This window comes from Hypanus sabinus, chromosome 5 (genome assembly GCF_030144855.1).
Source record: "Hypanus sabinus isolate sHypSab1 chromosome 5, sHypSab1.hap1, whole genome shotgun sequence".
Lineage (NCBI taxonomy): Eukaryota > Metazoa > Chordata > Chondrichthyes > Myliobatiformes > Dasyatidae > Hypanus > Hypanus sabinus.
The window spans coordinates 120,105,442-120,177,530 of NC_082710.1; the positions used below are offsets into that span (position 1 = coordinate 120,105,442).

Here is a 72,089-nt window from a genome sequence, read left to right on the forward strand (position 1 = left end):
CTGATAATGATAAAAATATAATAACAGTTATATAGATAGAAAACATAATGTTAATGGACCATACCAAAATGCTATGACCATGGTTTTACACATTTAGAAACATAGAAACATAGAAAATAGGTGCAGGAGTAGGCTATTTGGCCCTTCAAACCTGCACCGCCATTCAGTATGATCATGGCTGATTGTCCAACTCAAGACCCTATACCTGCTTTCTCTCCATACCCCGGGATCCCTTTAGTTCAAGGGCCATATCTAACTTTCTCTTAAATATAGCCAATGAACCAGCCTCAACTGTTTCCTGTGGCAGAGAATTCCACAGATTCACCACTCTCTGTGTGAAGAAGTTTTTCCTCATCTCGGTCCTAAAAGGCTTCCCCTTTATCTTTAAACTGTGAGCCCTCATTCTGGACTTCCCCAACATTGGAAACAATCCTCCTGCATCTAGCCTGTCCAATCCCTTTAGAATTTTATACGTCAAGTATAGAATTTTATACGCTGTCAAACCTGAGTTACTAAAACATATTTTGGATGTACAGTACGAAGTATTGACAATCAATGAGTTGATAGCTACCCATAAACCACTACCAGCTGTTCATCATGATACAAATTCAAGTTCAAGTTCAAGGTTGTTATTCAACCAAACACGATAGCCCTGAATACAGCCAAACATAACAGTGTTACTCCAGGGCCGAAGTGCAAAACAAAGTACCGACAGTCATACACAACACAAGGCACCTATAGCACATACAAGAGTGCAGCAAAATACAGTTACACAAAAAGATAGTCCAAGTCCCTGAGTCCATGAATGCTGCAGCAGTCTGCAGTCAAACACAATATAGCATGTTTTCTGCTGAGTGAACACTGGGAGGCAGCACTGACTCCAATATTGTCATTGCTCCGTACAATGCCACCTCTGGCAGTCCAGTGAAGTGCCCGACTCTGATGCCTCCCCCGGCACTGCAGATTGAGGCCTAGTCTGAGTCCTTGCTACAACCAAGGCTACGCAGTTGCCCCCACTGTTCGCCAATAAATCAGTGAATCAGACTTGCAGTATTGCGTATTAATGTCCAACAGGGTCTTGAAATCACAAGAGAAGAGACTAAGACAATAATTGACTGTGCACCTCCATTGTGCACCCACTCCAACAACTCTCTGATGCAGGTACCAGCATGATCTGCATCAAGTCCAACTCCTTTAGTTTCACCACCAATTAGCAACTCACTGATGGGGTAGATCTGCAGTACTTTAAGATCTTAATGTCTAGCAGTGTCCTGCAATCATAAAGAATACTTTTAAAAAGGACAAGAACACCTTTGGTTGGTCCATAGTGGCCATTGCATCCCAGCATGCTGCCAGATACATGGGATGATTCACAAAGACTGTTTCAATTGCTTGCTATTGAAGCTCCACCCTGAAAGTACGAGGGAGATTGTTTTTAAATAATCCATTTATAGATACTTCCTCATTTACTCCTGACTGAATCTATTTTTATCGGATTTGATTCACATTATGCTTTTTTGCTATTTTTTTAACTTTTAATTCTCCACTGTAATGTGGACATTTCCACAGACAATAGCAAATGTTAATTTTCATATAATTTGGCATTGTAGACAAGAGTTGAATAACAAACTTCATTATTTATTACCTAATATCTTTGTAAAATGAATAACTAACAGGCTGACATTGGTTAGTGATAGTAGAAGAGCCAGTTCTACTCTAACCATCCTTGAAGTGCGTCAGAAAAATTACAAAGAACTTACGATCAAACATTGTAGATTTGGTAACAATAAGGAAAATCATTACAGATATCTGATCTTTTCACGCATACACTGACTGTTATTTCTACATTTCATGGGATACGGATCTTGGCATGTTCCATATTTTCAAATAGTAGAACCTGTTATAAGCAGTTGCATATATATTATTGGTATAACAGTGGAATCTAGTGAGAAAAGGAAAAGAATACTAATTTTAAACACCAGAAAGTTTGAAAATGTTGGGAATGTAAAGCAACACACAAAAAATGCTGGAAGAATTCAGCAGGTCAGGTACTATCTATGAAAGTGAGTAGCAGATGATATTTTGGGTGGAGACACTTTTTCAGTACTTGAAAGGAAGGGAGAAGACAGCATTATAAAAAGGAGGATAGCTAGAAGTAGATAGGTGAAGCCAGGTGGGTGGCTGGAAAGGAAGGAACCTGATAGGAGAGGAGGGTTGTCCGCAGGAGAAAGGGAAGGAGGAAGGCACCCAGAGGGCAGAGATATAAGAGAGTGGGGAATAGAAAAAGAGGGGAGTGAAGAAAAAAAATTATTGGAAGGAGAAATTAATATTCATACCATCAGACTCAGAATGGAAATTAAGTTTATTATCACTGGCATGTATTGTGAGATTCGTTAGCTTAGCAGCAGCAATTCAATACCATACATGACAACACAGAAAGAATAAATAAATAAATTACAGTAAGTATATACAGAATAAATATATATCAAATTGATTAAAGCAGTGCAAAAACAAAAATAAGATAAATTTAAAAAGTAAGGTTCAATATCTATTTAGGAATCGGATGGCAGAGGGAAAAAAGCTGTTCCTGAATCGCTAGTGTGTGGCTTCAAGATTCTGTACCTCTTTCCTGAATGAGAAGAGAGCATGTCCTGGGAGACAAGTGTCCTTAATAATGGGTGTATGCTTTCTGAGGCACTGTTTGTTGAAGATGGCTTGGGCACTAAGGAGGCTAGTACCCAAGCTGAAGCTGATTAATTTAATGACATTCTGAAACTTCTTTTGGTACAGTGCAGTAGCACTCCCCCCCCCCCACCCCCCAGCCCTGCATACCAGAATGTGATGCAACCTGTCGGAATGCTCTCCATGGCACATCTACAGAAGTAGTTGAGTGTTTTAGTTGACAAACCAAATCACTTCAAATTTCTCATGAAATATAGCTACCGTCTTCCATCTTGCCTTCTTTATAGCTGCATTGATTTGTCGGGGCCAGGTGAGATCCTCAGAGATCTTGACATCAAGGAACTTGAAATTTCTTATTCTCTTCACTTTTGATCCCTTTATGAGGATTGGTTTGTGTTCCCTCTTCTTATCCTTCCTGAAGTCCACAATCAGTTCTTTCATCTTACTGACATTGAGTGCAAGGTTGTTCTGTGACACAACTCTACCAGCTGGTATATCTCACTCCTGTACACCCCTTCATCACCGGCTGAGATACTACCAACAATGGCTGCATCATCAGCAAATTTATAGATGGTATTTATAGATGAGTTATACCTAGCCACAGGGTCATGGTTATTGAGTGAGTAGAGGAGTGGGCTAAGCTCACACACCTGAAGTGTGCCAGTGTTGACCATCATTGGGGAGGAGATGTTATCACCGATCCACACAGATTTTGATCCTCTGTTAGGAAGTGAACAATCCAATTACTGAGGGAGTTAGAGTAGCCGAGGTTCTCTAACTTATCGATCAGGATTGTGGGAATGATGGTGTTAAACACTGAGCTATAGTCAACGAACTGCATCCTGACATAAGTGTTGGAGCACCAGACAAAATTGATGGCCCCAGCAGATTGACAGGTGAAGTGTTGCTTCACCTGGAAGTAAAAGTTTTGACTGTTGCAAAATTGTTTGGAAAACGTAGACACTTACATAAGAAGGAAACATTTAACTCCATCATTCACACAATCATGATCGATAAGTTACAGAACCTCAGCCACTATAACCCCCTAACTGGTGGATCAAAATCTGTGCAGATTGGTAATAATATCTCCTCCCCAATGATAGTCAACACTGGCACATTTCAGCGGTGTGTGTGTAAAATGTGAATGTTTATGAATTTCAACACATCGATTTTCTATTGTTTTCATGGCCTTCTAATGAAGCTGTTGGGCAGCAGGTCATCTATGGAAATACAGACAAATATGACTCATGTTCAGCAATATTGAAGAGAAGATGACCTGCATGTATGACAAAGCATATAGGGCAAAAAACACTGCAAGTATTGTAGTTCTAATTTATATATAAGAAATAAATGGGAAGGGCAATTCATTTCCACCATTTGCTCTTTGTTGAAAAGTTGTTATGGTTCATCATCCAAAATGGGTTACCTCTCATAAACCTGAACAAGCAATCTAAATGTACTCTATATTTAAATTGTCAAGTGTTAATGAGAACTGTCAAGCAAATAGATGGCTGAACAATTTCTTCTTCCATAAGCAGAGAGTAGTTGAAGCATATGGCATCACTGCGTACATCGTGAGTGATAAGGAATGAAAAAAATAATTCATTGCTCAAGCAACTGAAAAATTGCAAGAACACTAGCACACCTCAATTTTCATTCTTTTCAGAGCTGACTTCAGGGACATTTGTTCTGGCACACAGGAATGAATTGCCTTCTCAGCAGAGTGAACAGATAAACATATTTAAAGCAGACACCTGAATACCTACAGGCATGAAGGCTTCATCAAGATTGAAGGGATTCTCTGCAACTTTAAGTGCTTGGGGATATTGTCAAAATGTACCAATCATTGTGTAAATAATCCACATATGTATTTTTCACTTCGCTATATTGACATGTTACCTCTTCTGTTTCATAATTTAGATATTATTATGTGGTTTCCCAACAATGCAATTTAAAATTAGGGATGAATTTGCCTTAATTGGTGGCAGATAAATGATGATTGCTCACACTCCTCTGAGTTAACTTGCACTAAAGGGAAATTTGGGTGTAGGGGAGGCTTCTTCACACAGAGAGTGGTGGGAGTGTGGAATGAGCTGCCAGATGAAGTTGTAAATGTGGGCTCACTTTTAACATTTAAGAAAAACTTGGACAGGTACATGGATGAGAGGTGTATGGAGGGATATGGGCCAGGTGCAGGTCGGTGGGACTAGGCAGAAAAATGGTTCGGCACAGCCAAGAAGGGCCAAACAGCCTGTATCTGTGCTGCAACGTTTTATGGTTCTATGGTTCTATTGGGTTGCTGATTCTCCATTAATAGCTTTGCACAAAATGCAAGGCAAACTTTATCACATTTATCCTTTAGTATCTCTTTGTAACAATTATCATTTTAACATTCTAAAAAAAACATATATGTTCCACCTGAAAATTCAAAATATTACCTCTTTTCATCACATGATCATTCAGGGAAAATAAAGTAAATAAGAGCCTTTTGATATTTGCAAGGGAGAAGTGACTATAAAGGGAGAATCCATTCAAATAATAGAAACATTATGCTTGGAAAAAACAATAACTATGCTATAAGACACCTTCAACAAAGCAAAATACCTATGGTGATTTAGTAGAGCGTCATTAAAGAAAATGGACAAAAAGAAGAAAATATTGGAAATGATAACCAAAAAATTGTCCTAAGAGGTTGGTTATAAAATGTATCTAAATAAAATAAGGGAGATCACTGGGTGTAGAAGCTTCCTAAGAAAGTTCCAGAGCTTAAAGCACAGCTGTTAAATACAGTGTAATGATGATAGTGGGTGCTCAATTTGTCAAAATGCAGTTGATTTACAGATTGCAGGAAAAGGACATAAGTTTTCAAATCAAAAGTTGTAGTCTCCGGATTACTCCCTGTGCCATGAGCTACTGCATGGTGTGATAGCATGTATGAATAAGTGGCTATGGAGGGTGCAGGGGACAGGGTTTCAAGTTCTTAGATCATGCGAACCTTTTCTGGGGAAGGGGTGACCTGTACAAGAAGTACAGGTTGCACCTGATCTGGAGGTAAACCAATATCTTGGCTGGGAGGTTTGTTAAAGCTACTCAAGAGAGTTTAACCTAGTTTTGCATAGGGCTGGGAACCGGAGCCCCAGATCAGAAAAGGAAGGATCAGACCAGAAGATAGATGTCAGGGAAAGTATTGAAAGGCAAAATCAAAATAACAGGTATAATGGGCCGGACAGTTTGAAGTGTGTATATTTTAATGTTAGTAATTTAATGGGTAAAGGTGATGAACTTAGAGCATGGATCAGGACATGGAACTACAATGTTCTGACCATCACTGAAACTTTATTGAAAGAGGGACAGGAATGGGTGATTAATGTATCAGGTTTTCAAAGTTTTAGAAAAGATAGAGGAAAAGATAAAAGGGGCAGAGCAGTTACTCTAATAATCAGACCATAAAACCATAAGACTCATGGTTCTATAAGATATAGAAACAGAATTAGGCCAGTCAGCCCATCGGGTCTGCTCCACCATTTCATCATGGCTGATCCAATTTTCCTCTGAGCTCCAATCTTCTGCCTTCTCCCCACATTCCTTCATGCCCTGACTGACAAAGAATTTATCAACCTCTTCCTTAAATATACATAAAGATTTGGCTTCCAAAGCAGATTGTGGAACAAATTCAACAGATTCACTGCTCTCTTTTTAAAGAAATTCCTCCTCATCTCCGTTCTAAAAGGATGTCCTCTATTTTGAGGCTGTGTCCTCTGGTATTAGTCTCTCCCATCATTGGAAACATCCTCTCCACATCCATTCCATCAAGGCCTTTCACCACTCGATAGGATGCAATGGGGTCACCCCTCATTCTTCTAGATTCTAGTGAATAAAGGCCCAGAGCAATAAAGTGCTCTTCATATGACAAGCTATTCAATCCTGGAATCATTTTCATGAATCTCCTTTGAACCCTCTCCAGTTTCAGCACATCCTTTCTAAGATAAGGGATCCAAACCTGCTCGCAATGCACAAAAAATGGAGCCTCACCAGTGCTTTATAATGTTTCAATATTTCATCCTTGTTTTTATGTTTTAGTCCTCTTGAAATGAATGCTAACATTGCATTTGTCTTGCACACCACAGATTCAACCTGCAAATTAACGTTCAGGGAATCCTGCACGAGGACTCTCAAGTCCCTTTGCACCTCAGTTTTTTTTTGTTTTTTTTTTCATTTAGAAAATGGTCAATGCTTTCAATTCCACCAAAGTACATGATCATACACTTCCTGACTCTATATTCCATTTGCCATTTCTTTGCCCATTCTCCTGATCAGCCCAAGTCCTTCAGTAGCCCCTCCACCTCTCTTCATATTGTCTTCAAAGTTTTCAACAAAGCCATTAATTCCATCATCTAAATCAATGACATATAATATAAAAAAAATCGGTCCCAGCATAGGCCCCTGTGGAACTCCAATAGTCATCAGCAACCAGCCAGAAAAGGCTCCTTTTATTCCCACTCTTTGCTTCCTGCCAATTAACCATTGCTTTATCCATGCTAGATTTTTTCCTATAATATCATGGGCTCGTAGCTTGTTAGGCAGCCTCTTGTGCAGCACTTTTGTTCAAAGGTTTTCTGCAAATCCATGTGCACAAAATCAACTGATTCTCCTTTGTCTATCCTGCTTGTTAATTCTTCAATGAATTCCAACAGATATGTCAGTCAAGATTTTTCCTTGAGCAAACCATGCTGATTATGGCCTATTTTATCCGATCTCTTCAAGTACCCTGAGACATCATGCTTAATAATGGATTCCAACATCTTCCAACCACTGTCAGACTATTCAGCCTATAGTTTCCTGTCTTCTACCTCTCTCCTTTCTTAAAGAGTGCAATGACATTTGCAGTTTTCCAGTGTTCCAGAACCATTCCAGATCTAGCTAGGGATTTGTGAAATATCATTGCTAATGCCTCCATGATCTCTTCGGCCACAGCGTTCAGAACTCCACTGTATACACCATCTTGAACAAGTGACTTATCTACCATTCAACCCTTTAGTTTCCCAAGAACTTAATCTCTAATTATGGTAACTTCACACACTTCATGCCCCCTGACACATGGCACTTCCAGAATACTGCTAGTGTTTTCCATGGTGAAGAATGATGCAAAATATTTATTCAGTTCATCCACCATTTCATTTTCCTCAACTACTACCTCTCTAGCATTATTTTCTAGTGCTTTGATATCTACTCTCATGTCTCTTTTACACTTTATGTATCAGAAAAAAAACTTTTGGTATCTTTTTTAATATTATTGGTTAGCTTACTCTTGTATTGCATCTTTACTTTCTTAATGACTATCTAGTTGCCTTCTGTTGGTTCTGAAAAGCTTTCCAATCCTGTAAATCCCCATAATTTTTGCTCTATTATGGCCTCTCTTTGGCTTTAGTGTTAGTTTTGACTTCTCTTGTTAGCCACAGTTATGTCATCTTGCTTTTAGATTACTTCTTCCTCTTTGGGATGGATATATCCTGTGCCTTCCAAATTACTTCCAGAAATTCCAGCCATTGCTGTTCTCCTGTCATCCCTGCCAATGTTATTTTCCAATCAATTCTGGCCAACTCCTCTCTCATGCCCTGTAATTTCCTTTACTCCACTGTAATACTGATACACCTAACTTTTGCTTCTTCTTCTGAAATTTCAGGGTGATTTCAATAATATTATAATCACTTGTCCCTAAGAGTTCTTTTACCTTCAGGTCTCTAATCAATTGTGGTTCATTGCACAACACACCCAATCCAGAATAGCTGACCCTCCAGTGGGTCAGTGGGCTCAATCACCAACTGCTCTTAAAAGCTATCTCGTTGGCACTTTGAAATTCCTCTCCTGGAATCTAGCAGCAACCTGATTTTCCCAATCTACCTGCCTATTGAAGTCCCCCATGACTATTGTAACCTTCCCCATTTGATATGCATCTTCTGTCTCCCATTGTAATTTGCAGACCATATTCCTACTACTGCTTGTGTGTCTGTATACAACTCCCATATGGGTCCTTTTACCCCTGCAATTTCTTAGCTCTGTCTGTAATGATTCAACACCTTCTGACCCTATGTCACTTCTTTCTAATGATATAATTTCATTTTTTTACCAACAGAGCAATACCGTCCCCTTTGACTTCTTGCCTATCCATTCAATACAATGTGTAACCTTGGACATTAAGCTCCTGGCTATAATCTTTCAGCCACAATTCAGTAATGCATATAGCATCATACTTGTCAATCTACAACTGTGCTGCAAGGTCATCTACCTTATTCCATATACGGAGCACATTCCGATACAACACCTTCAGTCCTGTATTCACCCTTATCGATTTGTTAGCTATTGTGTTGCAACTCATCCTGTTGACTGCAATTTTTCCCTATCAACAATCTCTCCTCTCTAAATGTTGCCTCTATTTTAAACCAGCTACCTCATTTTCAGCACTCTCATCTGTCTTTCCTGCAATACTTCTTGCATTGAAATATATGCAGCTCAGGACACTAATCACACCATGCTCAAACTTCTGATTCCTTAGTTTGTCTGCAGTCTTAACAACATCTCCCTCCACAATCTCTCCACTAACTGTTCTGGCAATCTGGTTCCCGTCCTCCTGCAACTTTAGTTTAAAACCCACTGTGTAGCATTAACAAACCTTCCCACTCGGATATTAGTCTCTCAGGTTCAGGTGTAAGCTGTCCCTTTTGTACAGGTCTCACATTCCCAGAAAGAAAGCCCAATGTTCCAAAATCTTATGCCATCTCTCCTATACCAACACCTTAACCACATATTAAACTATATAATCTCACCAGTTCTGGCCACACTAGCATTTGGCATGGATAGCAATCTTGAGATCATATCCCTGGAGATCCTACCTTTTAACTTAGCACATAATTCCCTGAGCTCCCTATGCAGAACCTCATCACTCGCTTACCCATGTTATTGGTACCTACATGGACCACAACTTCTGGCTGTTTACCTCCCTCTTAAGAAAGGTGAGGACGTGATCTAAGACATACTTGACCCTGGCACCCAGCAGGCAACTTATCATTTGCAAATCTTGTTTTTGCCCATAGAACCTCCTGTCTGTTCCTCTAAATAAAGAATCCCCTACGACCACAACGTGCCTCTTCTCCCTGCTTTCCTTCTGAATCACAGAGGCAGACTCAGTGACAGAGATCCAACCACTGTGACTCTCCTCTTTTTGGGTCATCCCCCCACCAGCAGTATCCAGAGTGATATATCTGTTGTTGAGACGGATGGCCACAGTGGTACTGGAGAGACACCTTAACCCCTTTCCCCTCATTGACTGTCACCCAGTTTCCTTTGTCCTGCACTTTGGGTGTAACTACCTCTCTATGTGTTCTGTCCTCCCTTCATCCTCCAGAATGATCCAGAATTGATCAAGTTCCAGCTCCAGCTCAGTACAGTTTGTTAGAATCTGCAGCTGGATGCACTTTTCGCAATTGTGGTCATCAGGGACACTGGTGGTCACCCTGCCTTCCAACATCCCACAAGAGGAGCATTTCACTCTCCTGCCTGGCATCTCCTCCTAGCTGAACAGATATAAAGAATAGAAAGAAAAAAAAAACAACTTGTGCTTTTCTTTCCTTTCCTTTCAGTGACAATATCACAACTGCACTCAGAGGAGACATAATGGATGGGTTAGACAATGAGTCTATTTGGGTGGAAGTCAGGAATAGGAAGGGTGCAATCACACTGATGAGATTGTTCTACAGATCCCCTAATAGCTAATGGGACATTGAGGAACAGATATGAAATCAGATTAAGGAAATATGTAAAAAATAATAGGGTTGTTTTCATGGGGGATTTGAACTTCCCTAATATGAACTTGGACCTTCTGAGTGCAAGGGGTTTAGATGAGGCAAAATTTGTTAAGTGCATCCAGGAATGTTTCTTAAATCAATATGTGGATGATCCAATGAGATGAGGGGCTGTACTGGGCCTGGTGTTGGGTAATGAGCCTACCCAAGTGATTAAACATTCAGTGTGTAATCAGTAAGGGAACAGTGACCACAACTCCTTAACTTTCGAGAAAGCTATAGATAAGGATAGGTATGGTCCTTGAGGGAGTGCTTTAAATTAGAGTAGGGGCAACTAAGAGGGCATTAGGCAGGGACTGTTGTTGTTTTGTATGGCTAATGTGTTTCTCTTCACACTTCTAATAGGTTTGTGTCAAGCCACTCCTCCAGCACGTGTCTGCATTGATGGACAGCGGCAAAGCCACCTCAGATCCTGGTGAGAGAGCATGTTTGGACCATGTGGAGAATGTCCTGGGCTGGGGCACCATTGTGGCAAGCTAGGGTAAGTCGGGCACCCTATCGGTGTAGTGTTTGTGCTGTTTTGGCATGTTGACTTCTGAGTCTATTTGCGGCTGTCCAGTTTTTTCTGGTAACTGTAGTAAATCCCGGGAGGGATGAAGTGGGGTCCTTGATCAGAACTCCATCGTGAGATGCGTTGGGGCGCCAATATTAGCACCATTCAGTGTGTTCGACATAGGGCTTGAGGTTTCTCTTGGAGGGAAATTACATCAATATCATTATCTGTCAGAATGTTAGAGAAGTATTCGAATTTCTCCATTGATATGCCTTTGACATTGAGCGATAATATTTTGATCTGAGTTTCCAGTGATCTTGGTGCTGGTTTGTTGTTAGAAAAGTTACCTATGGGTGCTGAGCTTGTAGAGTCCAGTATACTTTTCAAACACGGTGGACTCTGGGCACAGTGAATGCGGAACTTCTTATCATGGGCAATGACCGAGCCAGTATATATTAAAATGTTCGCTTGATTTATGATAAGGTGTGGCCCAGGAGAGGCAGATGTGAGTCTGTCTGTTCAGGAGCCAGGGTTGGATCAGTCTTCATCTGGCATTTCATGCTCAGCCATTCCAACATGGGAGGCCCTGAAATGGCATCGCCTGATGGAGTCCTTGAAGCCTGCGGCCTCCACCCAGCAGCAACAGCTTGATCCCGGTCATGGAGGAGGCAGGAACTAAAAAGCATTAGTTGGGAACAACTTTTCTCTGGCAGGTTCACATCAGACACGTGGAGGGTGCTTAAAGATCAATTGTACAGGGTACAGGGAAGGTATTTTATTTTTAGAAAGGGAAGATGGGGTTGGAAAGGTAAGAGAACCTTGGATGTCCTGAGAGGTGATGGATTTAGTCAAGAAGGAAAAAAAAGTTATGAACAGGGAAAATCATCAGATGCTGGAAATCCAGGCAATACACACAAGATGCTGGAGGAACTCAGCAGGTCAGGTAGTATCTATGGAAAAGATTACAATCGACGTTTCAGGCCGGGACCCTTCAGCAAGACTGGAGCGGAAAAGATGAGGAGTCGATTTTAAAAGGTGCGGGGAGGGGAGAGGGAAACACAAGGTGAAGGGTGAAACCAGGAGGAGGAGTGATGAAATAGAGTTGGGAAGTTGATTGGTGAAAGAGATACGGGCCTGGAGAATGGGGAATCCAATAGGAGAAGACTGAAGGCAATGGAAGAAAGATAGGGGGAGGAGCATCAGAAGGAGGCGATGGGCAGGCAAGGAGATAAGGTGAGAGAGGGAAAAGGGAATGGGGAATGGTGAAGGAGAGGCGGGTGCCCTACCAGAAGTTGAGAAATCGATGTTCATGCCTCCAGGTTGGAGGCCACCCAGATGTGGTGTTGTTCCTTCATTCTGAGTGTGGCTTCATCGTCACAGTAGAGGAGGCCGTGGATTGACATATCGGAATGGGAATGGGAAGTGGAATTAAAATGGGTGGCCACGGGGAGATCCTGCTTCCTCTGGAGGATGGAGCATAGGTGCTTGGCCAAGTAGTTTCCCAATCTACACTGAGTCTCATCGATATGCAGGAAGCCATACCAGGAGCACCAGACGCAGTATATGACCCCAAAAGACTCACAGGTGAAGTGTCGCCTCACCTGGAAGGACTGTTTGGGGCCCTGAATGCTAATGAAGGTGGAAGTATAGGGGCAGGTGTAGCACTTGTTCCACTTGCAAGGATAAATGCCAGGAGGGAGATCAGTAGGGAGACATGAATGGGCAAGGGAGTCACTTAGGGAATGATTCCTTTGGAGAGCAGAAAGTGGGAGAATGGGAAAGATATGCTTGGTGGTGGGATCTCGTTTGAGATGGCAGAGTTCCAGAGAATTATGTGCTGGATGTAGTGGCTGGTGGGGTATTAGGTGAGGACAAGAGGAACCATATCCCTTGTAGGATGGCAGGAGGATAGGGTAAGGGCAGACGTGCGTGAAATGGAAGAGATGCGGTTGAGGCAGCGTGGATGGTGCCGGAAGGGAAGCCCCTTTCTTTGATAAAGGATAATATCTCCTTTATTCTACAATGAAAAGCTTTGTCCTAAGAGCTGATATGGCAGAGAAGGAGGAATTGAGAGAAGGGGATGGCATTTTTACATGTCTCAGGATGGGAAGAGGTATAGGTATAGGATTGTTCCACTTAGCCAACAAAAAGGCAGGTATAGCATGTAAAGCTTTAGAAGTTAGGAGCAAATGAAGAACGAGGGGTAGTAGGAAAATAATGAAAGAAGGGAATTAGGAAAGCCAGGAGGCCATAAATAGTCCTTGGCAAGTAGGATTAAGGTGAATCCCAAGGCATTCTATACATATATCAGAAACAAGAGGATAATTAGGGAGAGGGTGAAACTACTCAAGGATAAAGAGGGGGACCATTCGCTTTGAAGCAGAGAAAGTGATTGAGGTATTTACTGAGTACTTTGCTTCAGTACTTACCAAGGAAAAGGATACAGAGGACCGGGAGTTCAGTGACAAGTGTATAAATATATTGGGGCATTTAGAGGTCAAGGAGGAGGAAGTTTTGGGCCTTCTAATAACTATTTAAGTGGATAAGTCTCTAGGGCTTGACGGGTTATTGAAGGAGGCAAGTGACAAGAATGTTGGGCCCTTGACGATTATTTTTGTGTCCTCACTAGCCATAGGCAAAGTCGAGTGGTTAATGTTTTACCCTTTATTTAGGAAGGGAATAAGGGAAAATCCTGGGAACTAAAGAACAGCGAGTCTTTTGTCAATATTGGGAAATTGCTGGACTAGTAAGGCATTTGACAATGTCCCCCATGGGAGCCTAATCCAGAAGATTAAGATGCATGAGTTCTGCGGCGAATTGGCTGTTTGAATTCAGAAGTGGCTTGCACATGTAAGACAGAGAGTAGTAGTTGAAGGGGACGTAATCAAGCTGGAGGTCTGTAATTAGTGGAGTTCAGCAGGGACCTGTGCTGGGACCTCTGCTGTTTGTAATGTATATAGATGTCCTGGATGAAAATGGAGATGGGTGTGTTAGAGTAAATTTGAGGATAACTCCAAAATTGGTGGAGTTGTGGATAGTCTAGAAGATTGGCAAAGAACATAGCAGAATTTCGTTCAGTTGCAGATATGGGCTGACAAATGGCAGATGGAGTTTACACAGGTCAATAAAATGGTTCAGAAGGGATATGGAATGCTTGTTTTTATTAGTAGAGGCATTGAGTTCAAATGTTAGCAGATATGAAACTCTGGTTAGGCCACATCTGATGTTTACATACAGTTCCAGTTGCCCCACTATAGGAAGGATGTTGAGGCTTTGGAGAGGCTGCAGAAGTTTACCAGGATTCTGCCTAGTTTAAAGGGCATGTGCTGTCAGAAAAAGGCTGGATAAACTTGGATTGTTTCCTCTGGAGTGCCAGAGGCTGCAGGGAGATCTGATAGAGGTTTACAAGATTACGATAGGCATAGACAGAGAGGATAGAGAGTATGTGTTTCCCAGGATGGAAGTGTCTTAGACCAGAGGGCATGCTTTGAAGGTTCAAGGGAGACGTGAGGGGTGGGTTCTTCACTCAGAGAGACATGGGTGCCGGGAATGCACTGCATGGTATGGTGGTAGAGGCAAATGCATTGGAGGCTTTTAAAGAGACGTTTGGATAGGCACATGGATGTAAGGAGGATGGAGAGATATGGACATGCTGTAGGTAGGAGGGATTTCTGGTGTTCTGATTTGCTTTTTATCTAGCTTTCTCTATGTTCTGTGTACTGAACTGTTATTAAACTGGGTTAAGCGTGGGTCAGCAAATGTAAGGGTAACTCATGAATAATGTTTATTACAATTTCAGGATGAACAAAGTACTGTGGAGTGTATCGGAACCATCTGTTTACAGAGAGTGCAACATGAAGATTGATGAAATAATAAATCTAAGAGTTTTGAAGATTTGGGTGAACAGCAGAATCATCTGTGGGAGTGGGCAATGGTACTTTAACGGAAAGGAGCAATACTAGTGACAAATTAAATATTTGGCAGGAAACTTATTCAAGCTGTCATTCATCAGTGTCAGTCTCACTCAGATGGAAAACAGAGAGACTGAAGCCAGTCGCTATACAATAATATTTCTGGTAGGGGTTCAAAACAGGAAATCCTCATGCACAAAGAAACTTGCTCCAAAGTGATACTGAGCTCCCTGTTAAGATATATAATCAGTATAATATCCCTGTCTTTCGTGTAAGTACACATTGTAAATGTACAAAATATTAAATTATACCAGAACAGCGGTGTAGTGCAGTGGTTAGTGCAATGCTATTACAGCTCAGGTGTTGCGAGACGCCCTCAACCATGCCAACTTCAAGGATATAGATGCTCAAACTCTCCAGAGTATGGTTAGCTGATGTGGCCCCTTTAAGGTTTCAAGACGGTACCGCTAATTGGTAATCATATTTTGAGCGCCAAGAATTGAGTATTTAAGGAACACCTGAACTATGGTTGGGTGCTCAATCATAAGCCTACTAGTGATATCGCCGAGCTTTTGTTTTCTGCTCAGATCCAGCTGGACTCCATGTCTTGAAGCTTGCTTTGCATATCCCAGCATTTGGGTCCAAATCGTCCTCATCACAGTATGGTTGAGCCAACATAGAACCAGTGGGGTATTGGAGCCTTTCATCAACTCTGGCCAACCACTGCAAAGATTTCTAGACAAAGCCTGGAGATACACGACCTCCAGGTCTCCACGTCCAACTATTGCAGGAAGGAAGCTAAAGTCACTGGGGTGAGGATGTCGGTCGCTCTGTAGAGCCAGGCCATTTTCCAACCCCCATGAGATTTGACGGTGACCCATGTTCTTGTGGCTTCCTCAGCCAATGCTCATCTATATTTTAACTCCAGCCATCCTGGTTCCCTTCAAAGTGCAGAAAGGAGGCCTTCATTATTTCTTTTCCAACAGGAAAAGCCCTGACCTGGACAATGCACATGGGGAACATAGGTCAAAGATTTGTTTGGATTTGGAAGAACTCAGTGCCATCATGGGGAAAGTGTTTCATCAACCCACTGGAGCCTGCTGAGCGCTTGGACTACCTGATGAAGATTCAACAGGGGTAATGGTCAGCGGTCAACTATGCAATTGAATTTTGGACCTTGGCCTGAGAGAGTGGTTGGAATGGGGAGGCTTTGACCATGCTATACCGTCACGGACTCAGAGATGAACTAAAGATGACCTCGTTTAGGGAGAGCCAGCAGAGAACTTAAAGGTTCCAATCAACCAATAGTCTCAATAGTAGGTTTCATCATTTCTAATGGCAATCTCAAGATGGAGCCAACCAAAATCCAGGCCGTCGGAGACAGGCCACAACCATCCAGTATCAAACAAGTCCAGTGATTCCTGGGATTTGCTAACTTCTACTGGAAGTTCATCAGGAGTTTCAGCTCAGTGGCAGCTCTGCTGAAGGCATTAACTAAAAAATCCATGGGCCCTTTTGTCCGGACTACAGAAGCACCTTGAGACAGTAAACTGCCTCCGTGCGCATTCTTCTCCAGGTGGGTATCTTCAGCTGAGAGGAACTCTGATGTTGGGAATTGGAAGCTTCTTGTGGTGAAGTTAGCCTTGGCGGAATGGTGGCACTGGCTAGGGGAGGGGGCCAAGAACCTTTTCATCATTTGGACAGACCACAAGAATCTGGCTTATATTTAGGAGGCCAAGAGTTAATTTGCAGGCAGGCAAAGTGGGGCTTTGTTCTTCAACCACTTTAAATTCATCATGACCTACAACTAGGATTGATAAACCAGAAGCTAGATGCCCTGTCCTGTCAGTTTGATGAACTGGATTGAGAGCAGCAGCTTACCACCATTTTGCCCCAGGCCAGAGTGGTAGCACCAATTCATTGGGGTATTGACATTCTTGTTCACAAGGCCCAAGCACAAGGGGAGATTCCAAGGAATGGTCATCCAAGTAGGCTGTCCATCTCAAGCTCCAGATACTCCAATGGGGAGATTTGTTGAGAATTACCATTAACAAAAGGATTTCAGGACCCTCAAGTTTATCTAGAGGAGATATTGGTGGGGCAGAATGACAAGAGAAGTTTGACAGTTCATGCAGGCATATGAGGTGTTTGCCCAAAACAAGGAATCTGGTACCCAACCTCAAATGCTCCTCCATTCTCTACCTGTTTCAGAAAGACCTTGGGCACACATCTCCATGGACTTTGTCACAGGTCTCTCATCATCCAAGGAAAATCGATCATCACAGTGGTTGACAACCAGTTTTTGAAACCCTGAAAGTTCATTGTCTTGAAGAAGATACCGTCTGCAGTGGAGCTGGCTGACTTTTTGTACTGATCCAGGTCTTCAGGATCCACAGATTACTGGTGGACCTTGTCTCCAATCGTGGTCCACTCACATCACAGTTCTGGAGGGCATTCTGCAGTCTGATAGTGGCAAGAGCAATCCTTTCCTCTGAGTTTCACCTGCGGTCCAACTGCCAGACTGAGCAGAAAAGCCAAGATTTAGAATGTGCCCTGAGGTGTCTGGCCTCAGAAAGACCTGATGAGAGATGTGACCATTTGATATGGACACAGATCACCCACACCACCTTACAGCACCTGGTGCATGGGATGTCACCATTCAGGTGCCAGTTTGGCTATCCTCCACCTCTTTTTCCAGAACAAGAGTCTAAGGTTTGGTTCTCTGCAGCTGAAGATCTTGTCCAACATTGCAAATAATGATGGATTAAGCAAGAAAGATTTTGCTGGACTCTACCCAGCAAGTAGAGAGCAAGGCAAACTGCAAGGGAATTCAGAGACCTGCTTCAGGGATCATATTGAGAAGGGGCGATCATTTCTTCGGCAATTTGAATGGGGCATGACTGCGCAAGCACGTGAAAGTCAGCCCATCAGACAGCGGGAGAGTTTTAAAAAGCCAGCAGATTAACGGAGCGGGCATCGGAGGAGTGGGCGACAGAGTAGAGGGAGACAGAGTGGGAAGGCTTTGGCTCGGGAGGTTTCGGCAAGCAGAGGCTGAGGACGACCTTGCTCCCAGTGAGGTAAGGTCAAGTAAGCTCCTTTAATAGCTCTAATTAACTTAGTAGTAGGTAATGGAGGCAGCAGTTAGGGCAGTCGAGTGCTCCATTTGCAGTATGTGGGAAGTCAGGGCGAGCACAATTGTCCCTGATGACTACACCTGCAAAAGGTGCATCCAGCTGCAGCTCCTGACAAACCGAGGTAAGGAACTGGAGTTGGAGCTGGATGAACTTCAGATCATTCGGGAGGCAGAGGTAGAAATAAACAGGAGTTATAGGGAGATAGTCACCCCTAGGAGTAATGAGACAGGTAGTTGGGTGACTATCAGGAGAGAGAACGGAAATAGACAGGAAGAGCAGAGCACCCCTGTGGCTGTTTCCACTAATAATAAGTATACCGTTTTGGAGACTGTTGGTGTGGACGACCTACCAGGGACAAGTTGCAGTGGTTGCGTCTCTTGCACTGAGACTGGACCCTCAGCTCAGAAGGGAAAGAAGGAAAAGATGCTGGGATCGCAGCTGTTTACAATATACATTAATGATTTAGATGAAGGGATTATAAGTGACATTAGCAAATTTGCTGATGACACAAAGCTCGGTGACAGTGTGAAATGTCAGGTAGATGTTATGAGAATGCAGGGTGACTTGGACAGGCTAGGTGAGTGGGCAAATGTATGGCAGATGCAGTTTAATGTGGATAAATGTGAGGTTATCCACTTTGGTGGCAAGAACAGGAAGGCAGATTACTATCTAAATGGAGTCAAGTTAAGAAAAGAGGAAGTAAAACGAGATCTAGGTGTCCTTGTACATCAGTCAATGAAAGCAAGCATGCAGGTACAACAGGCAGTGAAGAAAGCTAATGGCATGCTGGCCTTTATAACAAGAGAAATTGAGGAGTAAAGAGGTCCTTCTGCAGCTGTACAGGGCCCTGGTGAGACCCCACCTGGAGTATTGTGTGCAGTTTTGGTCTCCAAATTTGAGGAAGAACATTCTTGCTATTGAGGGAGGGCAGCGTAGGTTAACAAGGTTAATTCCCAGAATGGCGGGACTGCCATATGTTGAAAGATTGGAGCGACTGGGCTTGTATACACTGGAATTTAGAAGGATGAAAGGGGATCTGATTGAAACATGTAAGATTATTAAGGGATTGGACACACTGGAGGCAGGAAGCATGTTCCCGCTGATGGGTGGGTCCAGAACTAGAGGCCACATTTTAAGAATAAGGGGTAGGCCATTTAGAACAGAGATGCGGAAAAACTTTTTCACCCAGAGAGTGGTGGATATGTGGAATGCTCTGCCCCAGAAGGCAATGGAGGCCAAGTCTCTGGATGCTTTCAAGAGAGAGTTAGATAGAGCTCTTATAGATAGTGGGGTTAAGGGATATGAGAAGAGAGCAGGAACGGGGTACTGATTGTGTATGATCAGCCATGAACACACTGAATGGTGGTGCTGGCTAGAGGGGCCGAATGGCCTACTCCTGCACCTACTGTCTATTGTCTTTCCCTGCATGTGAAGGGAGACTCCAGCGGGTTGAACGGATGAGACCAATGGAAGGTCTAGCGATCAAGAAGCCAGTCTCTGCTAGTGTAGTGGAACACGTAGAGCATGACAAGACAGAGAAGATCTCCTGGTCACCCACTGCACCTAGTCCCATCTCCAGCAGTCTTGACTCTTGTCTTGCCACTGGATCCAGATTGAAATTGGGAAAAGAGGGTGGGGCTGTCGCTGAGCAACTCTCCCTCTCTTAAATCGAAATCAAGCGCTAGTTTCAACATCATCAAGCCAGCTGGTGGCATAGTGACAACTGCACTGGACTTTGGGGTGAGAGGTCCCCAGTTCAAATCTGGCTGGCTCCCTTGCATGCTCTCCATCCGTGCTGGGTTGACCATTGACTGTCAAGCTAGCAACTCGACCTCATTTTAAAAAACTACTAATTGTGTTGAGGTCTTTATTGATAACGATGGATGAACCTTGTATATTAACACACAGATCTACAGAGAGCAGTACTTTCCCACTTAAAGATACACTACACCTTCTCTTGATTTTATAAGGGATATTTTTTTGTTCTCTCTAAAGTGTTTTTCTTACTTCCAATAGTGAGATACAAGTATATGGTCACTTAGGATGACATAGCAGCATAGTGGTTAGGACACACACTTTGCAGTGCCAGGAATCATTGATCGGGGCTTGCTTCCTGTCGCAGTTTGTATCTGTAAGGAGTTGGTACATTTTTCCTTTGACTGCATTTCCTCCGGGTGCTCTTGTTCCATCCCACATTCCAAAGCTGTATGGTTAGGGTTTGGTTAGTAAGTTGTGGGCATGCTATATAAGCACTGGAAGCATCGTGACACTTGCAGGCTAATCCCCAGAACAAACTCTCGGATTTGATGCAAATGATGCCCTTCAGCATCTGATTCAATGGTTCGGCGTAGATGTGACAAATAAAACTAATCCATAAAGTACTTTATTTATATGCATATTTAAAGAATAATAGGTGTAAACCTGGTTCAGGATTTTTGGAATTTCTTTATCTCTTTCCGGGTTTTGGTGTTGGAGCAACATTTGGACTATTCAGTTCTGTCCTTCACTTCTTAGAAAGTTTTGTTTCTTTATCAGGCTTGCTTAGTTTTACTTCCTGATATATACACTGGATTTGACTCAGACCCAAATTTATTCCGTCTACACTTTTCCCCTCAGAGGTACTTGGTCTCCACAAACACTTCAGATTCTATCAGCAATTTCAACCAAATTACTCTTGATTTCACAAACTGCTCATGTTCTTAACTCTCACTTGAGTTCTGCTTGCAAGGTCAGATAAGAACTTTAAGTTCAAAGTAAATGCATTTTCAAAGTACATATATGTCACAGTGTGCAACCATGAGATTCATTTTCTTGTAGGCAAATCCAATAAATTCATAGAAGAATAATAATCATGGAGGAATCAATAGAAGATCACACCAACTGAGCATTCAACCAGTGTACAAAATACACCAAACTCTGTTAATACAAAAGGGACGTAATAATAGTAAATAAGCAATAAGTATTGAGAACGTGCGATGATGATGAAGTCCTTGAAAGTGACTCCATAGCAGTGGGAAAATTTCAGTGATGGGGCAAGTGAAGTGGGATGGCATGGCAGTGTGGTGGTAAGCATGACATTTTAGAGTACAGACAACTCTGGTTCAATTCTCACCGCTGCCAGTAAGGAATTTGTATGTTCTCCCTTTGACTGCATGGGTTTCCTCCGGGTGCTCTGGTTTCCTCCCATAGTCCAAAGACGCATACCAGTTGGTAGGTTAATTGGTCGTTATAAACTTTTGCATGATTAAGCAGGGGATAAATCAGGGGCTCACTGAGCAACGTGGATCAAAGCTCCCTGGGGCATATTTCGTGCTGTATTTCAATATATGTAAATAAATTATCCCCTTTGGTTCAAGGTCCTGATGACTGAGGGATAATAACTGTTCCTGAACCTGATTTCTGTATCTTCTCCCTGAAGGCAGCAGTGATTAGAAAGCATAGCCTGGATGGTGGAGGTCCCTGATGATGGATGCTGATTACCTGTGACCGTGCTTCATATAGATGTGCACTTAAGAATTTAAACATATTTTCTCATTGGCCTTAGAGCAACATTTTTAACTCAGCTGATCTCCCTGATATAACGTGTAGATTTGTTCTACACTTCAGCAAGAAGCAGGCTACATCATGTTTCATATACTGACTTTAGAATAAAAATGAAATACTTGTGCCCTGATTGCTTCTTAAATATTCTAACTAACCTGTTGACTTTTTACCTGAAACTGGATGATATTATAACACATTACCATTCCAATACAATGAGTTTTCAAGCAAAGTAGGTTTACATTTGGGGCCATTATTCAGAATATAAGATCTGTTTAGGTAATTCTTTTGATCTTTGTAGAATAACCACATACAGGATCTTAGTAGCATAACCAGTAATCAGACATGAATCTATGTGCTTCACTTCTATCCACTTTTAATGAGATTCACTTGTTATTAGGGAATTGCGGCTGGCCTTGACCAATACAGCAAAGGCATTTTTGGTGAATTGAACCTACAGGTTTAGCAACTACTACATCTGCATCTTAATAATCCAAGGTCACTGTCGGTAAACAAAGCCTCTTACAATTAATTTTAAACTGCTATATCTCTGTGTTCAGTATGAAGTTTAGCAAAAATCCTTTTTTTTAATGTAATCAGGCTAACCCAATTGATGTGCCCTCAACAACATAATTAACTGTGGTAATCATGGAAAGAGGTGAGCTTTACACTCAGGACTAGTCAAATTTTGTCATCTTTTTTGCAATGTCTGGTTGTAAACTCTTGCCTGTGATTTGTGTGGCAGTTATTGGAAAAGCTTCATCATTTGCATTAGACAGAAACATCACATTTTTAATCCCACAATCAGAGGTTACACATGCTAGCTGCAACTGAGCATTCATGGTAGTGTTCTGTTTGGAATTCCTGTACGTACCTGTACAGTCACACCACAACAAAAGAATTGCATATCATTCTCATCCTTGCCTCTGCTATATTAGTTATCAGTTATTCTGCAATTAGTGGCTTATGATATGTTATTTATAAATGACATCTACTCAGTAAAAAACTTAACAACATTTCTTAATTGCAAGTGCTTTCTATTCAAAGTGTCTTCTCAACTTTTGCACAATTTTGCTCCTGGTTATGAAGGGCTACATTTATGCATTACATTATCCTTCCAATATTCCTAATGGCTTTGGGTCAGTTGTCATCCAGTTTCTGTTTATTCTTCACTGATATCTACTCAAATAATGACACTGTGTACATACATCTACTGATACCTCTGGACACATCTTCAGTGATGTTCCTGGAATCATCGGGTGTTTCAGGTCTTTCAACATCATACTCCCTCCTCCTGGTGACCCAGACGGGGCTGATCAGACCCCAGCTAAGTACATAGTATCAATACAAAGCAGAGGGCTTTACTTGGTAAGTGTTCCTTACTTTACTTCTATGCCCTTCCACCTTGCTCAAGATAGATTTCACAACCTTCTTCAACAATTGATGCAATGGCTTGAACACTGTTGCACAATTGTTTGACCATTTTGAAAATGTTTAACTCTATAACAAAGGCTTGGTTACCCATGGCATCAATGAATATTGTGATTGTATTGGTTCACAAAATGATAACTAAAGTAAATTTTATTATCAAAAAAAATAGCATATGCAACCCTGAAATTCATTTTCCTGAGGGTATACTTAGCGAATCTGCAGAATAGTATCTATCACAAGAGCCATGAAAGATCATCCAAAGTGCAGAAGACAACAAATTGTGCAAATGTAAATATAAGTAAATAATAAATAATGAGAACATGAGATAATGAGATAAAGAGTCCTTAAATTGAGATAACTCATTGTGGGAACTTTTCAATGCTGGGACAAGTGAGTGTAGTTATCCCCTTTTATATAATCATATAACAATTACAGCACAGAAACAGGCCATCTCAGCCCTTCTAGTCCATGCCAATGCTTACACTCACCTAGTCCCACTGACCTGCACTCAGCCCATAACCCTCCATCCCTTTCCTGTCCATATACCTATCCAATTTTTTTTTTAAATGACAAAATCGAACCTGCCTCTACCACTTCTACTGGAAGCTCGTTCCACACAGCTACCTCTCTCTGAGTAAAGAAGTTCCCACTTGTGTTACCCCTAAACTTCTACCCCCTTAACTCTCAACTCATGTCCTCTTGTTTGAATCTCCCCTACTCTTAATGGAAAAAGCCTATCCGCGTCAACTCTATCTATCCCCCTCATAATTTTAAATACCTCTATCAAGTCCACCCTCAACCTTCTACGCTCCAAAGAATAAAGAACTAACTTGTTCAACCTTTCCTTGTAACTTAGGTGCTGAAACCCAAGTAACATTCTAGTAAATCTTCTCTGTACTCTCTCTATTTTGTTGATATCTTTCCTATAATTCGGTGACCAGAACTGTACACAATACTCCAAATTTGGCCTCACCAATGCCTTGTACAATTTTAAGATTACATCCCAACTCCTATACTCAATGCTCTGATTTATAAAGGCCAGCATAGCAAAACCTTTCTTCACCACCCTATCCACATGAGATTCCACCTTCAGGGAATTATGCACCATTATCCCTAGATCACTCTGTTCTGCTGCATTCTTCAATGCCTTACCATTTACCATGTATGTCCTATTTGGATTATTCCTACCAAAATGAAACACCTCACACTTATCAGCATTATACTCCATCTGCCATTGTTCAGCCCACTCTTCTAACTGGCCTAAATCTCTCTGCAAGCTCTGAAAACCTACTTCATTATCCACAATACCACCTACCTTAGTATCATCTGCATACTTACTAATCCAATTTACCACCCCATCATCCAGATCATTAATGTATATGACAAACAACACTGGACCCAGTACAGATCCCTGAGGCACGCCACTAGTCAACAGCCTCCAACCTGACAAACAGTTATCCACCACTACTCTCTGGCATCTCCCATCCAGCCACTGTTGAATTCGTTTTACTACTTCAATATTAATACCCAATGATTGAACCTTCCTAGCTAACCTTCCGTGCGGAACCTTTTCAAAGGCCTTACCTTGCTGTCCATATAGACAGCATCCACTGCTTTACCCTCGTCAACTTTCCTCACAGCCTCTTCAAGAAATTCAGTAAGATTTGTCAAACATGACCTTCCACGCACAAATCCATGTTGACTGTTCCTAATCAGACACTGTCTATCCAGATAATTATATATACCATCTCTAAGAATATTTTCCATTAAATTACCCATCACTGACATCAAACTGACAGGCCTATAATTGCTAGGTTTATTCTTAGAACCCTTTTCAAACAATGGAACCACATGAACAATACGCCAATTCTCCGGCACCATCCCCCTTTGTAATGAAATTTGAAATATTTCTATCAGAGCCCCTGCTATTTCTACACTAACTTCCCTTGAGGTCCTAGGGAACATCCTGTCAGGAACCGGATTCTGGATTTATCCACTTTTATATTCCTTAAAAGCGCAAGTACTTCCTCCTCTTTAACCATCATAGTTTCCATAATTTCCCTACTTGTTTCACTTACCTTACACAATTTAATGTCCTTCTCCTTAGTGAATACCGAAGAAAAGAAATAGTTCAAAATCTCCCCCAATACTTCTGGCTCCACACATAGCTGTCCACTCTGATTCTCTAAGGGATCAATTTTATCACTCCCTATCCTTTTGCTATTAATATAACTGTAGAAACTCCTTGGATGTATTTTCACCTTACTTGCCAAAGCAACCTCGTATCTTCTTTTAGCTTTTCTAATTTCATTCTTAACATTCTTCTTATATTCTTTATATTCCTCGACCACCTCATTTACTCCATGCTGCCTATATTTATTGCAGATATCTCTTTTCCCTAACCAAGTTTCCAATATCCCTTGAAAACCAAGGCTCTCTCAAACTTTTAACCTTTCCTTTAAACCTAACAGGAACATAAAGGTTCTGTACCCTCAAAATTTCACCTTTAAATGACCTCCATTTCTCCACTACATCCTTTCCATAGAACAAATTGTCCCAGTCCACTCCTTCTATATCCTTTCACATCTCCTCAAAGTTAACCTTTCTCTAATCAAAAATCTCAACCCTGGGTCCAGTTCTATCCTTCTCCATAATTATATTGAAACTAATGGCATTGTGATCACTGGACCCAAAGTGCTCCCCTACACATAATTCCATCACCTGACCTATTTCACTCCCTAACAGAAGATCCAACACTGCCCCTTCTCTAGTCGGTACCTCTATGTATTGCTGCAAAAAACTATCCTGCACACATTTTACAAACTCCAAACCATCCATCCCTTTTACAGTATGGGCTTCCCAGTCTATGTGTAGAAAATTAAAATCTCCCACAATCACAACCTTGTGCTTACTACAAATATTTGCTATCTTCTTGCAAATTTGTCCTTCCAGTTCTCGCTCCTCATCAGGTGGTCTATAATACACCCCTATAAGTGTTTCTACACCTTTCCCATTCCTCAATTCCACCCAAATAGCCTCCCTAAATAAACCATCTAATCTATCCTGCCAGAGCACCGCTGTAATATTTTCTCTGACAAACAATGCAACATCTCCCCCTCTTGTCCCTCCGATTCTATCACACCTGAAGCAACAAAATCCAGGAATATTTAGTTGCCAATCACACCCTTCCTGCAACCATGTTTCACTAGTAGCTACAACATCATATTTCCAGGTATCAATCCATGCTCTAAGCTCATCCACCTTTCTTACATGCTCCTAGCATTAAAATAAATGCATTTAAGAAATTCCCCACCTCTTACTCTCTGTTTATTTCTAACGGTACAAACAACTTTACTATCTTCTTATTCTTCCTTCTCCCATACATCTGTTCCTACATTTTGGTTCCCGTCTCCCTTCATATCTAGTTTAAATCCATTGGAGCCTCTCTAGGAAAACTACCTGCAAGAATATTTGTCCCCCTCCAGTTTAAATGTAAACTGCCACCAGAATATGTCCCAGCTTCCCTGGAAAACTTCCCAATTACCTATAAATCTGAAGCCCTCCCTCCTGCACCATGTCTTCAGCCATGTGTTGATCTGCACTATCTTACTATTTCTAAACCCACCTGCACGTGGCACTGGTAGCAATCCTGAGATTGCTATTCTGGAGGTCCTGTCCTTTAACTTGATGCCTAGCTCCCTAAGCTCACCTTTCAGGACCTCCTCACTCTTACTACACATATCATTGGTCCCTACATGGACCACGACATCTGGCTGCTCACCCTCCCTCTTGAGAATGCTCAGAACTTGATCCGAAATATCACGGACCCTGGCACCAGGGAGGCAACAGACCATCCGGGATTCTCGATCTCTTCCACAGAACCTTCTATCTGCCCCCCAACTATCGAATCCCCTATCACTACTGCTCTCCTCTTTTCCATCCTTCCCTTCTGAGCTGAGGGTCCAGTCTCATTGCCAGAGACGCAACCACTGCAATTTGTACCTGGTAGATCGTCTCCACAAACAGTATCCAAAATGGTATACTTATTGTTGATGGGAATGGCCACAGAGGTGCTCTGCTCTTCCTGTCTATTCCCCTTCCCTCTCCTGATAGTCACCCAACTACCTGTCTCCTGACTCCTAGGGGTGACTATCTCCCTATAACTCCTGTTTATTTCTACCTCTGCCTCCCGAATGGTCTGAAGTTCATCCAGCTCCAACTCCAGTTCCTTACCTCGGTTTGTCAGGAGCTGCAGCTGGATGCACCTTTTGCAGGTGTAGTCATCAGGGACAATTGTGCTCGCCCTGACTTCCCACATACTGCAAACGGATCACTCGACTGCCCCAACTGCTGCCTCCATTACCTACTCCAAAGCTAATTAGATTAATTAAAGGAGCTTACCCGGCCTTACCTCACTGGGAGCAAGGTCGTCCTCAGCCTCTGCTCACTGAAACCTCTCGAGCCAAAGCCTTCCTACTCTATTTCCCTCTACTCTGTTGCCCACTCCTCCAATGCCCGATCAGATGCCTCTTTGCCCTGATCAGTTAAAAAAAACAGCTTCTCTCCAAACTTTTTTTTACCTCTTCCCCCTCTGCCTCTTGCTTTGATTTAAAAGAAATTATTTGATTTATTATTCAAGAGACTGATGGTGAGGGGTAGCAAATGTTCTTGAACCCGGCGGTGAGAGTCCTGAGGCTCTTGGGCCTTCTACCTGATGGCAACAGTGACCTGGGTGGTGGATATCTCTGATGGATGCTGGTTTCTTACCACAGCGTTTCATGAAGATCTGCTCAATGATTGGGAGGGCTTTACCCATGATGTACTGAACCACTACCTTTTGTAGGATCTTTTGTTCAAAGCAATTGGTGTTTCTATAACATGCCTTGATGCCTCCAGTCAATACATTTTTATCATGATTAATTTTCATAATACATCTAGTTAACAGATGCATTGGTTCTTTTGGAATGGATTATCCAGTCAAACAGGAATTGTTCTGAATACTCAGTGTTAGCCCTGGGCAGCAAACGTCTTGCAAAGGACTCACTCTATAGATGGTCTGATATGAATGTGCACATTAATGCAGTTATAACTGGATGTCACTGTACTAGGTATTGTTACAACTTTGTGTTTAGACATGGATAAAGAATCAACATTGATAATATTTTGTAATCTAACTTTCTGCAGATCCTTTCCCTCTTGGCCCATGTTCATGTATTTGCTAAAATAGCTGCTAGCTGTACACATTGACCGTTGTGATGCACTGTTTGCACCGATGTCTGTGCAACCTCACCAAGTAGGCTTTCAGAGTGACAATGTTTCCTGCCAATCGTGTATGAATAGATTTCCTGGCGTAAATTCTTCACTCATTACCAAACAATATGTAGCAACATCAGGAGCAATACAAAAAACAAATGCTGGAGGAACTCAACAAATCAGGCAGCATCTATGGAGAGTTATAAACAAATCTAAGTGTAAGTAAGTAAGTGTAATCTAAGAGGAAGTAATAAATCTATGGAGAGTAATGAATAAGTAGTCAACATTTTGGCTCAGATCATATAACAGAGCATTTGTTTGGACTTTCAGAAGGCTTTTTGCACAAGTTCAATAATCAAATTAGAGGAGGTAGTGATTCAGGTTAAAGTGTGCGAATGAGTGCAAAATTGGTTCAAGAACAGAAAACAACAAGTTATGATGGATGAGGATCATTTTCACACCTATAAGATTTTAAAAAAGGGGCTCCACTGGGATCTGTTTTGAGCTGCTGCTACTTTTAATTTACATCAATGATTTGGATAAGCATACAACAAATAAACTAGTAAAATTTGCAGATGACACAAAGTTAGCAGAATCAATACAGCTGGATCTGAACAAAATCCAGATGTGGAGAGTTGAATGACAGATGAAATTTAATGCAGGTAAATGTAAAATATTACATATAGGAAATAAAAATATTAGAAATAAGTGTACAATGGTGTTAGATACCCTGTGAGTATCTTGTGACTGTCTTATGACCATGATGTAATTTAGTATCTGGTGAGCATGATGTAATGGTCTTGTGATGATGAGGTAATGTAATTTCCTGCCAGTGTGAGGTCACATGATGTATTTTTCCCTCCAGTGAGAGATCATGTGATGACCTGTTCGAACAGGTATAAAACGGGAAAGCCTGGCTGTGACGCAAGTCAGTTCTTTGTTTAATTTGTCAGTTACTCTGTTATGCTGCGTATTTGTCTCATGATGCAGTTTTTGTTTTAAAGTGGAGTTTTACTTTCTACTGTAAGCTATACCAACAGTTTTTAAAATCACTGCCAGTTATGTTTGATGTATCTTTGATTTAATTTTAAAATCTAAGTATTAGAGAGTGAAGATTTGCCGAAGTATGGAGAACCCGAAGGATCAAGTAAAGTTGGTGTCGTCGGCGGTAATACAGGATCGACCTTACTGAATCCTCGTTCAGAAGAAGGTCATCGGCATCTGAGATAACCCCTGCTTTGTGAGAGCAGAAAGAGTTTGCAGTGTTCATTCACGAAGCAAAAGGTTAGTTCCTTTAATCCTTTTTTATTTCCTTTGACTGTATAATCTGTATAATGCACTTGTGAGGCCACACCTTGAGTACTGTGTACAATTTTGGTCTCCAATTTTGTGAGGTATGTGAAGGTACTGGAGAGAGTTCAGAGAAGAGTGACGAGATTCATTCCAGGTCTGCAGGGTATGAGCTATGAAGAAAGATTGAAATAATTAAATCTTTATGGCCTAAGTAGATGTAGAATTGGAGGAGACATGATAGAAGCTCTCAAAATCATTAAGGGTATAAATAAGGTGGATACCAGCTGTTACTTCAAAATCAATCCATCAACCTGGACACAGGGCCATAGTTGGAGACTAGTTAAGGGGAGGTTTCAAACTAACCTCAGGAAGCATTTCTTTACACAGCAAGTTGTGGACATATGGAACAAACTACCTAGTTGTGCAGTTGAAAGTAGTAAATGGTTTCAAATCTGAGCTCAAAGGTTATTTTAACACACTATGTGAATAGGAATTTGGCAAGATTGTTGGGGTGAATGGCTCGTTCTTGTCAAAGACTTTGTAATGCTCTTATATTCTAATAATATCAACAAGGATATACTAAAGATTTAAAACTGAAATGTCAAGATAAGGACTTTAAAAAACTAACATACTCTATAAATGATTTCCATTGCCTCTGAAACCCTTGTCACAAGCTCATGTTTCTAATAGCTGTGGAACAGTGTTATACTCCTCTCTGCACTGTATCTTTCACTTTGCATTAGAAGGTTTGTTAGCAAGTCATATATTTCTGAACAAAACTGCTGTAGCAATACTTTCATTTTACAATCATTTATTACACATTTTTGGGCTCACAGGTCATCTCCTTTAATTTCCCACACAGTGATGAAGAGTCTTGGTCCAAAATATCAACTACTTACTCTTTTCCATAGATGCTGCCTGGCTGCTGAGCTCATCCAGCAACTTATAGGTGTTGCTTTGGATTCCCAGCATCTGCAGATTTTCACATATTTGTGATACAATCTACCTGGTTCTCATACCTGTTAATGCTTGTCACAGATCATGATACATTCAGGTGGGACAGCCTGCTCTGCTATGGCTACCTCCAAGAGGACTATAACGTTGTTGTGTTGTGAATTGGAGGCTTGTGTGCCTCAGTGAACTGGAGAGCCGTGTTGGCTGCAGTCGGAATTTTATGCTTTGGCTCTTGGTAGGGTCACCCATGCCAAACAGGCTAAAGAGTAGAGGCCAAACTAGGAGGTCCACTGGTCCTCGAGGTTTGAGGGGTTCAGCTGAGGCTAACAACCCTAACTGGTTAAGCAAAACTGTTATGAAAACAGCAATGAGGAATCCTTCTACATCTGAGTGTGATGGTATTCCTGAGTCTCCACTGGGACTTTCATGACTGACAGTAAGCCGAGAGGAAGTTACTGGCATGGTGAAGGAGGTTGTGAACACTGCCAAAGCTGGAGAACCTTCATTGCTGCCCTAAACACCAGTGGCGTAATGGGCAAAAGAAGAAGTAAAATGGCTTAACCTGTTCCATGGGGTGAAAAAGAAATGTAAATGTTCAAAGTATGAACTAGAAACATGAAAATATTGACAATACATTCAAGCATTGCTTGCATCAGAATTGTAGTTTTGTGCCTCACATTGACCTATAGATTATCAATATATATTAGTGCCCACTTTATTTGGGGCAAGTAAGCATTTTTGGTTTCATTTGATGAAGCAAATGTGACTTTGGAATCACTTTCTGGCAGCTCAACCTAAGCACTAGGATTAATTGGAAGTAAAATTTTCTTTTTACATTATTTACAGAGGTACCATTTGTCTGCAATGCACTGACAGCATTAAAGATGATATTAAAAGAATTATAAATGCTTAAAACCTGAAATTTTTACAGTTTTGAACCTGCTGCACTTAACTCATTTTCACTTTTAGCCTCTTTTCATCCACAAAGAGAAAATAACAACTTCCAACTCTAATATGCAGTTAGTCACCAGCAAAGAAACAGAAGCAAGGACTTTCATTGTTTGAAGGTAGTTTGCAAAAATCAATCAAGACTTGTAAAGGATTTTGGTTTGAGGCCCAAGCGAAGAGGAGGTATGGCTAGCTACTGATATTAACGTGTCTGCTTTCAAGCTGAGGATTGTAGGACACCAACACATTAGTGTCACATTGTGTACATCAATAATGATACTAAACAGAATGCAGGCAGGCTTATGTTAAAGCTTTAAATTGCTGCTCAGAGTTGTGTTGTTGATATCTATACAGAAATTTGACTTTGTGCTTTGACTCTTGTTATGCCTAAGTAGGAGCAAGTCATTTTATAGGGTTTACAATGTAATCAGAATAATCCTTTAGAAGGCATACATAATCTAAAAAAAAACTTTATTGTGTTCAATAAAATTTAGGCTCTGCGTTACACCACCCTTGACAAGCTGGACCAAAACACAAGTGATCCTGAAGATCTGGAAATCAAGAAAACACACACAAAATGCTAGCAAAACTCAGCAGGTCAGGCAGCATCTATGGAAATTAATCAACTCTGGAAGACCCTTCATTTCCATAGTTGCTGCCTGATTTGCTGGGTTCTGCCAGCATTTTGTTTATATTGCTCCGGAGTGAATCAAAAAATGGCAAGAGGTCTTCGATAATCACATACTTTATCATGTAACCTTCTGAATAAATGTATATTTCTGAGTTAACAGCAAATGAGGATTGCATCTTGAAGGTGTGAAGAATGTCTTCAAAATATTACATTCAGATTGTTAAAGCACAATCCTGAGAATGATTGTGTCAGGGGACTCAATTCTAAATGGAAAGAATGCACAACATTGGTGTGTTTGGCAACACTTGTTCAGTTGAAAAGAGGGGTATCACTTTCCACAGATCTTTATAGAGGACTCCGTCCACCACTGGCAATTTCTCTTAACCCTGTGCTATAACAAATACCTTTTCCATTTATGTGATCAACGGCAGTCTACACTGTTCCTAGTTTCTGAAGGATATCACCAACAATTCTTACTGTGATTATGAAATGGCTTTTCTTTTAGTCACTGCACAGATAGACTCAGAATGGAAACAAATAGTTGCTATTAAGTTGGGAGCAGTTGCTGACGTCTTCAGCATTTTGGCCCTGTGGATTAACCTTGTTAAAGGTTCTGTAAATTTTGTCATTAAAAGGAATCAAAACCAGAATTAGCTTTAACATCATCAGTCTGTGTAGTGAAATTTGTTATCTTTGCTGCAGCAATACATTGCAATACATAATAATAGAAAAAACAGTGAATGACAGCATATATGTTAAATAAGTAGTGCAAGCATAGAAATTTAAAAGTACAGTAGTGAGGTAGTGTTCATAGTCTGTTCAGAAAATGATTCAGGAACAGCTTCTTCCTCTCTGCTAAATGTTTTCTTCTGTATATCCTTCCTGATGGTGGTAATGAGAACAAGGCATGACAGGTCCTTAATGATGCCACCTATTTGAGGCATTGCTCCTTGAAGGTGTCTTGGATACTAGAGTCTAGTGCCCATGATTGAGCTAAGTTTACTACTCTCTACAGCTTACTTTGATCCTGTGCACCAGCCACCCGCTCACGGATACCAGACTGTGATACAGCCAGTTAAAATGCTCTCCATGATACATCTGCAGAAATTTGCTAGTGTTTTTGGTGACATACCAAATCTCTTCTAATTCCTAATGACACATAGCGGCTGACAAGCCTTCTTTGTAGATGCATTGATATGTTGTGTCCAGGTTGGGTCCTCAGATATTGACACACAAGAATATGAAATTGAAAAATTGCCATCTTGAAGAATAACTCATTCATCAAATGTGAGAGGCTGTTAAGCTAGTAATTAAATCTCTTCTGTAATAATGGTTTGAAAATGGCCTTCTCTCCCATTTTCACTGAAAAATTTTGATGAACCTCTGTAACTTTTCAGTACACAGTAGGAGTGCAGAATTTATTATTTTTGTGGGAGATGGATGCAATTAGCAAGGACAACATTTATTATCTTCCCTTAATCAACCTTGAGAGTGGAATGGTCCTCAAGTCTCTTGAACTACTGCAGCCCTGCTGCTTCCATAGCGTTATTCATTTGAGAGTTCCAGGAGCTAATCACAACAGTAATTAAGATACAGCAATATATTTTAAGTCAAAGAGAAAAGACTTAGAAGAGAATTATGTGGTGGTTCTGTTCCCTTGGCCTTGCTGCAGTTGTGTTCCTAGAAAGCTATGGTTTTGGGAGGTACTGTTGTAATAGCCCAGGTAGAGTGACTGCAAGGTTTTTTTGTTGATGGTATAACATTGCATCCACAGTGCCTTGGGGATGATGAAGTTGAATGTTTAGGTTGGTGAATGAAGTATTAATCAAGTAGGCTGAAATACACTCATTTGAAAAAATGATTTTATTTAGATGCATTATTTATGCCGTGTGTTGTGAATTAAAACATTCTTTTCAATCATTCAAGTATTTTAAATCCAATCATTTGAGTAAATGGTTGTTTGTATAATGAGAGATGGATTATCATTCACCATTTAACTTTCATCATCACTCAATTCTTTATATTCAATGAAAGGATAGACAACAAAGAGGAACAGCATTTTCATTTCCCTTCATAAAGGAGAAATTAGTTTAAGGCAGTAATATCATTAATGCATTTTTGAACACAGTGACAGAGAGATTCATAATTGCCTTTCATTGCCTTAGAAATAAATTTCATCATGCCACTGTCATGAAATGCATGGTGTTTGACTCTCATCTTGGTGCCAAGATATTGCTGATAAGTCATGCTAAAGTCAGAGATGAACAATCATTACAAGAAGAGGGACAGGCAAAATTAAAGCCAATATAGATTTCATATTCACTGATACAGAGGGCAATTTAACCTTTAGTTTATCAATAGTCTACACTCCTACAAGGTGAAATACTATCAGAAAGGTTGCCACGATCTCCAAATATTCAAACTGTGGAAATGTACTGTGCTAAAATATGGTTGATAAGGTGATCTGTCTAAAAGAGAAAGAATGATGTAGGAATCATAAGTATGTTCACTTTTGGTATCTAAACCTGGTTTGCAAGACCAATTTTAATACCTATCCTATTTCTCCATGGTTTATCACCTTGTGTTGCAGAAGCTTGTGTGGTCCTGAGATCCTGAGAGAGATGCCGTCTGGAGCTATGCTCCTGGAAGGGTCGAGGGTGAGGTCCCTGAAAAAGAACAATACAACCGAGACCTCAACGGTGGACCAGGCGGACTCGGTTACTTCGAATTCAATGGCTGTGAAGGCGGATGAAGGCTGCAACAAATCCATCAGCTCCAGTCGTCGTGGTTTCCATGCCACTGGAATCAGTTGTTTGATTTGTGAAGTATCGTGTGCTTCTTTGGAGTGCAACATCAAGTACACGTTAAACAAATACACGCACAGGCGTCTTCGCTCTGTGGGCCATGACTTTCCAAGTTGAGAGCCTATAAATAGATCAAGGGAATGAAGATCATCATCCTCGACCTCAAGGGATAGCCACGCTGACCTGTCCTAGTTGCCCTTCAGATGCTATAATTAAGTCACCTCCTCTGCCAGTCACTCCAGATACCAACTACTCTTTGTGTGAAAAGTGTACTACTCAGATCATCTTTAAAATTCCTTTCAGCTTAAACCTATGCTTCTAGTTTTAGGCACCTCACCATGTGAATAAGACATTGACTATCTCAGTTTCTCCTAATTTTATATTCTTACATTGCATTACTTCTCAGTCTCCTCTTTTCCTGGGGAAACACACCCAGCCTATCTCATCTCTCCTTAATACTCAAGATCTCCAATCCAGGCAACATCCTTGCTAATCTTCTCCGTACCCTCTCTGGCATAATTTACATCTGCAGTGGCCAGAGCTGGATGCACTAAGCATGGTCTAACCAATGAATTGTGCAATTGAAACATAATATACTAACTCCTGTACTCAGTAATTTGGATAAGAAAGATGAAGGTGCAATATGTTTCATCACCCTGTCTTCCTGTGTTGTCACATTCAACAATAGTGTACTGTTGTTGTATCCCTGAATCTCACCAATCCTTAGGGTTTTGCCATTCGCTGAACAATTCTTGTTCTAATTTAACTTCTCCAATAAATCACTTTGCCCATGTCGGAGTTAAATTCCATCTGGCATTGCTTTGCACACATTCATTTCCAGTTGATCAATATTCTGTTGTAGACTTAGATAGCCTTCATCACTTTCCAGTGTACCAACAAATTAATGGCATCTGCAAACTTACTAAATATGCCATCTATACTTTCAGTAAATCATTAATATACATGACAAATGACAGTGGACCCAGTACTGATCTCCTGTGGGACACAGGCCTACAATCTGAAGAATTGGATCGAGAATAGACAATAATTAGATGGACCAGATGTGTTCTGATATTTTCCGAACAGGGCATACCTCAGCAACTTTCCCCATTGTCAGACTGATACCAATTTGTAATTGCAAGTATACTGAAATATTTTGTCTAGAGGCACCACTGTATCTAGAGACTGCTCTCTAGGCATTCCTTGTGAGAGAAAATCAAATTGGCTGCAGATTTCTGATACTGATACTGGAAGAGCTGAGGTGGATGCTCTATATGGCACTCCTGGCTGAACCTGATTATGAGTGCTTTAATTTGGCCTTTAGCACTCATACCTGACTGTACTGTCATTGGGGGTGACAACATTCTTGAAGCCATCTCCTCCCATTAGTTGCTTTGTTGTTCACCACTATTTAAGACTGGATATGATGGGATTGCAGAGTTTTGTTTTGACCCATTTGTTGGATGTTGCTTCCTGCTTTCATTGGTTAACACACAAATGGCCTTGTCTTACAGCTTTACCTCTGCCTGGTGTTACTTCCATTCATCACTAGACTCTGGCTTGAAGATGAGGCATGGAATTCCAAACCGCACCACTCCATCAGTTATACTCTGTGCCCTTGAAACTTGCAGAACTTCCAAGTGTTGTCTGTCACGGAAGGCCACTAGATATGAGTAGACAGTGAGTCACAACTTGTGCAGTCAGGAATTGACAGCTACAAGATAGAGTTCAGACACAGTTTTCCCTTCTGATGGGAAGCATAGATCACAGGGAAGCTGAATATCTACCAATGCTTGAACCATGACAAATACGACAATGTTATAAAATCTCTGCCTGCATCCAACCTTGTTCTTTGCAAAAGGAAGAGAGCAGGGTGGCCCTTCTTTGTATTGGGATAGTGCATCACTGTCTTGTGATAAGCAGAAATGTTTGAGGTATGGCACAGAACAGATGACAGCACCTTAAATAGGGAATTGAGGGTGACAGTGACTTGATTTGGATAGGAAAATGGTTCTGAAGTGGTGTCGGGCTTAATTGCATCTGCAAAGAATAAGAAACAAAAAAAAATGAAAAGAAGTCAGCTAGTCTCTCTGACATTTTCCACCATTCAAAAGCATCATGGCTAATACAATCTTTGTCTCAACATCATTCTCCTGGCCACTCTATATCTTGACTTCCTTTTAGTTCAAATAACTAACCTTCCCCATAAATATATTCAATTATTCTACTTTGCAATTCCCTGATATTCAGAAATTCAAAGATTCCCAGCCTCCAGATAAGAAATTCCTTCTCATTTCTACCTTGAATAGAAATTTCTTATTCTAAAACCTTTGTCCTTCATTCTAGATACTCCATCTAGTTAAGTACCTCCTGAGCATTCCTGCCGTTCCTCCCAGAATGCTTCATATTTCAGTAAAATCACTTCTGATTCTTCGAAGCACCGTGCATTATAGATCTGGTTGTTAATTTTTTCTGCACTCATTTTTTTCCAAAGAGGGAATTTATATTCCAATCTCTGTACCCATAGATAGTGAATTGTCACATTGCTCCTTGAAGAGGTTATTTTATGAGGTATGTTCATTTAGAATCTCTTGTAGGAAGGAGGTGGGGTTGATTGTGGATCGCCTTCCTCAAAATCTGGGAATGTCTTTTATACCTCTAATGCATAGCCTGCCACTTGCTCAGATAGCAAGCAAGAAGCACCCATACAAAATATAAATGTTCAAGAAATGAAAAGACTGTGGGCATTACCCAATGTCTCTCTACACAATAGAAGCAGTGTTCAGGATCAAAGTCTTTCTTCAGAATGTCATGCAGTACAATGTCCAAAAACTGGGAGCTGCCCTTTAAGTTACAAGCTGCACACCAAATAGTGCCTCAGTTCAGTTACGATTGACCAGCACAGATGTGTTTTGGAACATTTATTACAGAGTAAAAGGAGGTCTATATCAACTTATCAGAACCAAGTATGTGAAGGAATTTCCACGGCAAATTTTATTCAGCAATCACATAATTACACCACACTTATTTTTTATAAGTGCTACCACAACCTGAAACAAATATACAATTATCTCACTGCATTGACAGCTGGCTGGTTGCCTTGTTAATTATCTATGGACTAACCATAATGTCAAGTTGAAGCAAGCATGTTTTTTTATTCCAGTCTAATCAACTGCTTGATTGGTTCTTTTATCTTTATGCGATAATAATATGCATAATTTTGGATATTCCAAGCAAACATTTAACCTGTTGATACAATTGCAACAGGTTCAGAACACATTGCCATCTCAATAATTTGGTTTATTTGTATCTGTAAACTAAAATTATTCTGGATTACTAAGTGGCTCTTTGTTCTTCTAGTTTGTTTTCAAAAACCACTGACTGATGTGCCAGCATTATTATAAAACTCCTTTTCTACAAACCATTTTCTTAAGAATATCTGAACAACTCTGTTTATGTTGTTCACTCTTCATTATGTGTGGTAATGTAATAATGGTTTATTGTGCATTAACTGTTGTATCCAGGAAAAATATGACCACTTTTGTTGTCATCTATTATTATTTCACATTTTGTCTCTCTATTATCAATTCTGTGATCTAGGTACTCAATTTTCTTTCTCACAATCATGAATTTTAATCCTTTTAATGGATTTGAGGTGGAAGGAAAGTACATATGGATATGAGAGTTATTCACAGATTTCTTACCTTGCAAGTTGTTTAGAAGGAGCTGTTTTAGATGTTTCTGCAAAGATATCCAGTGTCTCTATATTGGCCATTTTAATGGTTTATTCATATCAATGAACATTTCTTCCATAATTATCCCTGTAGATATGATTTCCTTCACTTCCTCCAAAGCAACCGTTCTCCTACAGTAGTGAAATAGGAAATAAAAATTATGTCCTTAATCAAAAATCATCTCTTGGTTATCATATCTTTGCTATTATTCTGGTATCAACAAAAGCAACTTTAAAAGATATATTCTAACACAACATGATATGAATCTCCAGGTCATGGTCACAGATCACACTGCAGATTTCATGTAACTGGATTACATAGGATACAAACCATTTCTGAATGGGCATGCCTCAGATGTTAAGTTTTGCTGAAGAAGAACAAAGGATTTTCCCATGTTGATCACTGAAACAGGCATTGTGACCAACTCAGATTTCAAGGCAATTCCTCAGTCTCAATATCTCTCAATTTGCTTCTGAGAAGCTAAAGTTTCATATGACATGGTTATTCAGGTCCCACATAAGTGCTGTATGACTTCATCCCAGAGCATACAAGAGAGAGAACAGAAAATATTGATGATGCCTGCACTGTGCTGACATCCCTCGACCCAAGTGAATATTCACATCTTTCCCCACCCTGTGAAACCATAAGACCATAGAACACAGGAGCAGAATTATGCATTTTGGCACATAAAGTCTGCCCTGCCATTCCATTATGGCTGATAAATCATCCCTCTCAGCAACATTCTCTTGTCTTCTCCCCATAATTGTCAATGCCTTTGCTAATCAAGAACCTATCAACCTGATTTTAAATACACCCAATAACTTGAGCTCATTAAAGCAAGGACCAACAGGCTCTGGGACAGCTTCTTCCACCAGGCCATCAGACTGATTAAGTCAAACTGATACAATAATATTTCTAAGCTATATTGACTGTTCTATATCTTACTGGACATACTATTTATTACAAATTACTGTAATTTGCACATTGCACATTCAAATGGAGACGTAACATAAATGAAACCCCCTGCTTTCCTTGGCTGCGTAAGTCTAAGGAAAACACTCTCCAGTCACGCCAGACTCATGAGATTGAGACAGCTCACCCATCCCAAACTCCAGTTTGTGTGGATGTTGTGTAATTTGCTACCCTGTTACAAATTAGTGCCACAAATTAACAGGCGGTACACTGCGTACGATGAAATGAATTACATTTATGAATCTTAACTGAAGAGTTAGTAAGTAAAGAAAAACAAAATGAAAAGGGCCCATTTTAATTAAACAATCAAAAGTGTACAAGTTGGAGCTCATTTTGAACTTCTCTGTCTCTCACACGCTGGGCTTTCGGTCAGCCTGAACACCCACACCACCTTCCGAATGACACTCACAATCCATCTTGAACAAATGTGTCTCCCACCGGGTAATATTCTATGAATGGTTCTCCCCAGCGTCTTCTCTATTCATCTCCCACCGTACCAACAGAAAAGACTAACCTTAGTGCCCTTCACCAAAAAAACCTCCCCCCTAATTCTACCATCCTAATTGGATGGCACACATTCCTCATCATCCCTTATCTTCAACAGACTGAAAGCAGAACAGACGGCTCTGACAGAACTGCTGAATGAAATACATACAGCATAACAGTAAAAATATGAGCCAGGGCTTTACATGAAGATTTTTACTCCTCACATATGTGAAGGATGTAAGAAATAAAGACAATTCAATTCAATCCAATGCCTTCTGTAGCAGTTGATTCCACAGATTCACCACCTAGCTAAAGAAATCCATCCTCCTCTCTGTTCTAGAGTCATCCTTCTATTCTTAAGGCTGTGCGCTCTGATTCTAGAGTCCCCCAATACAGGAAATATCTAATTTTCAACTTGTTTACTACAATGCAATTCAGAAGCATTAACTGGATTAACCATGGATGGAAGGAAGGAAGTGATAGGTGATGTAATGAGTTAATGGCGCTGATGGGAATCATCTTAATCTGAGTCACTAAGACAAACTAGGTCACACCATTGTAAAATGGATTCTAAAGAAGCTGAATGGGTACTTACAATTATATTTTTCTTGGTAATGAACCTCCACAATGATTATCTCAATGATCTCATGATGAAACAGAGTACATCAATGCTGAGTGAAACACACACAGATTTATAGTTGGCCTGTCTAAAATACAAGCAGTGGATGCAACATTGAGGAATCCATTGTTTGCTGAATCCAAGAGTGTTTCACGTAGATTCCATTCAGCAAAATACCACTTCTGCAATTCATCAAAGCTCGAACTGCATCTGCAAAATGTTCACTTTGCTTTGGAGAAAGAGGCAATGTGGAAGAATTAGCTTAGGGCTGAATTGTATACCAGCAGAGTTTTTATGTATTCTTTCTTTCTTCTTGAGGGAGATTTTATGAACTTCAAATACAAATTTATGAACAAACATTAACATCTTTAGTTGGTTGGCCCATGCTGCTTCATTGTTCCTCACTGTAACCTTAGTGAATTCAGGGAATATAGACAACAATGCAAGACAATTTATCTCCATCCTGTTAATATCTGCATTAGTTCTACCTATCTGACTAGCACACTGCCATGGAAATAGGATCAGGCTGTATCAGTTCTTCAGGTGTTATTGTGGTTGAAAAGGTCTGATTTTGCATGAATTTTTCACTCATACTTAAATGGTCATGCACCATCAATAACTCTCTGAGACGGGAGGCAAAAGATAGGCTTTTATTAGCTCCAAGAAACGACCACACAACATCCTGGATACTGGGGGGGAGCAGTCCCTCCAACCGCCTTTATACAGGGGTCTGTGGGAGGAGCCACAGGAGCAGTCAGCAGAGGGGCATGTCCAGACAGGTATATGTGGTTCACCACAAACAAACTCTTGTAAAAGTCAGTGATACCAAATCCTAAAATGTAATAGAAATATTGGCAAAGATTGAGCTTTAACTTTCTCTTGTCTAATCTGTGATATAATGTAGTCTTCCAATGGTTGATGTCTTGGACACCTTTTTAGTGACCAGTTGGGAACTAAAAGCTGTTCAGTTTTTTTTAACAATAATAATAGAGTATAAGATAAGGCAGTGGAATATAGGGAGTTTCATTTGTTCTACCTTTTTATTATTTACAAAAGTTAGAATTCAATGAATTCTTGCTATATTGAGCAAAGAACAACTTTGATGCATTGAACCTCCATCAGGGAACATATGATTGATAGGAATGTGTACACTTTCAGGAATGCATTAAGATAGAGTGTTTAAACAGAAATGGCAGAGGATGAAATCATACTGATACTTCATCTTAATAATTTAAGTTTGTTACTTTCATCCCATGGCTAGCCTCAACAAAGGCCAGCTCTTCATTTGTGCATGGAGGCAGCATTGAGTGGTTACCCTGTCAAGAACACCTCTTGTTCTCAGAATCAGAGTTGAGGTGTGATTGATAGGTTTGTGGCCTAAGGTAGAAGGAGATGAGTTATACATCTCTCGTTACTTGCACATGTAGGTCAACTCTTTGAGTGATTATGCAGAAAGTTTGAAGTTAATAACTCATCCCCTTCTACCTTAGGTCACAAACATATCAATCACCCCTGCTGTGGACACTTTCTGAAGGTCCAAAATCTGAATACTCCATGACCGCTGGACTAAGTATGTAAATGTAGGAGGGGATATGTTGAAAAACATATGTGCTAGGTTTTCGAAAATTGACTCCTTTTACCTTAGGCCACCAACTTATCAATCACCCCTTGTAAATCTCACAACGTACAGAAAACATACTAGCAATGCTGAGGTTATACTGTAAACCTTGTATCATGTGTTACATATCCCATAACTGGATAACTCACCAGCAAAGATAGAGAGGTCCGTTGGAGTCGGATGGCACTATTTTTGAACGGTTTTATTCATAAAGGGGGGCACAAAAGTAAGGTTAATACAAACATTCAGAACATGTACATCGGCAAAACTCAATCTAAAGCACTGGTATAGAAATAATCATCATTAAGAAATAATCTCGACTGTTGTCTAGGGGATAATATATTGTCCGTTGGAAATATAAAAGTCACTCAGAAGTCTGCAGGCTTCAGTCTTTTTGGGGAATCGCTGGGTTTCACGTGTCTCAGAGAGAGTGAGGAGAAACGACAAAACTTGCCCGGGTCTTTGACGAAGCAACACCGTTGAATCAGGGGAGCGTTGTTTCCCTGTTATTAGTTCGAAGTCCTTCTCGGTATTATCAGCCACCCGCTCCCCAGGCAGAGAAGTTACGGAGCGCACGTGGCTTTTGACTGGCTTCCAGCTATCACGGGAGCGTTGAGCGATGGAATCCTTCTGGTACGTCTCTCTGCGGTACCGCCTTTTGCAGTCCCCATTTATCTTGACTTGCAGAGTTGTAGATGTCCATCAAAGTAGGGTGATGCAATCCCCACCCCCATATTGCCCGAGGGTGTCCATATCCGTGGTAGCTGTCATGTAGCAGGGTCATGCCCTCAGCACAGGTGTCTCTAAGAGCCCTGGCCAAAACCGTTACATTGTCTCTCATTTGCCTGGGTCCAAGACCCGAATTAATAGTGCTCTTGCGATTCTCCGGAAGAAAGGGGCTGCTCCCGCCCCTTCAGCCCCTCAGAGCTGTGGTACATTCATAACAACTGTAACGTTTTGGGGGCCAGTAGAACTATCTGAAGTTTGTTTTTCTGGTACGTCTTTTACAACATATGACCTTCGAGAATAGTTGGGATTTAAAAGACATATGAGGAGGAAGCACTTACTAAATAACCATGAGTTCATGGAAAACACAATATGAAAAAGAAATTGGCAGAAGTCTATAGGTATGAAGTTATTCTTCATTTTCATAATTGTAAAATAATCAAATTCTTGTAGGGATCTCTTGAGCTAGTCAGCAGATATTTCATGTGAATGAAACTTCACTTGGGAAGGTGAAACTTACTACTGTCTCTGGTACAATAGTCCCCCTGAAACATCTGCTTGTAACTCATCTATCATCTATCCCTGACTGTGGAACTCTCATGACTAAGAAGTAGTAATTTTACTATAACATCACACAAGCTAGAAAGAGCTGGAAATGCTGTGTCCCATTTGATCAAGTACTACAACTGCACTCTCCAACTCCTTCTGGCCTAGCTAATGGCACAATAGACATCTGCATCTCTCCATTTTACTGTCTGTGTCAGCTCTGCTCCTTCAGACAACTTCAGCATGTTGTAAAATGGATAACATCCCAGGTGATCAAACACAATTTCAGGATTTGCAGTGGGATGACATTAACAATGAGTTTCACTTCAAGTCAGAAGACAAATTCATGTATTTGCAATAAAGTCATTTCTAGTTAGAAAATACAAACTCAAGACTTCCCCAAGTGAATTGCATAATGACATGAAATTCTATATATTTGAACAAATTTTTCAGACACAGCAAATCATTTATGTAGTGGCTACTTGTTGGATAGTTGATGTATTCTTCTAATGACTTTAACTCATAGTCCCTGACTGTTAGCATCCCACAAGGTTTGAGTTAAAAAGCAGAGCATTGGAGCGTATTTACCATTTTATCATAAACCTTACAGCTTGGGAATAGCCATAAACCCATAAGCCACAGAAGGTCAGAGAAGAAATCTCAGCAAACACTTCTCTAATATACTCTTTTCAGGCTTCCTGCTGGATACAGATGTTAATTTTAACCGACTTTTCAATGACATACTCTGCCATCTTCATTATGAAAGATGCCTGGCCATGTTTAGTCCAGTGGTATTTATACGCAGTCGTCTGTCCCTCCTGATTGGTTAGTCCTCATCCAATCAGGTTTCTGCTGCCCCATTTTATTTACAATCGAACTTCCAGTTCTTATTTAAAATGAGACCTTCGTTTTTACAGTTTGTATATTTATACAGACCTTGGCTACCCATGGCTTACTGAGATATTAAACTCTGGAAATTGTTGGTGACAAATTGTCACCAGTATAGTAAACACAAAGTACACTGCAGATGTTAGGATCAAAGCAACAACACGCTGGAGGAACTCAGCAGGTCGGACAGCATCTGTTGAAATGAACAGTCAACGTTTCAGGCCAAGACCCTTTGTCAGGACTGAGGATGGAGGGGGCAGGGCCCCTAGAAAGAAGGTGGGGGAGGGTGGGAAGGAGGAAACTGGTAGGTGCCAGGTGAAAAACCAGTAAGAGGAAAGATCAAGGGGTGGGGGAGGGGATAGGCAGAAAAGGTGAAGGAGGAATGTAAGGGGAAAGCACTGTGTGTAGTAGAAGAAGGCAGAATCATGAGAGAGGTGATAGGCAGCTGGAGGAGGAGGCAGAGTGAAACTGGGATGGGGGAAGAGAGGGGTGGGAATTACCGGAAGTTGGAGAATTCAATGTTCATGCCAAGGGGCTGGAGACTACCCAGACGGTATTTGAAGTGTTGCTCCTCCAATCTGAGTTTGGCCTCATCATGGCAGTAGAAGAGGCCATGTATGGACATATCCGAATGGGATTGTGAAGGAAAGTTGAAGTGGGTGGCAACTGGGAAATCCTGTCTGCTGTGACATACGGAGTGGAGGTGCATGACGAAGCGGTCCCCCAATTCGCCTCGGGTCTCATCAATGTAGGGGAAGCTGCACCAGTAACACCAGATGCAATAGATGACCCCAACAGACTTTTGCTCCCAGTGTGGCCTCTTGTGCCATGATGAGGCCAAACTCAGGTTGGAGGAGTAACACCTCAAATACTGTCTGGGTAGTCTCCAGCCCCTTAGCATGAACATTGAATTCTCCAACTTCCGTTAATTCCCTCCCCTTCCTTTCCCCTATCCCAGTTTTACTGTGCCTCCTCCTCCAGCTGCCTATCACCTCTCTCATGATTCCGCCTTCTTCTACTAACCATAGTGCTTTCCCATTACATTCCTTCCTGCCTATCCCCTCCCTGCTTCACCTTCCCCCACCCCCTGATCTTTCCTCTTACTGGTTTTTCACCTGGCACCTACCAGCCTTCTCCTTCCCACCCTCCCCCACCGACTTTCTAGGGCCCCTGCCCCCTCCCTCTTCTGTCCTGATGAAAGGTCTTGGCCTGAAATGTTGACTGTTCATTTCCAAGGATGCTGCCCGACCTGCTGAGTTCCTCCAGCTTGTTGTTGCTGCCAATACAGACCACGTGCCCCCAGTCAGCAGGTATGACCATAGCTTCCAGATTATTATCAGTGACTACTTACACAATTACTTCTCTCAACTTCAACAAGAAGAGAACTTTAAACAGCCAAAAAATATTTTTACAGATTAGCCATAGGAAAATGTTATGCTATGTCACTGACAATACAATAATCCTTGACCTTTCCCACCTACCTGACTTCACCTTTCATTTTCCGGTTAGCCTCTTTCCCCTCCACCCACCTATTTATTCTGGCATCTTCCCCCTTCCTTCTCAATCCTGAAGAAAGGTCTCAGACCGAAATATCGACTATTTATTCTTTCACATAGATGCTGGTTAGGACCTGCTGTATTCATCCAGCATTTTGTATGTGTTACACTTGTTATACTACAACTTTCTGGTCCACAACTACAGTGAACAAAAATGGATTAACTTGGGAAACACAAATCAAGTATACATATTATTTTCAAGATTATAATTGAGCAAACTTGAAACTAATAACAGACCAAACATAAACAATTGAATAAATAACAATTAGTAAATCAACACTGATTAAGATATTTTTATGCTTGAGTGATGCTTTCCAACAGAGTGTTGAACCAGGAGAGTAATAAAAAATAATTTGCCAACTTTGTTTCAAACTTTGCTCTCATCATTTTATTATCCTGTCTCAGGCATTTGTTCAAGCATCAGCTTTATTCAATAATGATGGGCATTTGGCCCAAAAAGGGATTAATTGTGTTGGTGTATTATGAAAATTAATTTCTCTGAATAATGAAAAGCATTTGATGAATGAGAGACACCATTGCAATTGGACAACATATGTTGGTCATGGGGGAGAAGGTTACCCAGACACAGCACTGAAGAACAATGGTGGCAATTGGACAACATATGTTGGTCATGGGGGAGAAGGTTATTCAGTCACAGCACTGAAGAACAAAGGTGGCAATTGGACAACATATGTTGGAGCAGTCAGAGTTACACTGACACAGATTGAAAACAGGCATTTCAGTCTAATTTGCCTGCAGTTGGTCTATCACTATGCCCTTTAAACCATTTTTCCCCTGTATATTTGTCTAAATATTACTTGAACAAGGTCTTGGCTCGAAACATCGACTGACTTGCTGACTTCCTCCAGTAGTTTGTGTATGTTGTTTTGGATTTCAGGCCTCAGCAGACTTTTTTTGTGTTTGTAATTTTACCTACTTCCTCTGACAGCTTGTCCTTATTCCTACCGCTATCTGTGTGAAAATGTGTGAAACTTCATACCTTCCCTCTTTACATCTGTCCTCTAATTTTAGACAACCCTGAATTTGGAAAAATAATCTATGCCCTTAATTCTATTATATATTTCTATAAGCCTACTCCTTAACCTCTTACAATCCAACAACAAATGTCCCAGCTTATCCAACATCCCAGCTCCTGCAGTCCTCATAAATCATCCTGTACTGTTTCTAGCTTCATGACATTTCCCTATTACTGGGTGACCAGAACTGTGCACAATAATCCAAGTTTGGTTTTATCAACTACTTGTACACTTGCGCAAGATGTCCCAACTCCTGCTCTCGATACGCTGCTCGATGAAGGCAAGAATGCCAATTGTCGTCTTAGTCACTTTGTCTATCCACGCTGTCACTTTCAAGGAAGCTTGAACCTGCAGCCCACAGCCTCCCTCTTCTACAATTCTCTTCAGAGCCTCAGCATCTCCGAACCTGCCCAGATGGAAATGCATTGAGAACAATAGACATGAAGCATGAGTGTTCAGTAACAATGCATTCTTACCTAGTTGTCTTTCTTGTAATTTATATTATTTATGCATAGTGTTTGGATGATAAATACTACTCAGTCAGAATTAGTTCTTCACAGCCCTTGTCAGGTTAGTTCCACAGTGACATTTAAGAGGCTTGTCTGAGCATCTTTCAGGATACCAATGATAACTAACTCCAATAAGATGTCTTTAATTTTGGAACTTCATTTAGACACTGAAAGTAGATATCAACTCATCCAAACCTAATCCTGTCCCACTGAAATGTCTGCTTTCATATCACGTTTGTTCAATCTAGCCTCCATTCAGCAATGACCCAACCCTTAACTGCTTTTACGATTGTTCTTCTGTTCTGTGACTGAGTAACCCCCCCCCCCACCTGTCTTACACAATCACTAATTATTAACCTCAATTTAACTATGACATTTGACTTTTAGAAGTAGCAGTACAGTACATGGAAATAACTCAGAAATTGTGTAGCTTGGGTGGTTAATAGTTGGGTTGAGCTGTTCTCCAATCTTGGCAAAGCATTTACAAACATTTCATCACCATATGAGGAAACATCATCAGCGCACTGTTCACTTGTGGTATCTCCTCTGAATGCTTGGCCATCATATCCATATCAATCAGCTCACGGTCATCATCATGACGGAATCTCAATTGTGACAGAGAAGGGGCTCATCACACCCTGGCTGCATGATGAACTCTGTGCGTTGTGATCTGGAATTTTGCCTGCATTGGCATATAGATAAGATCAAGGTCTACATGTCTGTTTACAGAATGGTTCATGGGAAACCACACTTCTATGAATTCTCTTGCATCCTGCGTGATTGTTTGCGGCATGACTTTCAGAAATAGTATGTTACAAATATAGATTAGCATAGACTTGGCATAAATTAAGCATAATTACACAACAAAGGTAAAGAAAATAAGTATAATAACATTAGTGCATGTTTAGAGAAATCTAAACAGAACATTCCAAAGTTGTATGAGAGCTTGTCAGGTCAGTTCATGAACTGGGTGGCAGTGGGGAAAAATCTGTTGTCCTTCAACAAACATGATGATTTATTCACTTTCAGAGAGGCTGAGCATTTTGTATACTAACCTATAACAAATCCCACATCATCTCTGATCAGATCATTCAGAAAGATGACGATCAGCATCTGGCACACTATGCGATATTTCTGTACTCCACTTTTACTCATCAGGGCCACAGTTTCAGCACTCCACTATACTTCTGAGGCTCCAATTCTCACACTCCCTTTAAATTCACATGCTCTGGCACCAGGAGGCTCTTTAAAACCTTCAAGCCTCAGTTCGTAAACACAAGAGTTGCTGCAGCTACAGAAAAGCTTGAGTAACAGACAAAATGCTGGAGGAACTCAGCATGTCAGACAGCTGAGGGGACCTGTCCTTATGGTAGGTCTCAGCCTAAAATGTCAACTGTTTTATTTTCCCTCTTTAGATATTGCCTGACTTATAAGACCCGGTTTATGTATTCTCCTTAAAAAATCTGTAGGAGCCATGCATCTGTTCTCTATCTGCATTGTATTCTATGTTGTGCATTTATTATGTTTATTATAGTAGCTAGTCACATGTGTGGGAGCGTGGTAAAATCAAAAGGAATACGTTACATTTTCATGCTATGCTTAAGCAGTTTGTAGTTTGGGACCAACGGATGTCATACCTTTTCCTGACCGCCCAATAACGCTCAGTTATGCTTAGCTTACACTTGGGTACGCTTATGTTTTTATCACTTCAAGATTGTATATTTGCTAATTGCTAATAAAGGATCAAAAGCTTATCCTTGACTTATGGAACAGTTGTTACAGGAGTGAGGGCACATCATGCAAGTATAACAAATCCATAGGGTAGCCGGCAGCAGCAATTGTTTTGGTTTGGCCATTACACAATTTCCTTTGCTCTCTTTAAACTTACAGGGGTCACTGGAAAAATGTAATATAATACTGTGTAAGACCTAATAGAAAATGAAATAAAACCATCTAAAGGTACTAAAATGCAAAAATTCAGAAGACCTACTAATCTAGCACATCAAAGCCGCAAAAATGCTGGATTATGGAAATTTTACTGCTTTGCATTATATGGATAGGAGTGATACATTTTGTGCATGCATTCATTCATAAAATTATCCAATAAAAGTTATTTTTATATTATTTAAATAATTTAAGATCATTAGTTTAAATTTCTGTCCTTTTTTGTTTTGGTGACATTAGCATCCTTCAACTGAAATAATATATTCAAACTTGGCATAATACAGCATTTAATTTTTTAGTTCTTGTGGATTGAAATGATCATGAATCCTATGAGTAATATGGTCTTCCTTTACTGCAGACTTAGCATTGTTTCTTCCTGCAATTTGTAGCTGAAACAGATATGTAAGAGAGTAAAACAGTGTGCAATTGATCAATATAAATTTAGATTAGTGGATAAACTAATTGAGTGCATGGCTGCCTCCTTTACTGCAATATGCATTCATTGAAAAGTAATATATTTGCTCCAGGACACACTCAATATGTTTATAACCTCCTAATTCAATTTTACAACGAAAATAAGAAAATACATTACCCATCAACGTTTTATTTGCAAGAACAATCACATAAAATGGCATTTAGCACCTCATAATATTTGTCTAATTGCATGTCTTATTTCTCAGTGCTTTGATTTTGGATTAGATGTGCCTGATAAATAATGCATTAAAGAAAAGATCAGTCATCGGAGAAGGTATATCAGTAATTCTGATCCTCCTCATTCATCTGTTACTTTAAATTACAATCAACTACAGATGGTTTTCTGTCCTATGTTGGCTAATATTTGGGCAAAGCTTTTCTGCAGTTTGAGTTTGAAATTTCCAGGAACTTGCCCAATTGTTTGCAAACTTTTTGGGCAAGATCCCTACAAAGTTCTGGAAAGCCAGCTTGAAGCTTATTCTGCCAATTCCATGGAATCATCCTGAGTCATCAGGATAATGATTGGGAGCTCAAAATTCCAAACAATTCTTCTGCAGTTTACTCTGGAGTCATGGATTGGTTTTCAGGGAGCATCATAGACAGCAGGACAACAACTACTCTCAAATACATAGTGAGGTCAAGCAAAATCGGTTGCTCTGCAGAAGGCAACTGCTACAATAGTAAAAACAATGAGCCAATAATGCAGTAGTTATTGTTAGAGCATTTTCTGGAGTTATGGAATACAACAAATATTAATCTCAACAGCAAAGTCTTCAGATCTGAATATGGATAGTAGATAGAATTTAAAATGCAGCTCAGAATAATGGTCATCCTGGAGCTGCATTTTGGCATCGATTGCAAACCAAGCAACACCACATTGTCATGAGGTGTCTGCATAAACATGAATGCAGCTCAGATACAGTGGTGATTAATATTCGATTTAGAGTGTTTTGAGCATTGCTGTGTTGGGGCACCATGGTAATATAGTGGTAGGCAAAACACTTTACAGTACCAGTAACCTGGGTTCAATTCCTGCTGCTGTCTGTAATGAATTTGTACGTTCTCTTTGTGACTGCGTGGGTTTCCTCCAGATGATTCCGTTTCCTTCTACAGTCCAAAGATGTAACAGTTGGTAGGTGAATTAGTCATTATAACTTGTCCTGTAATTAAACTCGAGTTAAAGTTGAAGGCTGCTCAGCAGCAGGCTCAAAGGGCCAAAAGTTCCTATTCCGTGCTATATCTGAATAAAATAAATAAAAGGTCAAGGCGTTTGAATCAAATGAAGCACCATGAATGCATTGTAACTTTAGAATTGTTCTCTTGTTATCTTTGATCTTTAACATATAACAATGTTAAGTAACTTTGGGTCAGGAGACCTCTTTCAAGTATGTCTTCAGTATGATATCTGCTTGTTCTGCTTAATAAAGATTTCTATATCCAGCAATTCCTGTGTTCCCCTGCGACTTTGTTCACTGTCACAACAGTTACATCATCTACTTCCAAGCAGCGCTGAAAATTAACCACATGGGTTTTTCATTAGCAACAGATCCCACAATGCATTGAAGACCACATCCACAGGAGAGATGGCATTATCAGGTAATCCGATAAGACATTAACCATACTTAACCACAATTTTCATTTGTCATCATTTGGAACATAAAGTTCATGATCAAATGAAGCTACACCTTCTGTCCTGTTCCAACACATGAGCAGAACAGGTGTGTACCAACCAATAATTGTCTGCATCAGTTATTGAAAGACTGGAGAATACCTTTCTTTGACTATATCAAGCTCAGTATCCTCAATGTCTCGTGCTTGAAACAAGCTCAATTAAGTGTATTGGCTGGAAGCACACCTTTGCTCAGCTCATACTAAATTTTGGTTCAGTGCCTGGGGATTCAGGTTCATTGGTGCAGTAAGTGGGACAGAAGACATTGATTACAAGTAAGTACAGTAGTGATTGATTTTCAGGCAAACAGTAAAACATTTGACCTAACACTTAAGTCAAACAAATACTTATCTAAAACAACCTAAGTTACAAAAACTGCCACACTAAGCATTCAGTAATGCTTCAAACTCAACAGGTACTTTGTTAAGTTCCCCCAAGTTATACAACAACAAAATTAAACATTCAAACAAACAGATATTTAGCTGAGTGTGAACCTGAGCCCTTCTATATCTGCAGCATATCTTCCCAATGGTTCTTGCGCACTGCTCTTGACTTCCGTGTGAAGATGAGCCACTGGAGACAAAGGAAAGTGTGTAAGTCGCTTGCATGTTCTATTTATACATCTGAGACACCCTGAGCTGGACTGTGGCATGCAAGGCAACCAATGGGAAAGAGCACCTATACCTCAAACGAGCCAAGCAGTGATCAGCATGACAGAAGTCATTTTCATCTGGCAAGTAAGTTAACCCTTCACATTACAGTGTCTGCTTATTCAAAGGTGTTATTTGCTTTGTATTTTGTGTAGGGGATTAAGTGCAATGTGTTGAGTGATTTTAAACAATGTGAATGGATAGAAATCTCCCTCACATATCTCAGGCTATGTCCATACTGGACCGGATAAATTCATAACCAAAGCTTTCTCTCTTCATTTTGACCCTCAGTCCACTCTGAAACGGCATTTTCCTCCCCTGATAAAGGAGCTTTTCTAAAACGCCCTCCAGAGTGTGTAAATTTGAAAACACCGAGTGGACAGAGTAGTGTGGACGGGGTAATCAGAGATTTCTAAAAACGCTGTCACGATGTGCCAGATCAGATGATGGCGGCAGCGCAGCATTTCATTGTTTTCTTGAAAACAACTCCCCAGACAAACTAACGATTTCAGAACAGACGGCAACAAGACTGAAGCCAGAAGAGTTAGAGATGTGCCCACCAAATACTTTGACCCATAACTTACTGAATAAATAAGTATACCCACTTTGCCCTGTTTTCTGTCCTTGCTTGTATGAAGGTGGTTTACCCATTTATGTAAGTACTTCTCTGACAATAGATGTGTAACAGCCTAATGTAACATTGTATGGAAATACAAGATAACACTGATGCAGACATGTTTTATACATTTAACAAAGTGCTTTATTAATGCAACAGAGTTAGTCAGTTTTTCAATGTTTGTCATCAGCCGGACCATATTGAACGTGAACTCCCTGTCAGTTGCCTTCATACGCTCCAGTATTTTTTTAGTTTAAAGTCCTCCTGTACGAGAGCCAACAGCTGTCCATTGTTTGGCAATTTCCTTTTAAGCTTTTCTGGTCTGTAACTGCAGAAATGCGCACTTTCACAGTGAGTTTCAACACCAAACATGATGCTTGTTTTCTGTAAATGTGTCCTGTGCATGCCCAGTAGGAGGAGATACACCCAAATACCAGTTTTAATGTGGACAGAGGTATTTTCAAAAACACTTGGTGTGGACACCTATCGTTTTTCCGAGAAACCAGCGTTTTCAAAATTATCCGGTCTAGTGTGGACGTAGCCTCAGTGAAACATTTACAGGCATGATTACAGCAAGCAGATCCTTCACAGTTCATGAATTACGCATTGTCACAGCTCTGGCTTGTGTATACTAGCAGCTGAATGTTTTACGAAGTAGTTACTCTTTGTTTTCCCTCTGAAACATTTGGCTGTGAAGACAGTCACATTTTGTCATCAAAGTAACACAGCACAAACTTTGTTGTGGCTGCAGTTCTTCCAAGTATGGATGTGATTTATTTTTCTGGCCCACCACAGCAAAATTAATGCCTTGGCTCTTTTATATTTTGTGTTCACGCACTTCCAGAATGCACCCTTGAGCTGATTTCAGCAATTTTTTTTGTACGTCAACAGCATGTGAGCTGATAGAATCAAAATAATCATTTCAAGATTCAGGATTTATTTCAGGGAGATGCTGCACTTTTATTACAAATCAAAGTTTCTCTGTTTATCTTGGCACCAAACTTTTTGGCAGGGATTTATCTGCATCCTACTTGTCTAACACCAGGAACATTGTGTTCAACTGGTACTCTGAATATGGAGATCATGTCTGTATTGGTGAGACCCTGACACAGATTAGGGAAGAGGTGGGGTTCTAGTTTGCATTCATTGAGCACCTTTGCTCCATCTGTTCCGACCCACACGTTCCTCTCTCCATTTCTCTTCCTAACCCCCTTCCCTATATTGCATAGTGTCCTGTTCTTTCCTGTCAGATACCAACTTCTTCAGCCTTCTACCTGTCACCTCCCAAGATGTAACCTATCAACTACTTCCACCTATCAACAACCAGGTTCTTACATCACTCCCACACTTACCTCTTCTTTCTTCTCTCATCTCTCTCACCTAGATTCACCTTTCACCTGTAGATCTGCTCCACTTCTGCCCTACACTTTTATCTTGGCTTCTCCTCTCTTTCTTTTATTCCTGATGTAAATTCACAACCCAAAATGACAACAGTCCATTTCTTTCCATAGATGCTACCTGACCTTCTCTGTTCCTCCATCATTTTGAGTGTTGCTGGAGCATGATTATGTTGTTCCTGCTCTGCTTTTTGATTTCCATTTTGCCACAAGTACTTCCCAATATTTTCTATCCAATTCTTGTAGAGCTCCAAAGTTCTTCAAGGCTGAAATATTATATCTGAGTTCTCCAGCACTCTTCTCTAACTGGCAGAACTAGTCTTCACTCTCAACAATAGTTCCTTCAACTCCCACTTTTTTAAGACTCAGGGGGTAGCCATGGGCATCTACATGGGCCCTAGCAAAGCCTCTTTTTCCATTGGCTACATGGAACAGTCCGTATTCCAAGCCTTCCCTGCTAATGCTCCTCAACTTTCCTCTGTTGCATTGACGACTGCATTGGCACTGCTTCATGCACCCATACTGAACTTGTCAATTTCATCAGCTTTGCCTCTAACTTCCACCCTGTCCTTAAATTCGCTTGGTCCATTTCTGCTATCTTCCTTCCCTTTCTAAAACTCTCTGTCTCCATCTCTGGAGGTAAACTAATGACTGACATCTTTAATAAACCTACCAATTCTCTCGGCTATCTTGACTATACCTGTACTCACACTGTCTCCTGTAAAAAAAGCTATTCCTTTTTCTCAGTTCCTTCATCTCCACTGCATCAGTTCACATTAGAGATGCCTTCCGTCTTTGAAGAAGAAGGTTTCCCTTTCTCCTTTCAGGCATTTCATAGTTTCATCAAATCACATCTGTCAGTATGTTCCATTCATTTTATAGCATGTAGGTGGTAATTTAAACACAAAATAAACTCATGTGATCTGTTAAATAACTTAATTTGTGTAACACATCGTTTCATACAATGGCATTTTCGAGAGACCCAAACAACCACCATGAGCTTCTACAATCTAACAATGAGCTGTGACTCAGTTGGTCGGAGCATAAATCAGGAAATAGTTGGGGCTTGTAATAAGGGAACAACTATAATTATGGGGGATTTTAACTTTCATATTGACTGGACTAATCAAGTCGGACACGGCAGCCTTGAAGAAGAGTTTATTGATTATATTCGGGATGGGTTCCTTGAACAATACGTTACTGAGCCAACAAGGGGGCAAGCAGTCTTAGATCTGGTCCTGTGTAATGAGACAGGACTAATAAAAAATGTCCTAGTAAAGGATCCCTTTGGAATGAGTGACCATAACATGGTCGAATTCCATATTCAATTAGAGGATGAGAGGGTTGGATCTCAAACAAGCATACTGAGCTTAAATAAAGGAGACTATGATGGTATGAGAGCAGAATTGCTTAAGATGGATTGGGAAAATAGATTAAAGGGTAGATCAGTACTTGATCAGTGGTGTATATTTAAGCAGTTATTTTACAACTATCAAGAAAAATATATTCCACTGAAGAAAAAAGGGTGTAAAAGAAAAAATGGTTATCCGTGGCTAAGTAAAGAAATAAAGCAAAGTATACGACTAAAAGGAAAGTTATATGAGGTAGCTAAATCTAGTGGGAAGATTGAAGATCGAGAAGCTTTTAAAGATCAGCAGCAAATAACAAAAAGATTGATTAAGAAGCGGAAGATAGATTATGAAAGTAAATTGGCGAAAAACATAAAAGCAGATAGTAAGAGTTTTTATAGTTACATAAAAAGAAAAAGGGTGGCTAAAGTAAATGTTGGTCCCCTAGAAGATGAGACTGGGAAATTAATGATAGGGGACATGGAGATGGCGGAAACGCTGAAAAAATATTTTGTATCAGTTTTTACAGTAAAGGACACTCAAAATATCCTAACACTGGATAAACAGGGGGCTCTAGGGGGAGAGAAGGTAACTACGATTCAAATCACCAAGGAAATGTTACTTGATAAATTAATGGGACTGAAGGTGGATAAATCCCCTGGACCGGATGGCTTGCATCCTAGGGTCTTAAGGGAAGTGGCGGTCGGGATTGTGGATGCATTAGTGATAATTTTTCAAAACTCGCTGGACTCAGCAATGGTCCCGGCAGATTGGAAAAATGCTAATATAACTCCTTTGTTTAAAAAGGGCAATAGACAGAAAGCCTGTTAGCCTAACATCTGTGGTTGGCAAAATGTTGGAATCAATAATTAAGGAAACAGTAACAGGGCATTTGGATAAACATAGCTTAATAGGACAAAGTCAGCATGGCTTTACAAAAGGGAAGTCATGTTTGACAAATTTGTTGCAGTTCTTTGAGGACATAACATATAGGGTAGATAAAGGGGAACCAGTGGATGTGGTGTATTTGGACTTCCAAACGGCATTTGACAAGGTGCCACACCAAAGATTATTACTTTAAGTAAAAAATCATGGGATTGGGGGTAATATTCTGGCATGGGTGGAGGATTGGCTTTCTAACAGAAAACAGAGATTTAGGATAAATGGTTTATTCTCAGACTGGCGGTTGGTGACTAGTGGTGTTCTGCAGGGGTCGGTGTTGGGACCCCAACTCTTTACAATCTATATTAATGATTTGGAGAAAAGGACTAAGTGCAACGTATCGAAGTTTGCTGATGACACAAAGATGGGAGGGAGTGTAATGAGTGCGGAGGACATTGAAACCCTGCAGGGGGACATAGATAGGCTGAGTGATTGGGCAGACATTTGGCAAATGAAATATAATACTGACAAGTGTGAGGTCTTGCACTTTGGCAGGAAAAATAATAGAGCAAGTTATTATCTAAATGGAGATTCTTCTGTGCAAAGGGATCTGGGGGTCCTGGTGCAGGAAACACAAAAAGTTAGTATGCAAGTGTAGCAGGTGGTCAAGAAGGCCAATGGAATGCTGGCTTTTATTGCTAGGGGGATGGAGTATAAGAACAGGGAGGTCTTATTGCAGCTGTACCAGGTATTGGTGAGACCACACCTAGAATACTACGTGCAGTTTTGGTGTCCATATTTAAGAAAGGACATACTGGCTCTTGAGGCAGTGCAGAGAAGGTTCACTAGGTTAATTCCAGGGCTGGGTGGGTTGATGTATGATGAGAGGTTGAGTAGAATCTACTCATTGGAGTTCCGAAGAATGAGAGGCGATCTTATTGAAACATATAAGATTGTGAAGGGGCTTGATCGGATGGATGCGGGGAGAATGTTCCCAATGATGGGTGAAACTACGACTAGGGGGCATAATCTTAAAATAAGGGGATGCCGTTCCAGGATTGAGATGAGAAGAAATTTCTTCACTCAGAGGGTAGTGGGGCTGCGGAATTTACTGCCCCAGAGAGCAGTGGAAGCTACTACATTCAATAAATTCAAAACTGAGATAGACATTTTCCTGGATAAAAATGGCATTAGGGGATACGGTAAGCGAGCAGGTAAGTGGACATGAGGCTAGGTTTAGATCAGCCATGTGATCTCCTGGGCCAGTTTTCGATAGCCTGGATGGGTCGGAGAGGAATTTTCCAGATTTTTTCTCCTCAATTGGCAAATCGTTTTTTTTTTCCCTGGGTGATCACATGGGTTTGGGCAGGATGAATAATAAAATAAAATGGGCGGCATGGCGCCCTGTTGGTTGGCACTGTTGCCTCGTGGGATTCAGTGATAACTATAGTTAAGATTGGATCAGCCATGATCTTGTTGAATGGCGGAGCAGGCTTGAGGGGCCGATTGGCCTACTCCTGCTCCTATCTCTTATGTTCTTATGTTATGTAAGAGATGATCAAATACCACAGTACCTTCGAGTTCAAAATAACTGTTATTATTGAACCACATATGTCACTGAGATTCATTTTCTTGTGGGCATAATCAAAAAATCTATAGAATAACTATATCGGAATCAATGAAAGACTGCCCATCTAAGGCATTCAAACAGAGTGGAAAAGAAAATATACTATGCAAATACAAAAGGTAGAAACAAAATATATATAAATAAAAAATAAATATCAAGAACATGAGATGAAGAATCCTTGAAAGTGGAACATTCCAATGATGGGACAAGTGCAGCTGAATGCAGTTATTCCATTCAATTCAAGAGCCTGATTGTAGAGGATAACTGTTCCTGAATCTGGTGGTGCAGATCTCAAGCCTCTTGTACCTTCTTCCTAATGGCAGCAGCAAAAAGAGACCATGACCTGGATATTGGATGCTGCTTTGCTGCGACAGTATTTCATGTAGATGTACTCAATGGTTGGGATGGTGTTCCCCATGATGGACTGGGCCATATCCAAAATTTTTTGTAGGATTTTCTCTTCAGGTGCTTTGGTGTTTCCATACCAGATTGTAATGCAGCTACTCAACGTAATCTCCACTTCACATCTGTAGGGTAGATATTAAATCTATAGATAAGGTGGATATTAAAAATCAACTTTTCCATATGGCAGGTATGTCAAAGACCTGAGAGCATAGATTTAAGATAAGGATGTTTCAAGGAGATCTGATGAAATATATTTTCACCTGGTGGTTAGTTGCAATCTGAAAGATACTGCCTAAAATGTCATTTAGACCAAATGGATTGCACCCCAAGGTTCTGAATTTCTGAATGAGGTAGCTGAAAAAATTGAGCAGACATTAGCAATGATCTTTCAAGAATTGCTAGATTTTGGAATCGTTCCCCAGGACTGGAAAATTGCAAATGTCACTCAACTTTTTGAGAAGTAAGGGATGCAGGAGGAATGAAATTATAGGCTAGTTATCCTGTCTTCAGGTTGAGAATATGCACTTTGCTTGAAGGAATAAAGGCGTAAACTATTTCTTAAATGGGACAAAAATTCAGAAATCGGAGGAGAAAGAGATTCGGGAGTCCACATGCAGGATTCCCTGAAGGTTATCTTGCAGGTTGAGTCAGTGGAAGGAAGGCAAACACAATGTTAACATTCATTTGGAGAGGACTAGAATATAAAAGCAATAATCAGATCACAAATGGAGTGCTCTAGACACCCCTATTATCTAAGGAAAAACGTGTTAGTATTAAAAAGGGTCCAGAAGAGGTTCATGAAAATGACTCTGGGAATGAAAGGGTTAACACAAGAGGAGCTTTTGATGTTTCTGGGCCTGTACTAGCTGGAGTTCAGGAGAATAATGGGGTGATCACATTGAAACCCTAATGAATATTGAAAGACTAAATAGGGTACATGTGGAGAGGGTGTTTCCTATAGAATCGTAGAGTCATGGCACACACAGAACAGCAAATGGCCCTTTCTGCACATGGTAGTCTGTGCCAAACCATTAAGCTGCCTAGTCCCATTGACTTGCACGCAGATCATAGCCCTTCATACCTTTCCCATCCATGTACCTATCCAAATTATGTTTAAATATTGAAATCAAACCTTCATCTATCACTTGTGCTGGCAGCTCATTCCCCACTCTCACCACCTTCTGAATGCATAAGTCTCCTCTCATGTTCCCCTTAAATGTTTCACTTTTACCCTTTAACACGAGCTCTGGTTGTACTCTCACCCAATCCTAGTAGGAAAAGGCTGCTTGAATTCACACCTCATCTATCTATATACCTCATAATTTTGTTTCTATCTATGAAATCTCCCCTCAATCTTTTATGTTCTGAGGAATAAACATCTAACTTCTAACGTCAATCTTTCTTTATAACTCAGTTCCTCCAGAGCTGACAACATCCTTGACAACAAATTTTCTCTATACTCTTTCAACAGCATTTACATCTTTCTTGTAGGTAGGTGACCAAAGCTGCTCACGATACTCCAAATTAGGCCTTACCACTGTCTTATACAAGTTCAACACAACACCCTGTCTCCTGTACTCACTACCTTGAGTTATAAAGGCCAATGTGCTAAAATTCTTTCTTTATGACCCTTTCTACCTTTGACACCACCTTCCATGGATTATGGATCTGTATTCACAGATGGCTTTGTTCTGTGACTGTGTAAGGCCTACCCTGGTTGGTCCTACCAAAGTGCAATACTTCACATTTGTCTGCATTAAATTCTATCTGCCATTTGTCAGCCAATTTTTCTAGCTGGTCCAAATCTAGTTGCAGGCCATGATAGCCTTCATCACTGTACACCCCCAATATTGGTGTCCTTTGAAAATTTGCTGATCCAGTTGAAAACATTGTCTGCATTGTTGACATAGATGACAAACAACAACAGTCGTAGCACTGATTTCTGTGGCTTCTCACCATTCACAGGCCTCCATTCAGAGAGGCAACCACCTACTATCACACTCTGTCTTCTCCCACAAAGCCGGTCTAATCCAATTTACTACCTCATTTTGAATGCTGAGTGATTGAACCTTCTTGAGCAATCCCTTACTTGGGACCTTATTAAATGTCTTGATAAAGTCCATATAGACACCATCCAATGCCTTACCTTCTTCAACTTTCTTGATAACTTCCTCAAAAAGATCAAGTTTTGTGTCATCATCAAACATGCATATAGCGTTGGAGCAGTGCTTAGCCACACACTCACAAGTGTAAAGTGAGTAGAGCAGGAGACTGTGCATACAGCCTTGTGATGCACCTGTGTGGATGGAGATCATGGAGGAGATGTTGTTGCCAACCCAAATTGGGGTGTGCAGGTGAGGAAATCCAGAATACAATTACACATGAACGTATTGAGGCCGAAGCCAAAGTCTTGGAGCTTATTGATTAGGTTTGACAGGATGATGGTATTGAATGCTAAGCTGCAGTTGATAAGAGTATCCTGAAGTACGTATCTTTGCTGGCCAGATATTCCAGGGTTGAGTGAGGTGGCATCTGCTGTGGACCTGTTTCTCTGATTGGGAGATTGGAGAAGATCTAAGTAATTTCTCAGATAGGAGTTAATATGCTTTATCACAAACTGGTCAAAACACTTCATCGCTGTGGATGTAAGTGCTACTGGGTGATAGTCATTGAGGCAGCTCATCACACTCTTGTTTGGCGCCAGTATAATTGAGGCATACTTGAAGCACATGGGTGCCACACAGTGCTGAAGTGAAAAGATAAAGATCTCAGTGAACACTCTCATCAGTTAATCATCACAGGTCTTTAGTACTTTGCCAAGTACCCCATAATGGCAGGATGCTTTTCGTGGTTCCACTCTCTTGAAGGCTGCTCACACATCAGCTTCAGAGACTCAAATCACAGTATCACTGTGGGATGTGGGAACTCATGATGGTTCCCTATGTTTTCATTGTCAAATGAGCATAGAAGGCATTCTCATCTGGAAGTGAAGCGAAGCCCTGCTGTCACCTATGCCACTTGATTTATCTTTACAAGAGATGATTGTATTCAAGCCTTGCCACAACTGTCAAACATCTTTCATTGATTCAAGTTTGGTCCAAAATTGCCACTTCACCCATGAGATGGCTTTCCGGAGATCATACTTAGACCTCTTGAAATGTTCTTGGTCACCAGGAATCTGGCTTTCAGTAGATTTTGGAGTTTATGTTTCATCAATGGCTTCTGATTGGGGAAGGCCTTGAAAGATTTTGTAGGGACACTCTCATCTATGACTCTTTTTATAAAGCCCATGGCATTTGTAGTGTATTCATTCCGATTCATAGATGAGTCATTGAACATGGGCCAGTCCACTGAGTTGAAGCAATCCCGTAGCCACTCCTCTGCCTCCTGTGACCAATTCTTTGTTGCTTTAATCTCTGGAGCTTTGTTCTTTAGCCTTTGTCTGCATTCATGTAGGAGAAGGACAACTAAATGATCAGATTTCCTGAAAAGTGGCCTGGGCACTCCTGATTGCATTCAAAAGTGTTTTCTTGCCTTACTTGTGCTCTCAAATATCTCATTTGTTTCTACCTACCTATATCTGCTATGCACTTCCTTATTTCTCATAGCCATAGCCTCATTATCTCTTGAAAACAAAAGTTCTCTAAACCTGTAATCACTAACTTTTATTCTGACAGGAACATAGAAATTCTGTTGAGGAAACATTGAGAAATTCTCAAAATTTCACTTTTGAAGGCCTTCCCCTTAGCAAGTACACCTGCCAGAAAACCATCTGTCCCTATCCCTACATGCCAGATCTTTTCTGATACCATAAAAATTGGGATTTCTCCCATTTGGAATCTCAACCCGAGTTCCAGGTCAATCCTTTTCCATAATTACCTTGAAACTAATGGCATTATGACCACTAGATCCAAAGTGCTCCATAAGATCATAACAGAAGAATGAGCCCATGTGGCCCATCGTGTCTGCTCCGCCATTTCATCATGGCTGATCCATTTTCCCTCTCAGCCCTAATCTCTTGGCTTCACCACGTTTCCCTTCATGCCTTTCAAGAATCTATCAACCTGTGCCTTAAATATACATAAGAACTTGACCTCTTCAGCTGCCTGTGTCAAAGAATTCCACACATTCAGCACTTCCTGGCTAAAAAAAAATCACCCAAGCGCAGTTCTAAATGGATGCACCTTTAATCTGAGGCTGTGTCCTCTGATTTTGAACTCTCCCACTAGAGGAAACATGCTGTCTACATCCACTCTACCAAGGCTTTTCATCATTCGATGGGTTTCAAAGTGGTCATCCCTCATTCTTCTGAATTCCAGCAAATACAGGCCCAGTGCCATCAAACACTCTTCATGTAACAAGCTATTCAATTCTGGAATCCTTTCGTGAACTTCCTTTGAACCATCTCCAGTTCCCAACACAAAGTTCTGTCACCTGCCCTGTCTCATTCCTATATAGTGGGACAGTCTAGGACCAGATGGCACAGCCCCAGGATAGAGGATTGTCCATTTAGAATCAGATTCAGAATCAGATTTAATATCATTGTTATATGTCATGAAATTTGTTAATTTTACGGCAGCAATACATAATAAATAAATATAAAAAAATGAGTTATGTTAAGTACATATATGTCTGTTAAATAGTTAAGTTAAAATAAGTAGTGCCAAATAACAGCAATAAAAAAGTAGTGAGGTAATGTTCATGGGTTCATATCCATTTAGAAATCGGATGGCAGAGGGGAAGAAGCTGTTCCTGAGTCTCTGAGCTTGTGCCTTCAGGCTGCTGTACCTCCATTTCAACAGTAATGAAGAGAAGTGAACATGTCTGGGTGGTGGGGATTCTTACTGATCGATACTAACTAAGGCAATGCTTCTTAAAGATGTCTTGGATACTATGGAAGCTGGTACCCATGACAGAGCTGATTAATTTTACAAGTTTCTGAAACTTATTTCGATCCTGTGCAGTAGCCCCTCCCTCCCCCCCCCCCTCCCATTCCAGATGATGATGCAGCCAGTCAGAATGCTCTCCATGGTACAATTGTAGAAATTTTCAAGTGTTTTAGTTGACAAATCAAGCCTCCTCAAACTCCGAATGAAATATAGCCACTGTCATGTTTTCTTTAATCCTGCCTCAATATGTTGCATCCAGGTTAGGTCCTCAGAGATATTGATATATCTCAATATATATCAATTATTGCTCACCCTTTCCACTTCTGGTCCCTCTATAAGGATTGGTTTGTGTTCCCTTATTTATCCTTCCTGAAGTCCACAATCAGTTCTTTGTTTTTTCTGACATTGAGTGCAAGCTTGTTGCAGTGACATTGCTCCATTAAATGGTATATCTTTCTCCTGTATGGCTTTTCATCACCATCTGAAATTTTGCTAACAGTGGTTGTATCATCTGCACATTTATAGATGGCATCTGAATTTCAACTGTGATGAAGGGGAATTTCTTTAGCTGTTGGGTAGTGAATCTGTGGAATTATGTGCCTCAGATGGCTGTGGAGGCAGAGTTTGATAGGTTCTTGATTAGTCAGGACATTAAGGGTAATCTGGAGAAGGCAGAAGAATGGGGTTAGGGGTGAGTGAGATAATAAATCAACTATGGTGGAATGGAAAAGCAGACTCGAAGGTCAAATTGCCTGTTTCTACTCCTATGCCTTGTAATCTGATGGATGCAAATGCCCTCACAATATTTATAAAGCATCTAGATTCACATTTAAATTATCAAGTCATTGTGGGTTACAGACAAGGGTTAGTCATGGTGCTCCAAAGTGCTTGATCCCATGCTGTGAGATTCTTTGAATCTATGGCACTAATATGGTTATTCATTTGTATCTTTCTGCATATGTCACATTAAACTTCAACAAATACCTTCTATCTATATTTAAATACAACGTAAGATACTATGCTCACTCATCAGGCTATTCTTTGGTGGAAGTGAGGAAAGAACACCAGGATGTGGTTGAACAATTATATGTGCTGCTTTATTAATAAAGAACAAAGAGGATGATTGGAATGCAAGGCCCTTGGAATTTGCAAAGTTAATGATCGCTAGATTTCTGATCTATTTCATCCATACAAAATAAAACTACTACAAGTCCCTGTGTGGCCTTACTTCAACATTGTAAAGTATTTCTAATGAATTATGTTGATTATCTGATTAAAACTACTATAAGTCCCTGTGTGGCCTTACTTCAACATTGTAAAGTATTTCTAATGAGTTATGTTGATTATTGATTAAATTATATAATGTAAATAAGATCATGGTTTGTGTAGCTCAAATGTTATCATAAGCAAAATGAATCCTTCACTTGACCTGTATTATCAATCCGGGCTATCAATGTTGATCCATTGAAGACTACATAATGCGGAGTTGGTCTCCAGCAAATTCATTTCAAAAACTTGCAGGGTGAAGCAGCTCACTCAATTGGAATTCAAGCTATTGTCTTAAATCTTCATCCCCTTCATCACCATCATATGAGGTACACAATCTATAAAATGTTCGAAGGAAAATTAAAGAAATATTTTCTGTCTTCACGGAAGTTAAAGGAAACCTACTGGAAGTAAGTCCTAGTATTAAATGAGCAGCTCAAAGAAATTAGCATTAATGAAACACTAGTACTGGGAGCATTAATGCTACTGTTGGAAACATCAGAGGATTTGCATAGAGAGGAAGTTGCACCCACCCCCTGCTTTCCACAGGGATCTACCTCTCCATCACTCCCTTGTCCATACATCAACCCCACCAATTTCTCCTGGCAGTTATCCACAGAAGTGGGACAAATGCTACACCTGTCCCTTCACCTCCTCCCGCACCACCACTCAGGTCTCCAAACTGTTCTTCTAGCTGAGGGAATGTTTCACCTGCAAGTCTGTCAAGGTAATCTATTCTATCCAGTGTTCCTGGTGTGGTCTCCTCTTGATTCATGATGCCCAACGTAGATTGGGGGAATCACTTTACTGAGCACCTTCACTCTGTCTACCATAAGAGATATGATTTCCCAGTGACCACCCATTTGAATTCTACTTCCCATTCCCATTCTGAGATGTCAGTTCATGACCTCCTCAACTACCACGATGAGACAACTCTCAGGTGAGAGGAGTGACACCTCATGTTCTGTCTGGGTAATTTCCAACTTGATAGCTTAAAAAATGATTTTGCTAATTTTCAGTATATCTGCCCCCCCCCCTTCCTTTCTGGTTCCTCTTTTGCCCTTTCCCTTCTGACTTACCCATCATCTCCTTTGGTACCCCCCTTCTGTCCCGTTCTCCCATAATCTACTCTGCTCTCCTGTCAGATTCCTTCTTCTTAAGCCTTTAACCTTTTCCACTTGTCACCTTCCAGCTTTTCACTTCATTCCTCACCCCACCTACCCAACTTCTCCTTCATCTGGATTCACCTATCTCCTGCCAACTTGTGCACCTTCTCCTCACCCCATTCCTTTCCAGTAGTGATTAAGGGTCTCCGCCTAAAGCATTGACTCTTTATTCTCTTCTGCAGATGCTGCCTGGCCTGCTGAGTTCCTCTAGTATTTTTGTGCATGTTGTTCAGGAGGTAGTTACCTCGTGTCAACATACTATGCATTCCAGAATGGCCCCCATCAATTGAAAGGTAGCATTTTAAGAAAGGAAGGGGAGAAAAAAGAAAAAAAAAGTAGAAATCGGTTGGTCTGATGTCAACTGCAGTGAAAATACTCAAATCTTTTATCATGGAAATGGAAAGAAGGCATTTGGGAAATATTAAGAGTTTAAGAAGAGATGATGGGAATAAGTGGAAAACAGGAGACATGACAAATTAGTGTGGCTGTGGAATTGCTTTCTGAACTGGCATCGTTCACTGAATAGATATAAAGGCTGTCTTCTATATAATAAGGAAATACAGAAATAAAGTTTGGGCAGTATCGATATAAGTTTATAGAAGGGAAATAATATTTGCTTATTTATTAATAACATTTATTTATATTGTACTTAACCGAATTAAATCAGTGAATAGTGTAAGATGAAAATCAAGTTTATTTTCATGTGCATGAATGCACCTGGTGTAATGATAAATACAGTGCCTATAAAAAGTATTTCATCTTTATTGATTTATGACTTTGAATCATAATGGATTTAACTTAGCTTTTCTGATACTGATTAACAGAAAAAGACTTGTTTTTCTGTCAAAGTTAAAACAGATCTCTGCAGAGTTCTAAAATAACTACAAATATAGAACACAAAATTCAAAATAATTGATTACATAAGTATTCTCCCAGCCAATTAATTTTAGAAGTCACATATTAGTTAAATGGAGATCTGTATTTTGACACCTGTGTGCAGTCAAGATGTTTCAATTGATTGTATAAAAATACACCTGTATCTGGAAGGTCTGACTGCTGGTGTGTCAGTATCCTGCAAGAACTACACCATAAAGACAAAAGAACACTCCAAGCAACACTGAGAAAAGGTTATTGAAAAGCAAAAGTCAGGAGATGGATACAGGATAATTACCAAGTTACTGAATATCCCTTGGAGTACAGTTAGATCAATCATCAAGAAATATAAAGAATATGGCACAGCTGTAAATCTGCTCAGAGCAGCCCTCCTCAAAAACTGAGTGACTGTGAATAAGTGAGGGAGCTCAACAAGAGAACTATGATAACTCTGGAAGAGTTAGAAGCTTCAGTGGCTGAGATGGGAGAGACTGTGCATACAATGACTGTTGCCCGGTGCTTCATCAGTCACAGTTTTATGGGAAAGTGGCAAAAAGAAAGCCACTGTTGGAAAAAAAAAGCCCACAAGAAATTTCAGCTAGAGTTTGGCAAGAGGCATGTGGGAGACTCTAAAGTCAACTGGAAGAAGGTGCTATAGCCGGTTGAAATGAAAATAGAACTTCCTGGCCAGACTATATGTTTGACGTAAGCCAAACACTGCACATCATCCAAAACACACCAACACAGAACCTGTGTTTAATATTAATTATACATTATTTATATAAGAAAGAGCACAATTATAACAAAAAGAAAAGTTGCTTTTTTTGTGCAAAATGATCAAAATGCTCATGGTGATCCTACACAGTAGTGATTTGGGTTTTATTGGATGGTTCAAGACTGATTGAAAAGAATTAGCTATTTTGAAATGGGTGATGTAGAACTCGAAATTTCTATACTACCTGCCCAAGGGTAGCTGCATAACACAGATGTGTACACACAAAATGCTGGTGGAACACAGGAGGCCAGGCAGCATCTATAGGGAGAAGCGCTGTCGACGTTTCGGGCCGAGACCCTTCGTCAGGACTCTAACACAGATGTGGCGGTCTTTGATGATGGACATTGCCTCCCAAAAAAACTAGCTATTTTAACATTATTTTTACTTTCAGAAATTTGCATAAGAAACAAGTAATTGTTAAACAAAATTTGAGTGCATGTATTGCAGGCCTAATACTTTGTCATTAGTGTGGCACCAAATAACATGCAAAATATTGTAAATATAAATATATTGGTCATCTGGTTATTAGATGGACATTGAACCCACAAACACTACCTCACTTTATTTTATCATTTCTATTTTTCCATTGTTTCATAATTTAACTCTTTAATATACACATGCATACTTACTGTAATTTATTTAATTATCTGTTTCCTATACTTATCATGTATTGCATTGTATTACTGCCACTAAGTTAACAAACTTCGTGAGATATGCCAGTATCACTAAACCTAATTCTGATTCCGATTCTGATTTCAGGAATGCCAGGTTGCCACAGAGGTGAGTGACAGAGTCACTGCTGTTCACAACCTATATCAATAATTTTGATGAAGGCACTGAGAGCTATTTCCATTGATTTTGAAAGGGAACCTGTAAAAATTACAAATTTCATCAAATGTACTCTGGAGGGCAATCTAACTGGATGCATTGCCATGTGGTATGGAGGAGCCACCTCACAGGATCAGAAAAAGCTGAAAAAGTTGCAAATTCTGCCAGCTCCATCAAGGGCACCAGCCTCCCCAGCCTCCAGGACACCGTCAAAAGGCAATGCATCAAAAAAGTGCCATCCTCCTCCTTTTATGGAGTTAATACATCAAGCGGAAAGAACGCATAAACTTCCAGAATCTTTTTCGACAGCTATTTTAATAGTATTGCCAAAAAAATAGAGATCTTTTAAAGTCAACATCATATAGACATATTTCTTTGTTAAATACTGATTATAAATTAATAGCAAAAATCTTAACTAACAGACTATCTAAATACTTACCAAAATTAATACATATGGATCAAACAGGATTTATTAAAAATAGACAATCGGCAGATAATGTAACTCGGTTATTTAGTATAATTCATTTGGCTCAAAAGAGGGAGGAAATGAGTGAGGTAGTTGCTTTAGATGCAGAAAAAGCATTTGATAGATTGGAATGGGATTTTTTATTTAAGGTATTGGAAAAATATGGATTAGGGGTATCTTTTATAAAATGGATCAAAACCTTAAATATTAATCCCAAAGCTAAAGTAGTGACAAATGGTCAAATTTCAACATCATTTCAGTTAACAAGGTCAATTAGGCAAGGTTGTCCATTATCACCTGCTTTATTTGTGTTGGCGATAGAACCATTAGCTGAATTAATTAGAATGAACCGAGATATTAAGGGTTTCAAAGTTAATCAGGAAGAATACAAGATTAACCTATTTGCTGATGATGTTCTGCTTTATTTAACAAACCCATTGCACTCATTGTGTAAATTATCCTATAGATTAGAAGAGTATGGGAAAATATCAGGTTACAAAATAAATTGGGATAAAAGTGAAATTTTACCTCTTACTAAAGGAGATTATAGTCAATGTCAATTAATAACTCAATTTAGATGGCCGGCAAATGGTATAAAATATGTAGGTATAAGAGTCAATAATGATATAAAGAACTTACACAAATTAAATTACTTACCATTATTGAAAAAAATTCAAGAAGATCTTGATAAATGGATGATATTACCAATAACATTAGTAGGTAGTGTAAATACCGTAAAAATGAATATATTCCCTAGACCACAATACTTATTTCAATCACTACCAATACAATTACCCCAGAAGTTTTTTCAAGAGTTAAATAAATATGTGAGAAAGTTTCTTTGGAAAGGTAAGATGTCAAGAATATCGTTGGAAAAATTGACATGGAAATTTGACCTCGGAGGGTTACAACTTCCAAACTTCAAAAATTATTATAAAGCAAATCAACTTAGATTTATTGCATCTTTTTTTGATGAAGATAGACTGACATGGATTAGAATAGAACTAGATAAAATAGGAGAAAATATACCAGAAGGTTTTATATATAAGTGGGAATCTAAATGGATACAGGAAAAGAAAGAATCTCCAATATTAAAACATTTGATTGATTTATGGAATAAGATAAATATTGATGATGAGATAAAGAAATCTTTATTAGCAAAGAGATCTTTATTTCAAAATAAATTTATTCCTTTTACAATGGATAACCAACTTTTATACAACTGGTTTCAAAAAGGGACTAGATATATAGGAGATTGTTTTGAAGGAGGTATATTAATGTCATTTGATCAATTAAAGAATAAATATAAAGTATCAAACAACACTCTTTTTTGTTACTTCCAATTAAGGGCTTATTTAAGAGAAAAATTAGGTCAAACAATGTTATTGCTGAAATCTAGTGAAATAGAAACTTTAATTCAAAAAGGAAAAACTAAAAAATTTATTTCTTGTATGTATAGCTTGATTCAAAAACAGGCAACTAAACAAGGAGTCCATAAGTCAAGACAAAAATGGGAAAGTGACTTGAATATTAAAATTGAAGAAACAAATTGGTCAAGACTATGTCTTGATAGTATGATAAATACAATAAATGTTCGGTTAAGATTAGTGCAATATAATTTTTTACATCAATTATATATCACACCACAAAAAATAAATAAATTAAATCCAAATTTATCTGATCAGTGTTTCCGATGTAGCCAAGAAATTGGTACTTTTTTACATTCTACCTGGTCTTGTTCTAAAATTCAACCTTTTTGGACAAATTTAACAGTTTTATTGGAACAAATTATTGGAACACAACTTCCACATAATCTAATATTATTTTTATTAGGCGAAATTGAAGGGATAAAATCGAAACCCAAATTTAATAAATATCAGAAAGAATTTATAAAAATTGCACTGGCAGTAGCCAAAAAGACTATTACAGTTACTTGGAAATCGGATGCATATTTAAGTATAGATCGTTGGAAGAATGAAATTTCCAGCTGTATTCCACGTGAAAAAATTACTTATAATTTGAGAGATAAATACGAAACATTTTTGAAAATTTGGCGCCCTTATTTACAAAAGACAGGATTAAATATATAGGCGCTCTGAAGATGAAATAATTGGTTATTTGGGGAAAGAAGTAAATATATATACTAAAGTTATTACGAACTCCATGGAGCATGTGGGGATCTTCCGTTATCCAGGCACTCTTTCTTTCTTTCTTTTTTTCTATAGTGATGTTAGGGTGAAGGGGCTAAGGGGAGGGGGGAAGGGTATTATTTTTTTTCTTTCTGTAACCATCTGAAAACTTAATAAAAAAAGTTTTTAAAAAAAGGTGGCATCCATCATTAAGGACGTGTCCTCCTCTCATCAGTACAATGGAGGAGGAGCTACAGAAGCCTAAAGACACACGCTCAATGATTCAGGAACAGTTTCTTCCCTTTTGCCATCTGATTTCTGAATGGACAGTGGAGCCATGAATACCTGTCTATCTCTTTTCCTCTGTTTTTGCACTATTAATTGAATGTAATTTTCCTTTTTATATAGACTTCCTGTGGTAATTTATAGTTTTAATTATCATGTATTGCAATGTACTGCTGCCTCAAAACAATGACTTGCATAACATATGCCAATGATATTAAAACTGATTCTGCTTCTATTATTCCAACTTTGCTGATGGTGCAAAGGTGAATAGTCACCAGAACTCTCAGAATAACCTAGAGAAGACTCCAAAAAAGTATAAACAATTTACGTGACTAGACAATCTCATGGCAGAAGGAATATGATGTGAGAAACTGTGAAATCATCTACTTCAGCAGAAAACATAGTGAGAGTTTGAAATGGAAATAAACCTGCAGTATATCAAACTATTGCAGAACAATGAATGTTGTTTAAATTGCAAAATGATTTCATTTCAAGTTAACGATGCCCTGCTCGAGCTGTAATGTCCTGGTGAGACTATTGTCTGGCTATTGCTCACATTGAATGAACAGCACATTATTTCTCGGCAAACAAGCTTGCACCATGAGAAGATCAGGGTGACATGAAGCCATTAGAGAAGGTGGTGGATGGTCATACGAGCAGAAGGTGCATATCACAAGTCCTGGTTATGTGACCACTGGTGTCATTAGGCAACTCAAAACATTTCTTATGTATACAATGCAATGAGTTGTTATATTGTTATTTATCCAGTTTTCTA

At 40.0% G+C, this 72,089-nt stretch overlaps 1 long non-coding RNA gene across 1 annotated transcript; it reads left to right on the forward strand.

Annotated features, from left to right (window-relative positions):
* The first annotated feature begins 29,251 nt into the window (after positions 1–29,251).
* LOC132393756 (uncharacterized) lies at positions 29,252–38,803 on the forward strand. Its single transcript, XR_009512072.1, has 3 exons — positions 29,252–29,587; positions 31,993–32,224; positions 34,720–38,803. It is a non-coding gene; the product is annotated as an uncharacterized LOC132393756 (long non-coding RNA).
* The last annotated feature ends 33,286 nt before the right edge of the window (positions 38,804–72,089 follow it).